This window comes from Choloepus didactylus (assembly GCF_015220235.1).
Source record: "Choloepus didactylus isolate mChoDid1 chromosome 11 unlocalized genomic scaffold, mChoDid1.pri SUPER_11_unloc2, whole genome shotgun sequence".
NCBI lineage: Eukaryota > Metazoa > Chordata > Mammalia > Pilosa > Megalonychidae > Choloepus > Choloepus didactylus.
This window is the reverse complement of record NW_023637579.1, coordinates 1,985,580-2,057,668: the sequence shown is the minus strand read 5'-3', so window position 1 is coordinate 2,057,668 and position 72,089 is coordinate 1,985,580. Positions and strand designations below refer to the sequence as shown.

The following is a 72,089-nucleotide window of genomic DNA, read 5'->3' as shown; positions in this document are numbered from 1 at the left end:
CCCCAAAGCCAGTGTTTTGAGGAGGTGGGTTGGATCCAGGGAATAGCAATGCAGGTAGGGGATTCTGAGATGGGTAAGGGTTGGGCCTGGTCCCAGGATGAAGAAGGCTTCTGTGAAGCTGGAAAACACAGTAACAAGGTGTGGGAGCATGCTGGGTTAGGCATCTTGACCAGAGTTCACAGAATGGCATGAAAGAAGTTGGGTCCACTGCAGCTTGGGGTGATCAGGGTGATCAGATGTCCATGGTCAATGCTGTATCTTCACTATATCATAGAGCTGAAGGGACATAAGGGGTCAACTGAACTTGTCGCACCCAAGCCAAGATCCCTGAGCCTCCACAATGGAGAAGGAGGCCAGTCTCAGTGTCCTGCTTTGAACACTGTGGGAGTATGGTGGCCTCCCTTGTTGACCAGGCTTGTTGGACATCCCAGGGTAAGAGTCATGAAGCAATTCAGGAATGTTAATGCCAGGAGACAGCTTTGGGCCTTAATGCCACTTCATCCTTACCTCAGGGGCTCAAAAGTGTGGAGTGACCCACCTGATATTCCACACCTCAGAGATGGAGCTGGGAATGACTTCTATATCTGCTTTATTTCAGCTGCTTCACAGTCACACATTTAGTGAAGAAACATATTTAGAGCACTTTCTGTGTGTCTGGCACCATGGAAGAGGGAGTGAGGTACTCTCTGTGCACTCTTGAAATTTACAGCTGGGAAGAGGTGGAGTTGGCCGTAACAACATGGTAAATGCTCACACAAAGATAAGTAAGTGGTTTTATGGGAACTCAGAAAGGCACCCACTTCTAAGGGTGGCATGTCAAGGCAGGATTACTGGAGTTGAAAGCCATAGTGAGCCACTGGGAATTGTGCAGATGCTAGGACAGTCATGGTGGGAAGAGCAGGGCTGACTAGGGTGTAATGTGAGCAGAAGTATGCTGGGTCAGTCCCCATAGGCCATGGGTAATATTGGACACAGGGAAGGAGAAAGAGGTGATTGACCAATCAGGAAGGATATAAAGATTAAAATTCAGTGGCCCCTTGCAAGTGGGGGTGCAGGAATTTTTGCAGGTTATTCATCAACTTGGTCCCTCACAAAATTTAAAGCATCAGAGCCCACACAGCTTTGATCTGTCCTGACTCCTGTATTTACAAAAACACCTGCTTTTGGATTCTGACCCTCCCAGTCCCAACCCTGTTTGCCTGTTTTTTTCCTGGCCTTTAAACCCACACCAAGAACCTTTACTTTTTCCCAGTGACAAAAGCAATCTAGAAATGGTAAGAGCTGAACTAAGAGGTTTTGAATTGGTTGAATTAACCCAACAAACTCTGATGAAAATGGCAGTCAGATATTTAATCACTTCCTGTATCTGTGTAAGTGAGAACCTCCATGGAGAAAATGCTGGCTCCCCTTTTGTTCCATTTTCCCCATGAATGGTGTGGATCAGATGTTTCAGTGCGGATGAGTGAAGCATCTCATCTCTGTGGGAAACTGAATGAAAGGCTCCTGACATTTTATGGAACCAGGGACTTTTTTTTACCAGGGGTGGTAAACTGGGGGAGGGGAGGAATGTAAAATAAATGAGAAATCTCCCCAAGTGAGAAATGGGTCTTTGAGGTTCTGCCCACCACTCACAGGAAGTTTTCAGCTTTACCTGGGTTGCTGAAGCAGGTGGGCACTTGTCAGTCCCAGGGTAGCTGCACAGTCCTCCTCTCCCTCCCATTCACACCCTCTTACAGTGCAAAAGATATTCCTTTCCCCCAGGAGCTGGGACCAGGCCTCCATTCCCCATGCCAGCCCCACCTCTCCCTGCCAGGCAATCAGACTACTATGGGCCTCTTTAATCCCATGGTTCCAGGCTGGTGTGTCCACTGCCCCTGTTGGTAACCCAAGCACATGCCGCCACCACCAGGAGCTGCAGAACAGCCAGTTGCCTTCCTGGGTTGAGGTTAGCCTTCAAAACAGATAGCTGATTTGATTCTGCTTCCTTTTATTCATTCTGGAGTGCAGATGGTCAGGAAGCACTTTTTCTCTTCCCCCAGTTCCCCACAAGTATGGGAACACAATCAGAATGTCTACCAGTAGCTGGCTTTAGGTCAGAGGTTCTGGAACAACAGCATCCTCACTAACCTTGTACGGTGCTTGTGTTGGAAATTCAGGCTGCCTCTATCTCCACCTCCTGGCAGACAACATAACAGAATATGAGATGGGCAAAACCCTGACTGGGGATCTAGCACGTGACCCTTTCTTAAGAACTGTCTGAGATACCCTTAGCAAGGTTGAGGCTACTGTAAGGATAAATAGCTTGCCATTGGGAGCAGGTGTCATGTTGGGGACGATTAAGGTAGCATGTATAAAATCCACCCTCAGCGATGCCGGAGATATGCAACATGGCCGCTAGGGCTGATGCAATAACGGCTTAAGTTGCCCTCAGCCTTCTACGGAAGTGATAGCCGTTTGCGCCTAAGATTCGCGCCTAGAGTGCTAGCTTTACTACCTGCCTCCTACCCCAGCAACAGTAGCCACCAATCATGTGCTAGCCTTACATCTGCCATCCGCCCTAGCAACAGCAGCAGCCAATCCTAGGCCGCCACCCGTTCGTACTAGCCACTCCCTCTACCTTAGAGTATATATACCCTGCCTCTTCAATAAAGTTTTGCAGCTTGATCAGAAACCTGTCTTGCTGTCGTTCCCCGTGTCTCTTGTCCCATACCATTCCTCCCTCACAGGATTTGGAGCTTACGTTGAACGTCCCGCCGGCCGGGACAGTGTCACATGAGAGCAGAGAAAACTTAGACCTTACCCAATTCAAAGGCTGCTTCAGAACCCAAGTTAAGATTTGGCCACATGTGACTTGAGACCTCCTGTACCCTGAACCCCTCTAGGCAGAGAAAGGGATCTGGATGTGTTTACATGAGGGTGTTAAAAGTGTCCCTTTAAAGGCAATGTGCCATAAAAGTGGGTCAGAGTTACAGTTGGCCTTTTTGTCTGATGTTGAAAAATGACTGAATGTTCCCATCCCATGGCTGGATATCTGTTATTCCAGAGGTACTCGGAGACAGCACCTTCAAGAGCTTGTGAATGAAGAAACTAAGTTTCATGTAACCTCCTCCTCCCAGGCTGCAAAGTGCTGATGGCCTTTCCTGACAGGATGACCACATGGTTATTCCTCATCTGCTCATACTCTCTTTTTACTTAACTCCAAAGACTTCCCCACCATAATAGTAGTCCCCCTTCACTATCTGCTGCAACTCTTGTGGAAATAGCCCTGTACTCTAGGGCAACTGCTGGTGGATTACAGCAGTCACCCAGAAGAATGGTAGTTATTAGGACCTCTAAGGTTTCAAAGCTGTTTGGGTGATTCTTTTCCTTGAAAATTAACTGTATCATTCAGAGGACTCAGGGTGTACATCAAGGGGAATAAGCGGCCATCTGACAAACTCTCTTTCCTTCTCTCCATTGAGCTCCATCACCTGTCTCCCACCATTGCCTTCTATGCCAGGGTCAATGTCCCCTCCTCTGGGTAGTCCCTCCTTATTGACAGCTTGTATTGAAATGGACAGAATCTAGACAAGGGAAAGAAGCTTATTGGACTCCTCAAATCCTGCAGGCAGGGAACAGGTGGTGGGGCTAATCAGCTACAGACATTATGCAACCCTTGATAAAAGGGAGAATGCCTCAGAGGAACTATTCTACAGAACTCATGCAGCCATGCATCCATGGGGCTAGAGCCATTAACCACAGAGGTTTATTCCCAAACCTGGAAATCTAAAGAAGTTTGACCTCCTACATTTTGAACTGTCTTTTGACACAAGATCCTTTGTTTCTCCCAATTTCTCCCTTTTGGAAAAGTAGTGACTATCCTGTGACTTTCCCACCATCTTATCTGGGAAAGAGATAACTTGTTTTCTATGTTTCTATGTTTCCTGGTCTAGATGTGAAGAGTATTTTGGCCACAGGATGGATCATATCTTGGGATACTTGATTTAGATGATGAGATTTCAGACTTTTTGAGCTAAGGATATTTAGCTGAGACTGTAGATTTCAGAGTGGATGCTGTAATGGGTTAAGACTTTTGCAAATACAGGGATGGGGCAAGTATATCTTGCATATGGGATGGATGTGAATTTTGGGAGGTCAGAAGGCAGATGTAGTGGGCTTCATGTTGTCACCAAAAATTCTAGTCTTCCAGTGACCTGTCAACAGAACCATGTATGGCTAACTATTTTTTAACTCTGGTAGAGTCTCCTTCTAAGAGTGGGAAAAGGAGAGAAATAGCAGATACCACCCTGTGAAGACATACAGTGACATCTGGGAGAGGAGCAACTCACCTGATACCTCCAATTGCCTGCACTTGGAGAGTTCCTGAGGAGATTTCAAGAATGTCACCATGTAGGACAGGTTCCTCTCATTTACATGCTGTCCAGACTCCATTCACAAACAATCTAACAGGCTGCAGTATTGACTTATGTTGTTTTTTAAATTGAGGTATCATTCATGTAACATAAAAGTCAGCCTTGTAAAGTGTACAGGTCATTGGGGTTTTGTATAAGCACAAGGTTTTTCAATCATTGCCACTAAAAAAGTTACAGAACATTTTCATCATTGCAAAAAGAAACCCCATATTCCTAGATGCTCCTTGCCCATACCACCTTTCCCTCATCACCTAGTGACCTCTAATCTGTTTTCTGTCCCTATGTGTTCACCCACAACTGCACACTTTGTGTAATTGCAATCATTCCTATGCAGACTTTTGTCTCCTGCTTCTTTCACTTAGTACATTTTCAGGGTTCATCCCTGTTGTAGCATGTATCAGAATTTTGTTACATTTTTATGGCTAATAATATTCCATCGTATGGATTTACTACATTTTAAAAATCGTTTCATCAGGTGATCAATATTTGGGTTGCTCTCCTGTTTTGGCTGTTATGCATAATGCTACCATATTCATTTTTAAATAAACTTCATTTTTGAAATATAGTCACATAATGTACAATCATCCATGGTGATTCACAGTACCATCGTATAGTTGTGCACTCATCACCCCAATCAATTTTTGAACATTTTCCTTAATCCAAAAAGAATAAAAATAAAAATAAAAGTGAAAAAGAACAGCCAAAGCATTCCATCTCTCTCAGCCCACCATATTTTCCATTTAGTTTTTGTCTCCATTTTCCTACTCATCCATCCATACACTGGATAAAGGGAGTGTAAGCCACAAGGTTTTCACAATTACAGTGTCACTCCACGTAAGCTATATAGTTACACAATCATCTTCAAGAATCAAGGCTACTGGATTTCAGTTTGACAATTTCAGATATTTCCTTCTAACTATTCCAATACAATAAAACCTAAAAAGGGATATCTATGGAGCACATAAAAATGCCCTCCAGAGTGTCTTCTTGACTACATTTGAGATCTCCCAGCCACTGACAATTTATTTTGCTTCATTTCACTTCCCCCTTTTGGTCAAGAAGATTTACTCAATCACAGGATGCCAGGTTAGGCTCATCCCCAGAAATCATGTCCCATGTTGCCAGAGAGATTTACATCCATGGGAGTCATGCCCCATATGGGTGGGGGAAGGCAGTGAGTTCACCTGCTGAGTTGGCTTAGAGAGAGAGAGAGAGAGGCCACATCTGAGCATCAAAGAGGTTCTCTGGGGGATACACTTAGGCAGTACTATGAGTAGGCTTAGCCTCCCCTTTGCAGTAATAAGCTTCATAAGGCAATCCCCAAGATTGAGGGCTCATCCTACTAAATTGTTAGTCCTCAATGTTTGTGAGAAAATCAGTAATAAACCATGTCAGGATGTCCTTTATTTTGGCATTTTCCCCAGTTCATCAAGGGAGCCCTGCAAATTTATTTTTATTCTCTGTTCAAATTACTTTTGAATGTTTTGGTATTTCAAACTAACCTGCACAAACCTACCAGATCTCACTTCTCAATCAAAGATCTATGTAATTATGGTGTTTGAATAAACTGACTATACAAGTTAAATGATTTAGTGTGCTGCAGAAAATATAGATCCCACACCAAATGAACATCTCTTCCCTTGGTTTCACACAAAATTTGAAGTTTTAAAACACAGTCAATATCATCTTTTATCCTTTTTCCTCATTTGCCTTAGTCCTAACCAGATCCACTTCATTCCTTTCTCTAATTTAAGTCTGAACTCTTTTTCACCTTTTTAAAGAGTTGCTGTATGAGGTAACACTGACATTCATATCCACCAAGCTCTAGCTCTGAGTTTCATGTGTCACACAGAAACCTGAAGTTCCAGAGACTGACCAGGTTATACACAAAGAGCTCAGCATTTAAGAATTTTAAGATAACCATTACAACTCAGGAACAGATGTGACTGCTGTAAGAGCTTACAATTTAGGGCCATTTCAGTAAGTGTTTCCCTGATAAACTGTGCTCTATGATTCAATTCTCAGAGTTTATACATTTTAGTTAGTCCATATTAGTTTATCAGTCAATATACCCTTTGACCAACTCCATCCATTGTGAATCATGAATATGGCTGCCAAAACACCAGTGTGCAATGTCCACTCATGTCCCTGCTTTCAGTTCTTCATATATACCCATTAATGGGGTTGCAGGACCATATGGCAACCACATAGTTAGCTTCCTGTGGAACCATCACATGGCCCTCCAGCTGGACTGCACCATTATACTTACCTACTAACAGGGAATAGGTACATCCCTCTCTCCAATTTTTCTCCAGCACTTGTATCCCTCTGTATATTTTTAACAGTTTTATTCACACACCATACTATCCAACCTAAGTAAACCATTAATGATTCCAAGTATAATCAATTAATTTTACATTCACCATCACAATCTTTATGAGGACATTTCCATCTGTTCTCCAAAGAAAGAGGAAAAGGAGAAAAAAATGAAGAATAAAAATACAAAAGATAGAAGAAAAATAAAAGTAAAATACAATGAATAGGTGAGACAACATCACCACCACCAAGAATCCCTTATACCCCTCTTATAGACATTTAGATTTAGTATATTGCCTTTGTTACAATTAACAGAAGGATTTTACAGCATTTCCATTAACTATAAACTCTAGTTTGCATTGATTATATTTCCCCCTATACCATCCAGTTTTCAACACCTTCAATGTTGGTATTTATTTGTTCTCCCTCATTTAAAAGTATTCTTATATTTGTATATTTAATCACCATCACTGACCACTTTATCACTGTATGCTTCACTAAGTTATACAATCTCAGTCTTTATCTTCTTTATTTCTGGTGTCATACATGCCCTTAGCCTTCCTCTTTCAACCACAATCACACATACCTTTGCTCAGAGTACTTAAAATATTGTGTTACTATCACACAATATTTTGCTATCCATTCCATTTATGGATCTATAAAATTAATCCTGTTGAACCTTCTGTACTCCTTCAGCATCAAAAGCATGATCTCTAACCTGTTTCTATCTCCTGATAACAAGTGTTCTCAACTCTCAAATTTCACTGATCAATGTTAGTTCATTTTGTTGACACCATACAGTATTCATCCCACTGTTTATGGATAATTTCACTCAATGTAATGTCTACTGCCTATCATTTTGTGATCTGAATTTTATATGTCATATACTATTTTATTTTTTATTTTTCTTCTCTCTCTTTTTCCCCTTACTGATAGTCTTCATTTCTACACTCTTCTCCAAATCTCTCTGTCCTGTATTTTCCTATCTGCTTGTAATGCTCCCTTTAGTATGTCTTGTAGAGCAGGTATCTTGTTCACAAACTCTCTCAGTGTCTGTTGGTCCCATTGTTAAAGGACAGTTTTGCCAGATATAGAATTCTTGGTTGGCAGTTTTTCTTTCAGTATCTAAAATATAACATACCAATACTTTCTTGCCTCCATGGTTTATATTGAGAAAGTCACACATAGCCTTATTGAGTTTCATTTTTATCTGATGGATTACTTTTCTCTGGCTGCTTTCAGATTTCTTTCTTTGTCTTGATATTTGATAATCTGACTATTAAATGTCGAAGAGACAGTCTACTCAAATCTATTCTGTTTGGGGTATGCTACACTTCTTAGATCTGTAATTTTATGTCTTTCATAACAGATGGGATATTTTCAGTGATTATTTCTTCCATTATTCTTTCTTCCTCTTTTCCCTTCTCATCTTCTGGGACACCCATGACATGTGTATTTGTGTGCTTCATGTTGTAATTCATTTCCTTGAGACCTGTTCATAGTTTTCCATTCTTTATATCCCTATCTGTCCTTTCATGTGGAGGATTTCAGCTGGCTTGGCCTCCAGTTTACGAATCCTTTCTTCTGCCTCCTTGGTTCTGCTGTTGTATGTCTCTGTGGTGTTTTTCATCTTTTCTATTGTGCCTTACATTACCATTTCTGAAAATTGTTTTTTTCAAAATTTCAAGTTCTTGTTTATGTTTGCACAATATCTTCTTTATACCCTTCATCTCCTTTGCCATATCTTCCCTCAACTCATTGAATTGGCCTTTGAATTAATTTAGCATATTTACTTGAAGATCTTTAGTTGTTTCAATTCCTGTATCTCAGTTGAAGTGTAAGTTTGTCCCTTTGACTGGGCTTTATCTTCACTCTTCCTATTATTTCTGTTGTCTAGGCATCTGGTTTTCTTGATTAAACCAATCAGATTTTGCAAGAGCAGAATGGGCTCAGGTATCACAAGGATGCTGTATTCAGTATCAGGTTTCCCTGAAGGTGAGTCCTAGAAGATTGACAGACTTTCCTGTGAAGCCTCTAGATACTGTGCTTTTCCTAACCTGCCCAACAGGTGGCATCTGTCAGCCCTTCACTCCCACTGGTATAAAGAGGTGTGTTTCCTTTAATTCGCATCAGACTCTGTCCTGGCTGGAGACTGAGGGTACCAGAAACCAAGCTTAAATATTTTCTGGTTTGAATGTTAGGTTTACCCCAGGCCCTGTGGTCTGATTTCTGAAGGGAGGACAGCCACTTGAGCTGGGCCCTGCCCCCCTCTTCTTAGGGAAGATACACCCCCTAGGGAGCTATCTGCTACACTTGGAGTACTCCTCTCTGAGTCTGTCAACTCCACCCCTCATTCAAGGCAGTAAACTGAAAATGCCTGAGGCTGTCTCCACTGAGTCACTCAGATTGAGAGAGAAATAAAAGGAGAGAGAAAGCTCCTTTTCAGAACCAGTCCCAAGTCCACCAGTTTTACTTTTCAGCCAGAGATAGTACCCAGTCCCCTGTACTCCTTTTCCTGGGACACAGCCATCTTCTAGTACTCTAAGCTCAGCCATCTCCAAAAGTGTGTCTACTTTTTTTTCTGTCAGCCCCCACCTCCTCCCACTGGGAGTGACCTCAGGGAACTGTGCTGCTTGTTAGGGGTTTCTTTGTGTTTGTACCTTGTATTCAGCTGTCCACATTTGTTTATTAAAACTGCAGTTGGAGCTTGGTTGAGATACATTTGATTGCTCCTGGCAGGGATTGTTTCTCCTACAGTAAAGTTTTGCAGCTTAGCTAAAAATTTTTGTTCATCAAAATACAGTTTCAAGACATTGAAAAGCAACCTGCTGAATGGAAGATAACACTTTCAAATCACATATCTGACAAGGGCTTAATATACACACTACATAAAATAAAATCTCTTACCACATAAAAATAAAGACAAATAATACCATTATAAATGAGCAAATGATTTGAAATGACCATTCTTTAAGGAATATATGCAAATGGCCAACAGGCACCTGAAAAGATGCTCAACATCTTTAGTCATTAGAGACAGGCAAATCAAAATGGCAATGAGGCACCACTACACACCCACTAGGATAGTTATAAAAATTTTTAAATCTGAAATAACAGTTGTTGAGGATGTGGACAATTGGAAAAATTTTACACTGCTGGTGGGAATGTACAAAATTTTCCACTGTGGAAAACATTTGGGCAGTTCCTTAGTAAGTTTTACACAGAATTAGCAGATGATCCAGCAATTCTACTCCTTGATCTACAGCCAAAATTGAAAGAAGATACTCAAATAATTGTATACGAATATAGCAACACAATTCATAATATCCAAAAGGTGGAAACAAACCAAATACCTATCATCTAATGAGTGAATATCCAAAATATGATATATCCATACCCTGGAATACAGTTCATCCATAAAAAGAATGAAACAGACTTCTGGGAAGATAGTTCATTAGGGGAGACAAAGCAAAATTCTCCTCTGTGATAAACACTAGATAAAGGACTGAAAGTGCTCCAGAACACCAGTTCCAGGGTTCCACTGGCCAGGCAAGGACATCTTCACCACATGGTGAGTACATGGCTAGAGAAACTGAGAGACTGCATTTAGGATGGGTGAGTGTTCAGCCTGCAACACCAATAAGGAATGCATGCTTGCAGCCAGTTGATGAGTACAGAAGGGAGCAGCCTTCCATGTCTCATGCACCCTTCTCAGCACTTGACTGGGGTGATAACCCTTTGCCTACCCACAGCCCAGAGCCCCCATGCTGAGGACTGGAAGTTCAGGCAGGCAGACAAGCATGGAAGGGGACAGCTTTCCACATCCTGTGTAGCTATCACAGAAGTTGGCTGGGAAGATAGCCTCTCACATCACCACAGACAAGAGCTGCTGAACTGGAGAATGGGATTTGAGCACAGACTGAGCAGGTTTCTGAGCCCTATGTCACCGGTTGCCTGGATAAATAACCCTTAACAGCCCCACAGGCAAGAACTCCCATAAGGGAACTCAGGATTCAGTGGACTTCTGAAAGCATCCACTCCTCTTCCATGGAAGCCTATGGTGTGTATAGCCTTGTATTACATAATAAGGAAAGAAAAGAAATTGTGGAACTGTAACCCATAACAATTTTTGAAATGACCTCTATGACTGTTGAGCTGTACATTGAGTTGGCACTTTTCTGTATATATTTTACAATATTGGAAATAGTTAAATTTGTCAAACTGTGACCCATGACATTCTTTGATATTTGCTCTCCAACTAATTTGGAAGTCATACATAGATAGTTATTACTGTTATGTATATATGTTAAAGTTCACAAGAAAAAAATAGAAAAAAAAGAGAATCACTGGTGTTCCAGAAGGTGAAGAGAAAAGGGCTGGGAAGAGTATTAGAAGAAATTGTCAGAGAAAACTAACCAACCATTCTAAACAACATAAATATGCAAATCAAAAGTGTGAAATGAACTCCTAATAGAAGAAATCCAAATAAACCCACTCTGAGACATATTCCTATCAGATCATTAAATGCTGAAGAGAAGGAGAAAGTTCTGAAAGCAGCAAGAAAAGCAATTCACCACATTCAAGTGAATCAACATAAGAATAAGTACGGACTACTCAGCAGGCACCATGGAGGTGGGAACACAGTGGTATGACATATTTAAATTCTGAAAGAGAAACAATGGCAGCCAAGGATTCTTTATCCTGCAATGTTCTCCTTAAAAATTGAGTGACAGCTTAAAATTTTCACAGAAAAACAAATGCTGAGCAAGTTTGTTCACAAGAGACCTACACTGCAAGAAAAATGAAGGGGACCTATCTTGGCTGAGAGCAAAAGAGAGAGAGGCCTGGAGAAAGGTACAGAACTAATGAGTATTAGTAAGGGTAACTTAAAGGAAATAAAATGAGAGAGGGAAAGATAGATCTGATAACTAAAAACCAAAAGAGAAGATGGCTGTTTCAAGAAGTCCTGCCTATAATTGTGCCTAAGTGTCTCCTCCTGAATGCCTCTCTGTTGCTCAGATGTGGTCCTCTCTCTCTAGCTAGGCCAACTTGGCAAGTGAAATCACTGCTCTCCCCCCTACATGGGATCTGACATTCAGGGGTGTAAACACTCCTGGCAATGTGGAATATGACTCCCAGGGAGGAATCTGGACCTGGCATTGTCTGATGGAGAACATCTTCTTGACCAAAGGAGGGATGTGAAATTAAATGAAGTAAGTTTCAGTGGCTGAGAGATTCCAAAAGGAGCTGAGAGGTCACTCTGGTGGGCACTCTTATACACAATATAGACAACCCATTTTAGGTTCTAATGAATTGGAATAGATAGCAGTAAATATCTGAAACTATCAAACTACAACACAGAACCCTTGAATCTTGAAGATGATTGCATAAAAATGTAGCTTATGAGGGGTGACAATGTGATTGGGAAAGCCATGTGGATCACACTCCCCTTTGTCCAGTGTATGGATGGATGAGTAGAAAAATGGGGAGAAAAAAGCACATAGTGTTTTTACTTTAATTGTTCTTTTTCACTTTAATTTTTATTCTTATTACTTTTGTGTGTGTGGTAATGAAAATGTTCAAAAATTAATTTTGGTGATGGATGCACAAGTATATGGTGGTACTGTGAACAACTGATTGTACACTTTGTATGACAGCATGGCATGGGAATATATCTTGATAAAACTGTATTATTACAGAAAGAGAGATGATGGGGGAATCCCTAGGTCCCATGAAGGTGAAATATCCATCAAAGGATGTGTGGCTTTCCTGAAAAGAGTCACTAGATGTTTTGCTATGGTCCCAATCACATTGTGAACAAAAAAAAAATAAAAATAAAAAGAAGTCCCTTCACAGTAGTACATTGAATGTGAATGGATTAAACTCCCCATAAAAAGTTATAGATTGGCAGAAAGGATTAAAAGGTATTATCCATCAATATGCTGTTTAAAGAAGACTCAATTTAAACCCAGTAACACAATAAGATTGAAAGTGAAAGGATGGAAAAATTATTCCATGAAAGTTACAGCCAAAAGAAAGAAGGGTTAGTAATACTAATTTCACATAAAATAGACTTTAAATGCAAAGGTGTCATAAGAGACTAAAAAGGACATTATTTACTAATAAAAGGGAGAATTTGCCAAGAAGAAATAACAATCATAAATGTTTATTCAGCCAAAGTGCCCCAAAGTACATGAGACAAACACTGGGAAAACTGAAGGAAGCAATAGACATTTCCACAATAATCATGGGAGACTTCCATACACCACTCTCTTCCCTAGATAGAAAAAAAACAGAGGACAAATAAGGAAGACAAGAACCTGAACAATGTGATAAATGAATTAGACTTAGCAGATTTAAAGAGCATTACATCCCAAATTACCAGGATACACATTCTACATCAAAGATAATGGCCTTTGGGGGAAACAATACATTCAAATTGGCACATTCCACCCCCTGGACCCCAAAATGACATTGTCTTTCCATATACAATATACATTCATCCCATAACAATATCACAGAAACTTAAATCATTTCAGTAACAATAGTTTAATATGAGATTCCATCAAAATCAGTTATAGGCATGGTCAGTCCTAAGGCATAATTTTCCTTTAGCTGTGGATCTGTGAACTTAGAACAACTTATGTGCTTCCAATATACAAAGGAGGGACATTCATAGGATAAACATTCCCATTGTCATAAGGAGAAACTAAAAGGAAAACAGGGTTCACAGGACCAAAACAGTTCCTAAAACCTGTAGGACAAACTCCATTAGATTTCAAAGTCTGCAAGTCATTTACAGAACAATGTAGCATCCTTGGGGCTTGAGAGAGTGGGAGTCTAACCCTTCCTAAGGGCCTTTTTGGCAGCCCTTTCCTCTTCAAATGCTGGGGTGAGTACCTTAACATAGCCACACATTGAGGAGACCTCTTTGGCCCTACAGTCCTCAAATATCGGGGCAGCACCCGGATTCTCTTCCATCTCCAGGGCACATACTCAACCCATTCAGAATAGTGTTGTGGCCACCAGGCTCTCCCCAATTCCCTGGAAATGTACTCCACCCTCTTTGGGGCTTGGGGTGGCAGAACATTTCCTGAGCATCAAGGGGGAAAGCCCACCCTTGACCTCTGGGGCAAACTCAACCTTTCCATGCATGTGGGCCACTCCGCTCTCCCAGCCCAAGGCCTCCTGACTCCAGACCTCAACCTCCATGGCTCTGTCTTTGAAGAAATTTTTCCTTCAATTTTTTCCTTGTCCTTCTTCTCCAGTCTTGACCAGCAGCAGCTCTGTCTATAAAGAGCTCACAAAACTTCTGTTGGTTTTGCATGAAGCACATAGGCTCAAAGCCATCAGATAATAGGACTTTCCACAAATCCTTTCTGCTTAACTTCTTTTCCAACCTTGGCTTGTACTGAAATTGTGGCTGGGTTCCATGTTTGGTTACATCCTCATGTTGGGCTGTAGCTTCTGAGATTCCACCCCCTGGAAGCCTGTAATTTTCCAAGCCATCATCTTCTGGTTTCTTTGAACCCAAGAGTTCAGTTCTAAGTTTATCTCTCTCCATCGCATTTTACTACAAGCTGCAAGGAGAAGCCAGGGTATATCCTCCACATGGAGTCCGGAGATCACCTCAGCTAAGTATTCCACATTGCTACTTTCAAATTCTTCCTTCCATGTGACTCCAGGCCTCAATTTTGCCAAATTCTCTGCCACTTTAAAACAAGGATAGCTTTACTTTCAGTTTGCAACAACACATTGATTTCTGCTCAAGCCCTCATCAGAAGTATCTTTAGAGTCCATATCTCCTCAAACAGTCTCTTCAAAGCAGTTTAGGGTTTTTCTATAAAGCTCCTCACAATTCTTCCAGAATCTTCCCCTTATCCATTTAAAAAGCTGTTCCAACATGTTTGATATTTGCAAACTCAGCAGCAAAAGCATCCCACTTCTCTGGTACCAAAATCTGCACATACAACATGCAACCATCTGTGTAAGACCTCTTTTACTAATCGTAACATTTCCAAGTACATCCCCATTGTATCATGATTATGAATTTCAAGGCTTTTTATGGCTTCATAATACAGGCATAACTCTTTCTAGTGTGCTTTACTTTATGGCATTTTGCAGGTGTGTAGTTATTTATTATTTATTTATTTCACAAACTGAAGGTCTGTGGCAATCTTTCACTAAGCAAATCTTTATGCCAATTTTCCAACAGCATGTTCTCATTTGGTGTCTCTGTGACACATTTTGGTAATTCTCACAATATTTCAAATTTTTCATTATTATTGTCTGCTATGGTGATCTGTGATCAGTGATCTTTGATGTTATTATTGTAACTATTATGGGGCATCAGGAAATGTGCCCATAAAAAATGAACTCAATAAATATGTGTATTCTGACTGCTCCACTCACTGGACATTCTCTTGTCTCCCACTTCACAGGTCACCCTATTCTCTGAGATACAACAGTATTGAAATTAGGCCAATTAATAACTCTGCAATGGCCCCTTGATGTTCAAGTGAAAGGAAGAGCTGTATGTCTCTCATTTTAAATGAAAAGCTAGAACTGATCAAGTTTAGTGAGGAAGGCATGCTGAATGCCAAGACAGGCAGAAAGCTAGGCCTCTTGACCAAAACATTTAGCTAAGTTGTCAATGCAAAGGAAAGTTCTTGAAGAAAACTAGAAGTGCTAATCCAGTGAACACATGAAGGATAAGAATTCTGATATGGAGAAAGTTTGAGTGGTCTGGATAGAAAATCAAACCAGCCACAATATTCCCTTAAGCCAAAGCCTAATCCAGAAAAATTCCCAAGCTCTCCAATTCTTTGAAGACTGAGAAATGTGAGGAAGTTGCTGAAGAAATGTTTGAAGTTAATAGATGTTGGTTCAGGAGGTTTAAGGAAAGAAGCTGCCTCCATATCATAAAAGAGTGCTGATGCAGAAGCTGCAGCAACCTATCCAGAAGACCTTTCTAAGATTATTGATGAAGTTGGCTACAGCAAACAACAAATTTTCCATGTAAATTAAACAGCTTTCTATTGGAAGATGTCATCTAGAACTTGCAAAGCTAGAGAGAATAAAATGCCTGGTTTCAAAGCTACAAAGACAGGCTGATTCTCTTGCTAGAGGCTAACACAGCTGGTGACTTTAAGTTGAATCCAATGCTCAACTACCATTCTGAAAATCCTAGGGCCTCTCAGAATTATTCTAAATCTGCCTTGCCCTATAAATGGAACAACAAAGGACTGATGACAGCACATCTGTTTACACATGGCTTACTGGGTATTTTATGACCACAGTTGAGAACTGCTGGGAAGAAAAGATTTCTTTCAAAATATTACTGTTCACTGACAATGCACCTGTACACAAAACGTCTGATGGAGATATACAATGAGATGAATGTTATATTCATACCTGTTAACACAGCATCAGTACTGCAATCCATGTATAAAAGTGGAATTTTAATGAATTTCATTAATGAAGAATCACACTTTGTAAGGGAATCACTGCAATAGATAGTGATTCCTCTGATGGATATAGGCAGAGTAAATTGAGAACCTTCTGGAGAGGGGTCACCATTCTAGACGTCATTAAAAACATGATTCATGGGAAGATATCAAAATATCAACCTTAACATTCATGATTCATGGGAAGATATCAAAATATCAACATTAACAGGAGTTTAGAAGACGTTGATTCCAACCCTCATGGATGACTTTGAGGGGTTCAACATTTCAGAGGAGGAAGTAACTTCAGATGTGGTGGAAAAAGCAAGAGAACCAGAATTATAAGTGGAGCCTAAAGATCTGACTGAATTGCTGTAATCTTAGATAAAACTTTAATGGATGAGGAGTTATCTTATGGATGAGCAAAGAAAGTGGTTTCTTGAGATAAAAATCTCCTGGTGAACATGCTGTGAACATTCTTGAAGTGACAAGAAAGAATTTAGAATATTACATGAACATAAAGCAACAGTGGGGTTTGAGGTTGACTTCAATTTTTAATGCAATTTTATTGAAATATATTCACATACCAATCATCCAAATTTGCAACTGTTCAGTTATCATCATACAGTTGTACATTCATCAATTTTTAAACATTTTCATTACTTAATGAAAATAAAAATAAAAGTAAAGAAGAACACCCCAAACATCTCATAAACCTCTTCCCACTGTATTAACTTTTTGTCCCCATTTTTCTTCTAATCTGTCCACACACTGGATAAAAGGATTATGAGCCACAAGGTTTCCTCAATTACATGGTCACAGCTTGTAAGCCATACAGTTACATGATCATATTCAAGAATCAAGACTACTGGATTGCATTTGAATGATTTCAGATATTTCCTTCTAACTCTTCTAATACACTAAAAACTAAAAAGGGATATCTATATAATGCTTGATGTGCCTCCAGAATGATCTCTTGACTCTATTTGAAATGCCTCAGCCACTGAAACTTTATTGTGTTGCATTTCTCTTCCCCCTTTTTGTCCAGAAGACTTTCTCAATCCTCTGATGCCATGTTCTGGCTCAACCCCAGGAGTCACATCCCATGTTGCCAGGGAGATTTACATCCCTGGGAGTCATGTCCCATATAAGAGAATGGGCAGTGAGTTTACCTAAGTTGACTTACAGAGACAGTCCTTATCTGAGCAACAAAAGAGGTTCTCTGGGAGTGACTCTCAGACACAATTATAAGTTGGCTTAGCCTCACCTCTATCTTTCTGCTATCATACATGCCCCTAGCCTTCCTCTTTCACCCATACTCACACTCATCTTTGTTCAGAGTACTTACAATATTGTGCTACCGTCACACAGTATTGTGATTTCTGGATCTATACAATCAACCCTGTGAACATTCTGTTCCCCTTCAGCATCAAATGCCCAATCTCTACCCTCTTTCTGTCTTCTGATACCTGTGTTCTCAACTTGAACTTTCAAGGATTGCTTGTTAATGTTAGTTCATAATAGTGAGACCATACAGTATTTGTCCTTTTATTGCTGACTAATTTTACTCAACGTATCTACTGTGTACCATTTTGTCTTTCATATTTTATGCCATATTTTACTCTACTTCTATTTTTTTTCTCTTTCTTTTTAACCTTACTGGTAGTCTTCATTTCCACACTCTTCTCTGAACCTGTCTATTCCTATCTGCTTGTGATCCCTTTAGTATTTCTCATAGAGCAGGTATCTTGTACACAAACTCAGTGTCTGAAAATATTTTAAACTCTTCCTCATTTTTGAAGGTCAGTTTTGCCTAATATACAATTCTTGGTTGGCAGCTTTTCTCTTTCAGTATCTTAAACCAAATCCATGGTTTCTACTGAGAAATCCACACATTCTTCTATTGAGCTTCCCCTGTAGGTGATGGATTGCTATTCTCTTTCTGCTTTCAGAATTCTTTCTCTTTGACACTTGATAATAAGATTATGTGTCTTGGAGTAGGTCTATGTGGACCTACTGTGTTTGGGTTATGCTGCACTTCTTGCATCTGTTATTTTATGTCTTTCTTAACAAATGGGAAGTTTTCAGTGATTATTTCCTCCAGTATCATTTCTGCCCCTTTTCCTTTCTCTTCCCCTTCTAGGACACATGAGATGTATTTTCATGCACTTCATGTTGTCACTCAGTTCCCTGAGTCACTGCTCATACTTTTCCATTCTTTTTCCTATCTGTTCTTAGGTGTGTAGGATTTCAGATGTCCTGTCCTCCAGTTCATGAATCCTTACTTCTGCCTCTTCAAATCTGTTGTTGTATGTCTCCATTATGTTTTTAATGTCTTCTCTTGTGGCTTTCATTCCCATAAGTTCTGCCATTTGTTCCTCAAGCTTCCAAATTCTTCTTTGTGGTCACCCAGTATCATCTTTATATCCTTAATCTTTTTTCCCACATTTTGCTTCAGCTCACTGATTTGATTTAATTTGCTTGAAGATCTTTAATTAGTTGTTTCAACTCCTCTATCTCATTTGAAGTTTGTTCTTTGGACTGACTGAGCCTATCTTTGTCTTTCCTAGTGTGACTCATCATTTTTTACTGGCTAGGTATCTGGTTTCCTTGATTACCCCAATCAGATTTTCCCAGACCAGATGGGCCCATGTCTCAGGAATAGTGTGTAATCAATATCGTTTCCCTGAGAATGAATCCCAGATTTTCAGACTTTCTGGTGAGGCCTCTAGACTTTATGATTTTCCTATTCTGCCCAGCAGGTGGTGCTTGTCAGCCACAGCTCCTCACTGGTGTAAACAGGTGCACTGTTAAGTCTCAGCAGACCCTTTCCTGGCCAGGGGCTGAGGTTGTCAGAAGCCAAGCTTAAGCTGTTTCCATTTGTTCTAGTTTGCTAATATTGCTGGAATACAAAACACCAGAAATGGATTGGCTTTTATAAAAGGGGGTTTATTTGGTTACAAAGTTACAGCCTTAAGGCCATAAAGTGTTTGACAGAAAAGCATTTTCTTGCTCTATAAAAATCTATTTTGTGGTTTTACTGTAACAGTTAATAATTGTTAGCCTAAAGTAAATCATAAGCTTAGATGATGGCGATCTAAAACTCTGATATCTTATAACTCTTGGTTTTTAGGTAAGTCAGATATGTAAGATTAGCCACAGTAATTCAGGTTACGGTTATTCTCTTTGAAACTTTTCAAAAATTACTACTTGAACTAATCTACATTGGATATAAAAGGCTATATCTTGAAATCAGTGAACATGCAAATTACCATATGGTGATGCACCATGCATAAGTTTTCCTTCTCCAAAATATACCAAAGGTTTTATGTTTTATTTTTAAAGAAATGATCTATGTAATACAGGGTGTTTAACAGTTTTCTTATTGAAGCTCAATTTTAGCATGTCAAACTGCCCTTTTCATGAAGCAAGGGAAGATAAATATTGCATAGATAATTAAAGAATTTACTTGGATTTATTTTCATACACATTTCAGCCATGCATGCATGTGTAACAGCTGTTAGAGGGAGAGGAATTTAACTGAAATTGCTACGCAAAGCTAGAAAATCTATTAACTTGACAACCTTACCAGATGTGTATGTTCTTAGCTACTTCCTCTTAATTTCAGATCAATAACCTATATTAATTTCTGTAAATATGGCATTCATAGGGTTGCCCTTCAGTGTGGTTCTCCCGTGTTGTTTAAGATAAGAATATTGAATTAAGGCTTTATCACATGCATTGGCATTCACTGGGATTCACTAGTGTGTTCTCATGTTGTCTGAAGGCAGAAAATCAGTGAAGCCTTTCTGACACGTATTGCATTCATAGGGTTTCTCTCTAGTGTGAGTTCTCTTGTGTCGTTTGAGGGTAGAACAATCATTGAAGGCTTTCCCACATATATGACATTCATAGGGTTTCTCTCCAGTGTGAGTTCTCTCATGTTGTTGAAGACTAGAAAGTTGAGTGAAGGCTTTCCCACACAGATGACATTCATAGGGTTTCTCTCCAGTGTGAGTTCTCTCATGTTGTTGAAGACTAGAAGGTCGAGTGAAGGCCTTCCCACACAGATGACATTCATAGGGTTTCTCTCCAGTGTGAGTTCTCTCATGTTTTTGAAGACTAGAAAGTTGAGTGAAGGCTTTCCCACACAGATGACATTCATAGGGTTTCTCTCCAGTGTGAGTTCTCTCATGTTGTTGAAGACTAGAAGGTCGAGTGAAGGCTTTCCCACACAGATTACATTCATAGGGTCTCTCTCCAGTGTGAGTTCTCTCGTGCTGTCTCAGGGCATAGATATCAATGAAGGATTTCTCACATGTGTGACATTCAAAGGGTTTCTCTCCAGTGTGAGTTGTCACATGTCGTTTGAGGTTATAACAACTATTGAAGGCTTTCCCACATGTATGACATTCATACAGTTTCTCTACACTGTGAGTTCTCTCATGTCGTCTGAGGACATACACATCAATGAAGGCTTTCCCACAGGTAAGGCATTCATAGGGTTTTTCTCCAGTGTGAGTTCTCTCGTGTCGTTTGAGGCGAGAAAGAGCTCTGAAGGCTTTCTCACATACATGGCATTTATATGGTATCTCTCCAGTGTGAGTTTTCTCATGTTGTTTGAGGACAGAACAACCATTGAAGGCTTTCCCACATATATGGCATTTATATGGTTTTTCTTCAGTGTGTGTTTTCTCATGTCGTCTAAGATGATGACATCGGCTGAAGGTTTTCCCACATAGATGGCATTCATAGGGTTTTTCTCCAGTGTGTGTTCTCTCATGTATTCTAAGTGCAGAGTAATAAGTGAAGGCTTTCCCACATGTAATGCATTCACAGGGTTTGCCTCCAGAGTGAGTTCTCTCAATGTGTTGAAGATCAGAAGACTGACTGAAGGCTTTTCCAAATAGGTTACATTCATGTTTCCATCCAGTGTTCATTCTCTTGTGTTTTCTAAAGTCCATAAATCCAATGAAAGCTTTTCCACAAAGAAAGCATCTGTATGGTTTATCTCCAGTTTGAGCTCTATCATATTCTTTGTGGCCAGCATTTTTAATAAAGGCTTTAGCATTTCGATGGCATTCATAGGATTTACTTCTAGTGTGAAACTGCTCATGTTTGTTAAAAGATGACTGTTCACTGAGGACTTTTCCAAATGGTTTCCTTAAATATGATCTCTTTCTCATGGGAATTAATGAATGTTGAGTCACTGTGGACCTGAGGGTGGAATCCTCTTGCAAATAATTACATTTAAAGGAATTCTTCTGAGTGTAAGATATCTGCTGTGGGGAATCAGATAAGAGAGGGTCAAGCGTTTGTTGATATATATACATGGGTTCATTTCTCTACATATAAATTGAGTAATCCTTCAGCAAAAATCTACAATTAAAATCTTTCCCATTTCAGTTTCATATACACATTACCCATCTTCTGCATGGACAAGTTCTCTAATATACCACCCCAATTGCAGAGCTATCCAATTTTGAATATCATGATGTTTCAAAGCTTATATATGTCAACCATGTTTATGCAATCACCTTTTATAACAATTCGGAGTTTGTGCTCAATTTAATATTTCCCTAAACTCAAAGCATCACAGATTTTTGCTGGACTTGTTTTTTTGTTGTTGTTGTTGTGTTGTGTTTTAAGAACAATGACACAGATAACCCTTTTTAAAATTTTACTGAGATTGCATCATAATGAGATTACTATCATCCAAAAATGCAAAGAGCACAATTGCCCATGGTACCATCATATAGCTGTGTATCCAACACCAAAATGTTTTTTTTTTCAATTTTTAGAACATTTTCATTATTGCAGAAAAGAAACACAAAAAAGAAAACTTGAATCTGTCCATACACCTAACCACCCCACCTCCATTATTGACTCACAGTATCAGTATAGTACATTTGTCACTGTTGAAAGAAGATTAAAATACTACTAATGTAGCACATAGTTTGCAATAGGTACATTTTCCCCATTACACCCCTCTAGTGTTAACTTGTAGTTATACTGTCAGACATTTGTTCTTGTTCGTTAAAGATTAAATTTCTAAATTTGTACAGTTAATTATGGTCAAAGTCCACCACAAGATTCATTGTTTTATACATTCCCATATTTTAACTTCCAACTTTCCTTCTGGTGATATACATGACTCTAAGCTTCTGCTTTCTACCACATTCACACACCATTCAGCACTGTTATTTATTATCTGAATAAAGTGCTACAATTACCTCTTTCCACTTCCAAACACTTAAGTTTAACAGAGTGAAACTTTTTGCTGATAATAAGCAACTGCTTTCCATTCTTTAGCCTTGCTCTTCATCTTGGTAACTTATATTTCAGTCTATGAGTTTACATACAATAATTAGTTCATATCAGTGAGACCATGCAATATTTGTCCTTATGTGTGAGATTTATTTCACTCAAGATAGTGCCCTCAAGGTTTCTTCATCAACCCTTTTAAGATGGTTCCTTTCACCCACCATACATTCTGTCCTAAGTAAACAATTGATGGGTCCCTGTATAATCACGTATTTAAGCCTTCACCATCGCCACTGTCTATATAAGGACAGCTCCATTTCTTTGACAAAGAAGGAGGAAGTCAAAGAAGGTAGAGACCAAAAAAAGAAACTGACAGCTAAAAGGCAATGAATGGAAGACAGAATTAAACTAAAGCAGAATAAGAGTCACAAAACATCACCAAAGCCAAGAGTCCCAAAATCTTCTTTTAAGTCCCTCTCTTATTGGCATTTAGCTTTGGTGTGTTGCCTTTGTTACATTAAGGGAAGAATATAGTATTTCTGTTAACTATAGTTTCCAGTATGTATTGATTGTACTTTTTCCCCAATACCACAAATTTTTAACAGCTTGCAAGGTTGACATTTGTTTTCCCTCATGTAAAAACATACTTGTAAATTTTATCACAATTATTGAGCACTCTAGGTTTCAATGCGTTAAGCAGTCCCAGTCTTTATCTTTCCTTTTTCCTTCTGATGTTCCACATGATCCTAACCTTCCTCTTTCAACCACACTCACAGTAGCCTTTGTTCAGTGTATTTATGTTGCAGTGCCATCACCCAAAACTGTGTTCCAAACCTCTCACTCCTGTCTTTTCCTATCTGTCTGTAGTGCTTCCTTTAGTATTTCCTGTAGAGCAGGTATCTTGTTTATAAACTCTCCCTCATATTTGAAAGATGGTTTTCCCAGATGTAGGGTTCTTGTTTGGCATTTTTCTCTTTCAGTATCTAAAATATATCACACAACTTCCTTCTGGCCTCCATGGCTTCTATGGACAAATCCATACAAGGTCTTGTCAAGCTTCCTTTGTATGTGATGGATCACTTTTCTCTTGCTGCTTTCAGGATTCTGTTTGATGTTTGATAATCTGGTTGTCTTGGTGTGGGTCCATTCAGATCTGTTCAGGGTACACTGTCCTTGGATCTGTAATTTTATGTCTTTCATAAGAGATGGGAAATTTTCATCAAATATTTCTTCTGTCATTGCTTCTGCACCTTCTCCCTTCTCTTCTGGGACACCCCTGATGTACATTCATGCGCTTCATGACATCTTTCAATTCCCTGAGATGTTGCTCATATTTTTCCATTCTTTCCCCATCTGTTCTTTTGTAAGAGTTCAGGTGTCTTGTTTTTGATTTAATGAGTGTTTTCTTCTGCCTCTTGAGATGTGCTATTGTATGTCTCCACTGTGTTTTTCATCTCTTGTGTTGTGCCTTTCATTTCCATAGATTCTCCCAGTTATTTTTAAAAACTTTTGATTTCTACCTTATATTTACCGTGTTTTATTAATTTCCTTCAGCTCTTTTGTCATATCTTCCCTGAACTCAATGATTTGGATTTTTAATTAATTTAGCATATTTCTTTGAAAATCTTTGATTATTTCATTAAAGTGAAAGAATATCTCAACTGTACTAAAACTGAATCTTAATTGAGATGTAAGTTTCGTCCATTGAATTGGCCATATCTTTGCCTCCGAATGGTATTATATTCAGTTTCAAGTTTCCCAGAGGGTATATCTTAGAAGGATAACTGACTTTCCTGTCAGGTTTCTAGCCACTGTGCTTTTTATAACCTGCACAGCAGGTGGCACCTGTTAGCTTGTCACTCCCAACTGGTATAAGGAAGTGTGGCACCTTTATCTTTGTTCTGTTTGCCCCCAGGTCCTGAGGTCTGAGGTCTGAGATCTGAAGGGAAGGCTGGCGTTACAGGTGGGCCCCAACTACTTTCTCTTAGGGAAGATATGCCCCCTAGGGAGGTATCTTCTGCACCTGAATTGCTTCTTTGTCTTTCTGACTCTGTTACGTCCACCCCAGTCTGGGTCATAGCACTGGGAACTAAAAATGGCTGAGGCTCTCTCCACTGAGTCACTCAGGTTGAGAGAAAAAGGGAAAGACCCCTCTTCTAGTTTGCTAATGCTGCTGGAATGCAAAACACCAGCCATGGATTGGCTTTTGTGAAAGGGGGTTTATTTGGTTGCACAGTTACAGTCTTAAGGACATAAAGTGTCCAAGGTAATACATCAGCAATCGGATACCTTCACTGTAAGATGGCCAGTGGTGTCCAGAAAACCTCTGCTAGCTGGGAAGGCACGTGGCTGGCATGTGCTCCAAAGTTCCGGTTTCAAAATGGCTTTCTCCCAGAATGTTCTTATCTAGGCTGCAGTTCCTCAAAAAAGGTCACTCTTAGCTGCTCTTGGGGTGTTTTTCCTCTCAGCTTCTCTGAAGAGTCTGCTTTCATTGGCCATCTTGAAACTGTCTCTCATCTGCAGCTACTCTCTCAGCTCCTGTGCATTCTTCAAAGTGTCCCTCTTGGCTGTAGCTCCTCTTCAAAATGTCACTCAGCTGCACTGAGTCCCTTCTGTTTGTCAGCTTATTTATGTGGCTCCAGTGATTTAATTTAGACCCACCCTGAATGGGTATGGTAAAATCTCCATGGAAACTATCCAATCAGAGTCATCAACCACAGTTGGGAGGGGTGCATTTACATGTGAACAACCTAATCCAAACATTCCAACTTAATCCCCACCAATATGTGTGCCCTATAAGATTACATCAAAGAATATGGCTTTTTCTGGGGGACATAATACATTCAAACCAGCATACCTCCTTTCATAAGCCATCCATGGCCCCCCAGTTTTGCCCATTACTCAGAGAGAGCACCTAGTCTTCTGGGCTTCCTTTCCTGGGACTTCAAGGTCAGTCATCTCTAAAAGCCTCTGCTTGACAGGAGTTTGTCTATGTTTGTAGCTTGTATTCAGCAGTCCACATTTACTAAAACTCCACTTGGAGCTCAGCTGATATATGTTGACTTGCTCTAGGTCTCCTGCTTTCTCTTACAGTGATGTCTTGTAGCTCAGCCTGCCATGGGGGGAGGGGTGTCCACCCTGCTTTGGCAGTTTTTACTTCAAGATTTTATGCTGTGATTTCAGACATTTCACCCAATCCAGGTTGGTATACGTTGTATGGACACAGTTGTCCCACAGCAGTTGCTCCAGATTATTTACTAGTTGTTCTGGGTTATTGTAGTTGTTCCAGGGGATTAACTAAATTCCACTCCTCTCTATACCACCATCTTGCCCCCACATCCCCCCCAGATTTCAGGATTAGCTTTTAACTCCAACATTAACTACAGCTAGGTGATTTTACCAAATTCCTCATTTATTCAATCTCCACATATTTATTTGGAAAACTAGATTTTACACTAGTGAAGCTTACCAATGAAGCATCCTCAGAATTGTCATTCCTGTAGATAAGTTGCATTAATATCATCTCTTGCTTTTTACAGGCAATTTTCATGCCTGTAATTATTTGGAGAAAAAAACATACATTGTTAGAGTAGCATTATGGGAATAAAAGCATTTAAAGTCCAAACTATCCATCACTATGGTTCAAAGATTGACACTTAGCTGACAAATAATACCAAATTAAGGAATACTCTAGGCAGAAGAAAATATTATAGGAAATTGAAAATCAGAGAAGCTTTTCAGGATGGAAACATGAGAAAAATAAAAAGAATTTGGTATAACACGGAGGTAAAAAGAGGGAAAATCTGCCAAAAGACAAGAACAAGATTCATTAAGTGAAAGTTCAGTTCCAATAGTATAAGAATATTCTCTTTGCAAAGTCAAAGACATTTGAGTACAGCTTGCTAAGTTTGTAGAATAATGACCATATATGAAGAAAACTTCCTCAATATCCTCACCTACATTTCAGAAATCATAACTCAATTAAGGAAACCTGAAGTTGATACTTCCAAGGACTTATTGACAAGGCCCCTCCACTACTGATGCACAGGGTGCTAGAACTAACCTGGGCTCTGGTTTTGGAGAAATTCCATTCCTTCCCTCCACATTACCTGTTTCTGTGCCAAAAGGGAAAACACATCTGATATGCAGACCTTACATCCTGTTTGTAGGAAAAAAGATAACTGGAATTTGAGTTAAGTGTTAATAGTGTATTATTAATTAATGACAGGCTACCAAAGAAAAAGGTAAGCATTGGAGATCTGTCAGGCAAAATACATAAAAGTATACTTGAATACAGAACATTGACAATATTTCACCAGCAAAGGGTAACTCTCGTCCTTGTTCTCATTATAGTGGGGACCTCTGGTTGTTGCTGCCCATGTACAAGTTCAAAGACAGACTGCAGAATCTTCCAAATTCCAAATTGGGAGAAATTGTTTCCACTGTAAATCATTATTTTCAAAAACAATCCAATAAGCATAAACTCCACAGAAACAATCTAAATTATACGTGGAACATGATACATGTGGTATTTTTACTATTGTGTAAAACCTGGGCAGATACTTAGAGCAGAATAATTTCAAAATGTATAGTCCCTTATTTTTCCATTCAAAAACTATTCATTGACTTTCCAGCATTGCTTTGATGTTGGAGACTGAAATTCAAGAAAGATATTAAGTTGTGGTCAAGAAGTTTAAATCCTACAGGGTGAATTAGATGTAAGTAAAGAGTCAGAAAACATTTCATTTAGTTGATTTAAAGCATAAAGAAATGTAAAATAAATTAAATGTATTTACAATATAAAGTATAAACACACACAAAGAATATAAAAAGGTAATACAGGAGAGAACCTAAGATGGTGGCTAGGTGAGACAGGAAAAAAAAACCTCCATGAAAAATACTAGATAAAAACCAGAAGGTGACCCAGAGTACTGGTTTCAGTGATGCGCCAGTTGGATGAGGTCTCCTAGTATCACAGAGGCTGTATACTTGGTGAAACCAGGAGTCTGTGTTCTGAAATGAGTGAGTAGGCCAGCTGGAAGACCCGCAGCCGCACTGCAATGTGGGGAAGCCAGGGGTTGGCGGTTGGAGACAGACTGGTTCTTTTAAAAAGAAAAAAAAAAAGGGGAAAAACCCAGGAATGGCTGCAGTTGTGAAGGTGGAAACCATGCACTGAAACATGACAGGAGCAAGCTGAGCTGGCCTCTTGGTGTTGGCTGTGGAGGATAGCTCATGGCAGATACCCTCGGGACCAGGGGAGTGCAGGAGAGAGCCAGAGGGAGGGAGAAGCCCCATGGCTTGTAGCTGGGTCCCTGGAGGGCTGGATAAACTTCTGCCTGGAGCCATGCCCACAGCCCAGAGCTGCGCCAGTTGCCCCGGAGCTGGGAAGGAGAGACTGTGTGAAGGGGGGGGTGCTGAGATGCCCCGTTCAACCATTTTTGCATTGGGCTGAGAGTGCCCCGGCACGGCCCGGTGGCCCGGGGCTTCCCTTGAGGGACAGCGCACAGTTGTGACGTAGCACAGCCTTTCCTCAGCAGAGGTCCTGAAAGATCACAGCTGAGAAAGACGGCCCGCTCAGAAAACCTACGGATGCTGCGCCAAGTCCAGTGGTTTGTGGATCAGTGAGAGAGAGGGCCTGGAATGGATCCAAAATGAAGGCTTAGACTCTTGTGGTGGCCTTGAATCTCTGGAAATCTGGGGGATTTGAATATTAAAGCTGTCCTTCCTCTCTGGCCACCCAGACACATGCCCCAAATTCAGGGCAGAAGGCTCTAGCAACACACCCAAACCGAGTTCTCCAACTGAACCCCACAAGAATCATTTCCCCACACACCACAGGGACAAGGTTGGGGAGAACTGACTTGAGGGGTATAGATGACTCACAGATGCCACCTGCTGGTTAGTTAAAGTGTACACCACCAAACTGTGTTTCTGAAAAATCAGATTGGCATTTTTTTTTTTTACAACTTGAAAGAACACTATCAACCAAAGCAAATGCCAAGAGGCCAAAAACAACAGAAAATCTCAATGCATATGATAAAACCAGATGATATGGAGAACCCAAGTCCAAATAGCCATATCAAAATATCAGAAGACACACAGTACTTGGTTCAATTAATCAAAGAACTACAATTGAGGAATGAAAACATGACAAAGGATTTAAAGGGCATGAAGAAGACCATGGCCAAGGCTACAAGTGACATAAAGAAGACCCTAGAAGAGCATAAAGAAGACACTGCAAGAGTAAATAAAAAAATAGAAGATCTTATGGAAATAAAAGAAACTTGGCCAAATTAAAAAGATTCTGGATATTCACAATACAAGATTAGAGGAAGTTGAACACAGACTCAAAGTCCTACAAGTCCACAGAACAGAAAATGAAAAAACAAAAGAAGAATAGAGGAAAAATTGAAAAAATCAAAATGGATCTCAGGGATACGATAGATAAAATGTTCAAACTTAAGATTCATTGGTGTCCCAGAAGAGGAAGAGAAGGGTAAAGGTCTAGAAAGCGTATTCAAAGAAATTGTTGGGGAAAACTTCCCAAACCTTCTACACAATATAAATACACAAAGCATAAATGCCCAGCGAACTCCAAATAGAATAAATCCAAATAAACCCACTCTGAGACATATTCTGATCAGACTCTCAAATACTGAAGAGAAGGAGCAAGTTATGAAAGCAGCAAGAGAAAAGCAATTCACCACATACAAAGGAAACAACATAAGACTAAGTTGTGACTACTCAGTGGCCACCATGGAGGTGAGAAGGCAATGGCATGACATATTTAGAAATCTGAGAGAGAAAAATTTCCAACCAAGAACACTTTATTCAGCAAAACTCTCCTTCAAATTTGAGGGAGATTTTAAATTTTTCACAAGCAAATGCTGAGAGAGTTTGCCAATAAAAGACCTGCCCTACTTCAGATAATAAAGGGAGTACTACTGACAGAGAAACAAAGAAAGTAGAAAGAGATATAGAGAATTTTAACAGACATATATAGAACCTTACATCCCAAATCACCAGGACACTCATTTTTATCTAGGGATCATGGATCTTTCTCCAGAAGGGACCACAGGCTGGGACATAAAATAAGCCTCAATAAATTTAAGAAGAAAAAAGAAAATTGAATATATTCAAAGCTCATACTCCAACCACAATGGAATACAAGTAGAAGTCAATAATTTTTTGAATTGTAACTCCACTATTTACTTTCTACATGATATAAAATACACAAACTCTAAGGACAAATTAGTGGTTTTCAACTGAATGTAAAATATGCAATTTTTGACAAGAACTACATAAAGGTGGGGGAATGGAGGAGTATAGGAACATAGTTTATGTGTCCTATAGAAGTTAAGCTGGTATCAAAGAGAAATGGGGGAAGGGGCAATGGGGAGTTAAGAACTAAGTGTAGGGTTGCTGTTTGAGGTGAAGGGAAATTTCTAGCAATGGAGGGTGGGAAGGTGATGGCATTACAACATTCTAAATGTGATTAATCCCACTAATGGAATGCTAGAGATGGGGTAGAATGGGAAGATTTAGGCTGCATATATGTTTCCACAGTTGAGAAAAAAAAGTCTAAATAGACAATTGAATGCCAAGAATGACCCTGGATAGGATCGGACGATGGAGGACAGGAGGCTCAAAGGGACATAGTTGATACATAAGGAAAAGGAAATATAGAATGTAAGCTTTGTATCATTGTTGAATCTCTTGTACTTCTTAGCTGTGCTTAATGGGATTGCATAAAAGAATGTTCTTGTTCATGGGAATTGTATACGAGAATTATAGTGTTTGTTTAAGGATGTGTGCAGCTAGCTCTCATATGTGCAGAAGACAGCAACAGATGATGAATGATAGATAGGGAGGGAGGGAGGGAAAGAAATGGTGGGACAACATGTTAAAGTTTGTGGATCGGGGTGTCGGGGGGGTCAGGGAATGCTTATGGGGTTTGTATGGTTTTTGCAACTGTTCCCATAACTCTGAATTTATTCCAAAATAAAATGTTAAAAAAAAAAAAAGCAATACAACAATATGGGGAAACTGAAATAGGTATTTGAAATAAAGAAAGTATATGACAGATGAGAGCTATACAGATAGTAGATACATTAGATGGATGACAGATACATAACAATGATAGGTAAATTTTCAGCGACTCACCCACTGAGATCAGATGACTGATATTCTCCAGCATCACTTCTCTGAACAGTTGTCTCTGGAATGTGTCTAGCAATGCCCACTCTTCCTGGGTGAAGTCTACAGCTACATCTTTGAAGGACATTAACTCCTATCACAGAAATTTGTGTTCACACAAGCCCATCCTTAATGAAGTCATGAGTGTGATGCTCAAAATGACTGCACTGAGGAAGCAGAGACTGTACATATAAAGCTGAAAATGTGTCTGAAGTTCCAGTAAGATCAATCTCAATGCTCAAACGCCATCTGCCTCTCAGATACACTCACAAACACAAAAATTTTAAATACATACAATTGCGTTGTACGGATTATTACATGACATGTGGTGTGACATAAACCTGGAAATTTCCCAAAAGACTTTGAAATCATGACTTTCTGATGCTGATTATAATACTTGCTCTAGAACATCCATTAACTAAAATATTTTCCACCAATTTCAAGTAAAACTATAGTCATCATAAACCAAGAAATAGCCATGATATATCACTTTTAAAAATTGACTAGTTACATTATTCATGAATTGGATGACCTTACTTTTTTCTCATTTATGACACTGCTTAATATTATGTTATGCATTTGAACAGATCCAATGTGTTAATGTATGAAGCACTTTCTACTTAAATTCAATTCACTGGTCTAACTGGTCTAATTATTTATGTAGCAAGGAACTTTGAAGCAATATCTAGAATTCTGCAGAACTGAAAAGGTTTCATAGAGAACTCAGGTTCAGTAAGTGCTGCCTCCTTCAACTCTACATAACTCAATTCTTCATGACAATGTTAACCACAGTTGGTGCACAATCACAGCTCAGGGACCACTGAGACAGCTGTCCTGAAAAATGGCCCTAGTCTGATGATTCCTGTCATAGAAGAACCCCATTCTCAAGTACTCCTAAGGGAACAATACTTCTTACACATTGCATGCATTTGTAAAATTTGAATAAAGTTGATTTATAAAAATTAATTGGGAACAATATTTGTAGGGAAAATTTTAGTTTTTTATGTTTCAAAAAATGTGCAAATACATTCAATCAACACTTTAAGAAAATAAAATTGGGGAAAATAAATGATTTCTCATTTACTTTTATTTCTAAACCTTCTCCAGTGCTCTGGTCAAGAATGTCCAGTCTTATAGTCCAGCACATGTAAAGCTGGATTAATTGAAATCACCTGCTGAAACATCAGCCACCCACTGACTGTTAACTTCTGTTATTACTCATCTCTATCACCTATCTTCACTGCATGCTGAAGCCAACTTTAGGCACTGACATGATCCATGAAGGCATTACTTCTCCAATGAGGCCATACTTTGGGTGAGAAAAAGAAAACATCATTCATCCCTTAAAAGAATAAGCAACCTTAATGGAAAATAGAACAAACTATTGCAATGTTTTAAAGGTTACTTATTGATGAGCCCAAACTTACCATCACTATTCTGGAGTCTGGATAAACAGATTGAAGCTCAGATCCTTGAATAGCACATGAATGGACTCAAAATGTTTATGCTAATAGGCGAGATCTCCCCATTTACAGACAACAGTGGTGTGACTTCAGGTAAAGAACTCCCTACTCACCTGTGGTTGCATTGTTAATAGCTCAGCTGACAGCTATCTTCCTTTGGATTTTCACTCACAACCAGACAGGCAGTAGGTGAGCAAAGCTGAGAAAAGAGATAGAAGACTTCAGACTCAAGTCCTGACCACAAATCCCAGAATCACCTGTCATGAATCCCAAATCCTTCACCTTGGAGTAAACTCAGTCCAATCAATATGAACATGAAGTGTGCTCCAAGAGAAATAGGGGGAGATTTCTTCTCTCCCAGTGTCAAGATGTAAGAGGTCCTGCCTTCTCAAGCAAATAATGAGGATATAAATACCTTCATTTTACAATTAAGAATATGAAAATTACTGAGTGTTATGTATTAATGATCCCATGGTGTTCATGAGCTTTTAATAATTCTCTTTCCAAAATGTAGGAATTCCTGACCAAAGCCCTAATCGAATTAGGTCTCCACCATCAGAGAAAGCAGTCTGGAACTCCTCAGATATAATTATGCTTGGTTGATGGACTAGCATTAGTTCTCCAACATTCATCACTGTCCACTAGACTCCCTCCCAGTTCCAACCTGCACCTGATCTTCTGCGGTCACTCACCCTAAATCACCTTGGTTCTTTCACATGTGATGTAATTACAACAATGTAACACCCTCCACACTGAATTCTAGATCTCACTCCAATGGATGTGGATATCAACCTTGGGCTGATCTTATTGTTCAGAAGAAGACTATCAGCCAAAGCAGAGCCAATTTGCTGAGAGTGAAAGGTGATTTTTGCCTCGTTTTTTTTTTGTGATTAGCTCCTAGCAATCAAGCTAGTGATAATCTTATATCACTAGCTAGGTAGAAACTTAAGGAACAGACAGCTAAGAAACTAAATCCCAGGGTTAACACTTTCAGTTATTAAAATGTACAGTGTGTAACAGAAAATTCCAAGACAAAGAAACAGGAAATGATGGGTCACCTGAAGGCAAAATATAAAAATCCCCAAACCATCCAAAAAGACCAGACTTTGCACTTACTGGAGAGAGACTTCAAAATAACGATCTTCCATATGTTCAAAGGGATAAAGGAAAAAAGAGAAAAAACTAAAGGATATGAAGAAAAATAAAAGGACAAGTAAGATAGAACAGGAAAAGCCTTAGAGATTTGTGGGACAAAATCAAGAAAAACAATAAATGCATTAGGGAAGTAACAGAAGAAGAACATGGTAGGAGGAATATTCTAAAAAACAATGGCATAAAATTATGGAAGTTTAATGAAAGACATGCACATGAGATTAAAGAATCTTTGTGCTTAGTGCTGAGCCAGCTGACAGGGAGATGTGTTGGGTGCAGGGCCCAGGCCACTGTTCTTGCCTCTCAGACCACCACTCCTGGGAAGCCCCTTTGAAGAGGCAATAAAAATGCATGATACAGAGGAAGAAGGAAGATGGAGGCAGAGAGAGGAGTGGAAGTTAGTTAGTCTACCCAGAGCAACTAATAAAAAACCAGGAACAACTATAAAGGATCTGGAATAACTGCTGGGAGATGACCGACACTGTCCACACATTGTGCAACGATCTGGAATGGGAGAAATGCCCAAGATCACAGCATAAAATCTGTATGTGAAAACTGAGGACCTGTGCCAAGAGGCCCCTCCCTCACAGCAGCCTGAATGCAAAGCCTCACAGTGCTAAAGAGCAGCAGTCTCTGAAAAAGTGAATATACTTCAGCCCAGCTCCAACTGGGGTTTTAATGTTATCCACTCAATACAAACTATGAATCTCCAACAAGCAGATAGCAGCTTTTAGTGATGACTGACCTTGGAGAGTCAGGGGACATATCTGTCTCAGGACAGGGAGCACCAAGTATCCAGTGCTATCTCTGGCTAAGGGGCAAATCTGGGGGCTGTAGACTGACCTCGAAAGGGGGCATTCTGTCCCCTTCACTCTCTCCCAACCTGGGCAGCTCAGTGGAGAAAGGCTCAATGATTTTCAGCTCACAGTACTCTGCAGTACAGAAAGCCTCAGCCATTTTAGAATTGCAGAACTCTGACCCAGACAACTGTGGAGACAGCAGAGTCAGAGAAATAATCTATTTATATGCAAATGACCTCCCTGTAGGGGGCATATCTTTCCAAGAGGAAAGAGGTGGGGCCCAGCTGTACCACCTCCCTTCCATTAAGAACCAGACCCCAGAGACTGGGGGAAAACAGCCATGGTCTACACCTCCTTACACCAGCCTGGAGTGAGAGGTTGACAGGTGCCTCCTGCTGGGCAGAAAAGCACAGGGTGTGTCAATCCTCTAAGACACACCACCAGGGAAACCTGATTGGGGTGGCCAAGGTCAGATGCCTAGACAACAGAAAACTACAACCTACACTAAGGAAAATGAAGTTATGGTCCAAAGGAACAAACTTACACTTCAACTGACATACAGGAATTTAAACAACTAATGCTAAATCATTTCAAAAAGCTTAGAGAAAATATGGCAAAATAGATGAAGTGTACAATGAAAACATTGGGCGTACATGAGTTAGAAATGAAAAGTTTGAAAAAACAACAGGCAGAATCTATGGAAATGAAAGGCACAACACAAGAGATGAAAGACACAATGGAAACATACAGCAGCAGATATCAAGAGGCAGAAGAAAACACTCAGGAACTGGAGAAAAAGATACATGAAAGCATACACACAAAAGAACAGATGGAGAAAAGAATGGAAAAATATGAGCAATGTCTCCAGGAACTTAAGGACAAAACAAAATTCAGGAATGTACATATCATTGATGTCCCAGAAGAGAAGGGAAAAGGGGCAGAAGCAATAATAATGGAAATAATCAATGAAAATTCGCCATCTGTGCCAGTTTGAATGTATTGTCCCCCAAAATGCTATTATTTTTGATGTAATCTTGTGTGGACAGGCATATTAGTGTTTATTAGAGTGTAATTCTTTGAGTGTTTCCATGGAGATGTGGCCTACCCAAATATAGGTGATAACACTGATTGGATAACTCTGGGTGATTTCCCTAGAGGTGTGCCAGCCCACTCAGCATGGGCCTTGATTAGTTTACTAGAGCACTATATGAGCTCAGGCAGAAGGAGTCAGCTTGCCACAGCCAAGAGGGACACTGAAAAATGCAAAGAAGCTGAGAGAGGAGCAGCAGCCTACAGACATTTTGGAGATGGGTTTGAAAGCAGACTTTTGCTTCAGAGAAGCTAAGGAAGGACAAACATCCCAAGAGCAACTGCGAATGACATTTTGGAGAGAAGCTGAAGCTAGAGAGGAACATCCTGGGAGAAATCCATTTTGAAACCAGAAAACTGCAGCAGATGTAAGCCACATGCCTTCCCAGCTAACTGGGGTTTTCCAGACCCCATTGGCCATCCTCCAGGGAAAGTAACTGATTCCTGATACAATACTTTGGATATTTTATGACCTTAAGACAGTAACTGTGTAACCAAATAAATCCTCTTTTATAAAAGCCAATCCATTTCTGGTGTTTTGCATTCTGTCAGCATTAACAAACCAGAACAGATTTTGGTACCGAGAGTGGGGTGCTGCTGAGATTGCAAATAATAAACATGTTGGAACAGTTCTTTAAATGGATAAGGGGAAGATTCTGGAAAAATTTTGAGAAGCTTGACAGAAAAGGCCTAGACCATTTTGAAGAGACTTTTGGTAGAAATATGGACTCTAAAGAAACTTCCGACGAGGGCTTGAGCAGAAATGATGAATGTGTTGTTGCAAACTGGAAGGAAGGTGATCCTTGTTTTAATGTGGTGGAAAATCTGGGAAAATTGAGTCCTGGTGTTGGATGGAAGGCAGAATTTGAAAGTGAAAACCTGGAATACTTAACTGAGGAGATCTCCAGACTACATGTGGAGGATGTACCCTTCCTTCTCCTTGCAGCTTATACTAAAATGCAAGCACAGAGAGATAAGCTAAGAACTGAACTCATAGGTTCAAAGAAACCAGAAACTGATGGTTTGAAAAATGCAGGGCTTCCAGGGGGTGGAACCCCAGAAGCTATAGCCCCATGTGAGGATTTAACAAAGCATGGAACCCGACCACCATTTCAGTACAAGCGAGGACTGGAGATGGCAGTTATCCAGAAAGAATTTGTGGAAAGTCCTATTGTCTGACAGCTCTGACCCATGTGGTTCATGTGAAACCAATAGAATTTCTGTGAGATCTTTATAGACACAGCTGCTGCAAGTCTGGACTGGAGAAGATAGGCAAGGAACAAATTGAAGGAAAAATTTCTTCAAAGATAGAGCCATGGAGGTTGAGGTCTGGAGTCAAGAGGTCTCAGACTGGGAGAGCAGAGTATCCCACATGTATGGAAAGGGTGAGTGTACCCTGGAGGTCAAGAGTGGGCCTAATGCCTTAATGCTCAGGAAAAGTTCTCCCACCCCAAACCCCAAAGAGGGTAGAGTACATTCCCAGGGAATTGGGGAGAGCCTGGCTGCCACCTCACTGTTCTGAAGGGGTTGAGCATGTGCTCCAGAGATGAAAGGGAATCTGGGTGCTGCCCCAATGTTTGTGGAGGGTGGGGCCAAGAAGGTGGTCTCCCCAGTGTGAGGATATGTTGGAGTACTCACCACAGCATTTGGAGAGAAACGGGTTGTTACGAAAGCCTTCGGAAAGGGTTGGACTCCTTCTCTCAAGCCCCAAGGATACAACATTGTTCTGTAAATGACTCTTAGACTTTGAAATTGGAGTTTGTCCCATGGGTTTTAGGAATTGTTTTTGTCCCTTAAACCCTGTTTTTCTTTCAGTTTCTCCCTATGGCAATGGGAATGTTTACCCTATGACTGCTCCTTCTTTGTATATTGGAAGCACATAACTTGTTCTAAGTTCACAGATCCACAACTAGAGGAGAATTATGCCTTAGGACTGAGCAAACCTGTAATTGATTTTGATGGGATCTTGCACTTACCTATTGTTACTGAAATGATTTAAGTTTTTGTGATATTGCAATGAGATGAATGTATTTGTATTTGGAAAGATCATGTCATTTTGGGGTCCAGAGGATGGAATGCCCCAGTTTGAATATAGTGTGTTCCCCAGAACACCATTATCTTTGAAGCAATCTTGTGTGGGCAGATGTATTAGTGTTGATTAGATTGTAATTATTTGAGTGTTTCCATGGATATCTGACCCACCCAACTGTAGGTGATAACTCTGAATAACTCTGGATGATGCCCTTGGAGGTGTAGCCCCACCCATTCACCATGGGCCTTGATTAGTTTACTAGAGCACTATATAGGCTCAGACAGGAGCATGCTTGTTACTGCCAAGAGGAATACTTTGAAGAATGCAAGGAAACCGAGAGAGGAGCAGCAGCTTACAGAGACATTTTGGAGATGATGTTTGAAAGCAGACTTCTGCTCCAGAGAAGCTAAGAGAGGACAAACTTCCCAAGAGTAACTGAATGTGACATTTTGGAGAGAAGCTGAGCCCTAGAGAGAAAAAAAACAAGACAAAGCTATTATGAAATCAGAACTGTGGAGCAGATGCCAGCCACATGCTTCCCCAGCTAACAGGGGTTTTCCAGACCCAATTGGCCATCCTCCACTGAAGGTACCTGATTGTTGATGTGTTACTTTGGACATTTTTTGGCCTTAGGACTGTAACCGTGTAACCAAATAAACCCCCTTTTATTAAAGCCAATCCATTTCTGGTGTTTTGCATTCTGGCAGCATTAGCAAACCAGAACACCATCTCTTAGGAAAGACAAAATTACAGATCCAAGAAGCACAGCATACTGCAGAGAATAGATCTGAATATGCCTACACCAAGACACTTACTACTCAGATTATCATACATCAAAAACAAAGAGGATCCTGAAACATGCAAGAGAAAAGTAAAAAGTTATCTACAAGAGAATCCCAATTAAGTTAATTTCCCATTTATATTCAGAAACCATGGACACAAGAAGGCAGTAATTTGAAATAGTTACAGTACTGAAAGAAAACAATTTCAAATGAGAGTAAGACATTCTGAGATAAAAGGTGTTAATACCATTAGATCTGTCCTAACATGGAGACTAAAGGGAGATCTTCAGCCTGAAAGGAAGGCCACTACACAGTGGATCAAAGCAGCATAAAGCTCTGACAAATGTAACATTATGGGTAATTTCACGTACCAGTAGTATAGTATTGTATTTTTTTGTTATATAACTCCACTTATTTCTTACAGGTGCTAAGATGAAAATTCATAAAAAGCAATGACAAATTGTTTTAGCTGTACAACGTACACAGATACAATCAGTAAAAACTGCAAAATGCAGGGAAGGAACTGTTTGTATTCTATATAAGCTGGTGTCTAATCAAATATGATTGGTATATTTTTGGGATACTGAATTTCAACCCAATAGCAACAAAAAAAAATGAAAAAGATTTTCAGAAGGTAACGAGACTCAAAATGGTAAAATACAAAAATGGGACATGTGGTACAATACTTGCAATGGGATATTATTCAGCCATAAAGAGGAATGAAGACCTGATTCATTCAACACAGATGAACCTTGAAGATTTTGTGTTGAGAAAAATAAGCCAGACACAAAACGACAAATGTACAATCTCCCTGATATGAACTAATTTTAATTCAGTCAGGAAATCAATCTTATAAAACAAAAAACAAACTGTACAACAGTGAAACTTACTGTAAATGATGGACTATAGTTCATAGTACAATTATACAACTGTCCTCCCAATTTGTAACCAATGGACTACATTAATGCAAGGGGTTAATATGGTAGTATCTGGGAACTCTATATTTTATGATTTTCTTATAAATCAGTAACATCTCTAATAAAAAAAAAAGAATGGGGCTAGCTGAAGAAAGAACCAGTGAAAAAATGAAAAGTGAACAGAGTCTGAGGAATTTACAGGACAATGTGGTTGACTGGCACTAGACGTACCCCAGAAAAATGTTCTTAAATCAAATCCATTCCTGTGGTTATAGACCTATTGTAAGTATAATCTTCTGATGAGGCTCTTCAGTTAAGGTGTGACCCATCTCATTCAGGGTGGGTCCTAATCCTCTTACACAGTGCCTTATAAACAATATTAAAGGGAGAGAAAGAGAATGAGAGTGAATGAGAGCCAGAAGCTGAAATAAATGAAAGAGAAGGGAGAGACATGCTGATGCTGCAAAGCACCTCGCCAAGTGGCACAAATGCCAAGGATCATCAGCAGCCAGTCTTTAGGAGGAAACATCACCTTCTTGAGGCCTTAATTTGGACTTCTTCATGACCTCAAAACTGTAAGCTTCTAAGCTAATACAATACCATTGTTTAAGGTGAATCATTTCATGGTATCTGCCTTGAGCAACCTAGGAAACTAAAACAGATTTTGGTACCAAGAGTAGGGATCAGATATTGTGAAAGCCAAAATGCAGAAATTTTGGTGTTGGGTAATGGGTAGAAACTGCAATTGCAAACTGATAAAAATGGCTTATATTGTTTTAAAGAGACTGTCCATAGAAATATGGATGCTAAAGGTACTTCTGATGTGGACTTGCATAGAAATGATGCATGTGTTATTGGACACTGGAGGAAAGGTGATCCTTAGTTTAAAATGGCAGAGAACTTAGTGAAATTGGGCTCTGATATTGGGCAGAAGGCAGCACTTAAAAGTGATGCACTCAGATATTTAGCTGAAGACATTTCCAACCTAAGTGTGGAAAATGAAGACTGATTTCTTCTTGGAACTTATAGTAAAATGTGAGATGAAAGGGATGAGCTGAGAACTGAACTACTGGGATCAAAGAAACCAGAAATAACTATTTATGTGGCAAAAATGAATCATGACCCACACCTCACAGAGTATACAAAATAATTGAAGATTGACCACAAACTTAAATGTAAAAGCTAACACTGTAAAGCTTCTAGAAGAAAAAAAAAAAAAAACAGAATATTGTTCATGACCTTGAGGTAGGCAAAGGTTTCTTCAACAGGACACAAAAACCTTAACCATAAAAGAAAAATGATTCCCTGGGCTTTTAAAAAGATGAGCCATTAAGAATCTTCATAGATATGCATAAATTGAGGTTTCCACCTAAGATTTGTGTACTTTTATGGTATAAAAGTTTTACTTCAATTATAAAAAGCAAAAAGAGGTGAAGAAAATGAAAGTCTTCTATTATTGTAGAACCTTCAATTTTTCCCTTCAAATCTGACAGTATTGGTTTCATATATTTGGGGGATCTATTGTTAGGTACATATATGTTTATAGTTATGTTTTCATGTTGAATTGACCTGTTTATAAGTATACTGGGAACATCTTTGCCTGTTGTAACTATTTTTGTCTTAAAGTTTCTCATATCTATGATTAGTATAGCTACCCCACCTCTCTTTTGGTTTCTAGTTGCATGTTACACTTTTTCATTCATTCTTTCACTTTGAATCTACTTGTATCTTTCAATTTAAGATTAATCTTTCATAGCGAGTATATACTTTGGGCATGCTTTTTGATCCAGTCTACCAGTTTCTGCCTTTTGACTGGAGAATTTAACTCATTCATATTTAAAGTCACTATTGATAATGAAGGGCATTCTTCTTCCCTTTTACTATTCAGACTTTAAAAGTCTTATAATTTTTTTCTTTTTGCCCCTCAATTCTTCCATTATGTCTACATTTATATTTATTTGATTTTTGGTGCCATACCATATTAAGTGCTGTTCTAGTTTGCTAATGCTGTGGAATGCAAAACACCAGAGAAGGACTGGCTTTTATAAAAAGGGGGTTTACTTGGCTACACAGTTACAGTCTTAAGGCCATAAAGTGTCCAAGGTAACACATCAGCAATTGCATAACTTCACTGGAGGATGGCCAATGGCATCCAGAAAACCTCTGTTAGCTGGGAAGGCACGTGGCTGGCATCTGCGCCAAAGTTCTGGTTTCAAAATGGCTTTCTCCCAGGACATTCCTCTCTAGCAAGCTTGCTCTTCTTCAAAACCACTCACAGCTGCACTGAGTTCCTTCTCTTCGAGTCAGCTCATTTATATGGCTCCACTGATCAAGGCCCACCCTGAATGGGTGGGGCCATGCCTCCATGGGAATATCTCATCAGAGTCATCACCCACAGCTGGGTGGGGCACATTCCAAGCAAATCTAATCAGCACCAAAATGTCTGCCCCATGGACTACATCAAATATAATGGTGTTTGGGGGACACAATACATTCAAACTGGCACAAGTGCCTTCTCTTTTCTACCTGGGTCTATTTTTAATATATTTTCTTTATGGCTATTATGGGGTTAAGATTTAACATTATAAGTATATAACACTCATATTTGGTTTGATACCTACTTGACCTCAACAACATACTCATTTACTTTCCCTTTACCACTCTCTCCTTCTATCTTTTTTAGTACTTGTTATCAATTATGTCTTTGTACACTGCATGTCCACATGTGAAGATTTAACATTCCTTTTTATTCACTTGCATCTTAGTACATGTTGGAAGGAGTGGACTTGCATACCAAAAAATACACTACAGTAACATTAGCATTTATAATGAACAGGTTACCTTTACTGCAGGATTTTATTTCTTTATGCTCCTCTGAACCACTGTCTAGTAGTCTTTCCTTTCAGTCTGAAGAAATGGCTTTAGCATTGCTTACAGGGTAGATCTAGTGGGATGAACTCCCCCAGCTTTTATCTAGAAATGAATTAATTTCTCCCTTGGCTTTGAAAGAAAGTTGCAGCAGATATCAAATTCTTGGTGGCAGCTGTTTTCTTTCAGCACTTTATTTTCAACCCATTGTTTCTTGCCTTCAGTTTCTGATGGCAGATCACCCCTCATTCTAATTACTACTCCCTTGTACATAACATATTGAAGTGGGGTCCCCTTTCCCTTTAATCCTATAACATCTGCAAAGCAAAAATGTTGTGTAAACGGCATTAGGCCATGAGGAGGGGGGAGTGTGACTGTACCAGTTAAAGGAACAGAAACTGCGGTTGCACGCATCAGCCAAGCATAACTCTTTAACAACCAATAACTGTACAAGTTCCAAGTGAAACTCTTTGTGAAATTGTTTTTTTGTAATCAAGAGCTAACTGCCAACTCTGCTTCTGTTAGAATAGCTTGCTTGCATTTCTAGGATACGGTTTCTGTCTATATAAGGCACCAGCGCACACAGGTCGGGGCTGCTCACTGAATTCCCTGTGCGGAGGGAGTCAAGCTGAGCAGTCGCCGGCCAGCTAATAAAGGCTTTTTTAAAATTCTAATTGGCTGTCTTGAACTTTAACTCACGGGCACCATAACATTCTTGCACTTCTCTTGCAGCTTTCAGAACTCTCTCTTTGTCCTTTGCATGACAGTGTCATCAATATAAGACTTGATGTATTTTTATTCATGTTTATCATGCTGGTGTTCCCTGGGTTTCTTGGTTGTGCATTTCCATGTCTTTTGGTAGGTTTAGGAAGATTTCTGTCTTTATTTGACTATTGCTTCTGCCCCCTTTTCTCTTCTCCTTCTAGACTCCCATAATGCATATATTGGCACACCTGATGGTGTCCAAGAAGTTTCAAAAGTTATTTTCATATTCTACATTTATGTTTTATTTCTTCTTCTCAGACTGATTCAAGTGTCTGGTGATCGAGCTCACTGATTCTTCTACCAGTTCCAATCTGATATTGAAACCTTCCTCAGAATTTTTCATGTTATTACAGTCTTCAACTCCAGTACTTCAGTCTGTTTCTTCTTTAAAATTTCTGTATCTTTATTAAGACTCTCACACTGCTTGTTAATTGTTTTCCTAATATCCTTTGTTTCCTTCTCTGCATTTCCCTTCAACTCCTTGAACATTTTTATGATCATTGTTTTACAAGTCTTTGCTGTGCCCACATTCTGGTTTTAATCACTGATGTTTTCTGGATTTTTATCCTCTTCCTGTGGATGGGCCATCATTTGCTGTTTGTCTTGAACTCTTGTTGCACACTGTAAATTTTTAATATTTTAAAATGTTAACTCTGGGATTTGGTTTCTGAGATAGATTTTTCTTGATTTTGTAATGAGCTGTTGATAACAGAGCTTTTCCTGAGCCCCAACCCTCTTATGAAGGTCCACCCAAGGCTTACTCAGAGTGCAGTGTGGACCCTGTCTTCACTGGGCCTGTGTCTTTTCCTGGGCTTTTGTTAGTTGTTTTGGAGTTCCCCTGTTTACAGCCCTATTTTCAAGGAGACAGATTTCCAGCTCCCAGGTGTTTACAGAAGGCAAGTATTTGCTGCAGGTTGTCCACCTCCATAATTTTTTAGACTCTTCATCACCTCAAGCCACTTTTTCTGCAGAGCAATTGGGATGGGAGGAGGCAGGCATGTTGGGAAGATGTTACCCAAGTCAGTCTTTGCAGCTGAAACAGGGTCAGGGACCCACGGAGGGGAGTCAGACTGGTTCAACAGTGCCCTGGGGAGTGCATCAGGAATGGCTCCATGAGTTTCCTCCATATTTCCCCAAAAGAGCTTTCTTGATCTGCCCAGCATATGCAGCCCTTGAGCTTCTCTCCCAACAGCCCTAAGGAAACACTGCATCTTTAAATCTTCCCTGACACCTGTGGGATGGAGTGAAACAATGGCTACCCTCAGAGCCAATCCCCTGTTATCTCAAGTTGCTAATCAAATGCCATGATCAGCAAATGGCTATGCTCACCCCTGGTCCTGGATAAATGAATTTTGGGTGCCTTTCATTCACCAGTGAAGTAGTCAGGGGCTGAATCCCAGGGAGCCTGCCATAAGAGTAGGGGATGGGCACCAGTAACCATCAGAGCGCAGGTTTTAAGGTAATTTAGCGATATCCTCCTCCGGTTCTTCCCTGGATGCTGTCAAGTGTTCTACTAGCCTCTGGAGCATCAAAATATTTCTTTCAGACAATCCCTGCCTGTTTAATAGTTGTTCTGGTGGATGGACTGAATTCTGGAGCTCCCTACTCCAACATCATACTACAATCTCTCCCCCATTTTTAAAAGGCACTTTGGCTGGTTTTCCAGTTTGCCAATGCTGTCATTATGCAAAGTACCAGAAATGGATTGGCTTTTATAAGGGATGTTTATCTGGTTACAAATTTACAGTTTGAAAGCCACGAAAATGTCCAAATTAAGGCATCAACACAAGTATACCTTCACCAAAGAATGACCAATTGTATCCGGAAAACCTGTTACCTGGGAAGGCACATGGATGGTGTCTGACTCTTTGTTCCTGGATTCTGGCTTCAAAATGACCTTCTCCACAATGTTTCTGGGCTTCTCTTAGCTTAGGATCTCCAAACATCCCTTTCTCTGCACCCCCCCCCACACACAAAATCTCTAAGCATCAGTATCTCTTGAGGAATTATTTCTCCTCTTAGGTTCTCCAAAGGAAACTCTGGGCTAGTATCTCTAAGCATCAGCAAGCAACTCTATCAGCTTCCAAGCATCTAACATCTATGTATCCTGGCTTAGCATATATTGTGCCAATTGTTTCTCTCTGTTCTGAGAGCTTGCTTTAAAGGGCTCCAGTAAACTAATCGAAACCTACCCTGAATGGGCATCATCAAATCTCCATGAAAACTTTCAATCAAGAGGTCATACCCCAATCAAAAATGTTAATCAATCTGTCCCCACAAGATATCAGTAAAGATTATGGCTTTTTCTGGGGACATGACATATAGAAACCATCAGAGTTGGATACAGAATTCTTAATTGGCAATATTTTGCTTTCAGCACTTTAAATATGCCATCCCACAGCCTTAGAACCTCCATGGTTTTCTGTGAGAAAATAAGTCTTATTGAGGCTCCTTTACACACGCATGTTTCCTCTCTCCTGTGGCTTTCAGAATTCTGTCATTATCTTTGGCATTCTGATTGTCATGTAACTTGCTGCAGGTTTCTTTGAACTTATCCTGTGTTCTGGTTTGCTAAAGCTGCCATTATGAAAATAAAACTTGAATCACTTTTATAAAGCAGATTTACTAGGTTACCAATTTATAGTTCCAAGGCCATAAAAGTGTCCGAACTAAGGCATCAAGAAGAGGATGCCCTCATTGAAGAAAGACTGATAGCACCCAGAACATCTGTTAGCTGGGAAGGCACATGGTTGGCATTTGCTGGTCCTCTTCAGCCAGGCTGGGTTCAAAATGGCTTTGTCCAAAATGTCTCTGGGATTCTCTCTTAAGAGTCTCTCTCACAGCTCCTATCTATCCTTGCTTGTATTCTCAAAGTGTTTCTCTAAGCACTGGGGGGCCCTCTCTGAGCTTCTCCCAGGGCAAACTCTGGACTTCACCTCTTAGCTTACCAACTCCAGACATCTTTCTGTCTGCATCTCCAAGTGTCTGGGTCTGTGTCAGCTCTTGAGCTCTCTTAAGTTCCCCAGTGAACTAATCAAGACCCAATCTGAATGGGCAGGGCCACAACCTTCTGAAAATGATCTAGTCAAAAGGTCTCACCCAACAAAGCTGGAGTAAAAGATCATGGCTCTTCTGCAGTCCTTAATAGTTTCAAACCAGGACAACTGTTAGCAGTTTATTGAGTATTGTGCTTCTGTATATACTTTTGTTAAATCTGGCAAGTTTTCCACCATTATGTTTTGAATATTCTTTCTGCTCCTTTCTCCATTTCTTCTTTTGGGACCCCCACAATGTGTATACTAGCATGCCTGCTCATGTCACAAAGGTCTCTGGCTCTCTTCACTGTTCTCTATAATTTTCTTTTTGTTTCTCAGACTGATTGAACTCACTTTCCTACCTTCAAGTTCATTTTTCTGCCAGCTCCAATCTGCTGCTGAACTTCTCTAGGGAAGTTTTGATTTCTGATATTAGGTTTAAGCTCTTGTTTGGCTACTTTTCATGATTTTGTTATATTTACAGACATTTTCTTTATGTTGTTCCATCATTTTCCTGATATCCTTTATTTCTTTGGCCACATTTTCTTTCACTTTTTTGAGCATATTTAGAACCTGGTCCAATTTGCTAAAGCTGCCTTTATGCAAAATTCCAGAAATTGATTGACCTTTATAAAGGGGATTTATTAGGTTACAAATTTGCAGTTCTGAGGCCAGGAAAATGTCCAAATTAAGGCATCAACAGGACACCTACATGGAGAAAGGCCAATGGTATCCAGAATACCTCTGTCACCTGGGAAGGCATGTGGCTGGCATCTGCTGGTCCTTTGCTCCCAGATTCTGGTTTCAAAATGGCTTTCTCCAAAATGTCTCTCAACTTCCATCTCTCTTAGCTTCTCTCAGTTCCTGTTCATCCTTGCTTGTTCTTCTAGGGCATCTCTAATCATCTTGGGGTCCTCTCTTAGCTTCTCCAGGGCAAACTCGGGACTTCACCTCTTAGCTTAGCATCTCCAAATGTCTTTCTGTCTGAATCTCCAAGTGTTGAGGTCTGTGTGGGCTCTCAGCTCTCTTACAGATTTCAGTGATATATTTAAGACACACCTTGAATTGGCAGGGTCACACCTCAATGGAAATAATGGAAATAATCTGCTCAAAAGGCCTTGCCCACAGTTTGGTGGGTCACATCTCAATGGAAATGACCTAATCAAAAAGATCTCACCCACATTAAGTCCACAGCAACAAGAGTGGATTAAAAGAAAATGGCCTTTCCTGGGATACATAAGTTTCAAAACGGCACAGGACCATTTTCATAATGTGTGTTTAGTGGATAATAGGTGTGGCCCTTCTCTTGATGTAGTTTCTAAAACTGTAATATTTTTCTTTTGCCTGGAACACCACTTCCTATTTTTGTATGTTTTGAAATCTTTTGTTGCAACATAGATATTTTGATAGATTAATGTATTATCTATGAAATTAAGAAGTGTATCTCCTTAAGCTTGTATCCAGTTAGTGTTATGACAGAGAAAAAGGAAAAGAAAAAGCCATCTTTCTCAGTCTTTGAAGATTGATCTTGGCCTGTGCTCTCCTTCAAAGTTTAGCATTTAAAAACTAATTTTAAAGAAGAACCTGAGGCACAAGCATAGGGCTTTCTACACATGTGCCTTGTTCTGGGCTTATGTGCATGGCCCTGGGGTTTCTCTCCTCACATAAATTTGAATTTACCCTTTCCCTAAGAAATGTTTCCTTATATATCAGGCAGCAATCTTTGCCCTAGCTACATTTGAGTTCCATTCCACTGTTTTCTTTTAGAGCTCTGTGAGATGCCATTATGTGTTCTGAGACAACAAACCTCTGATAAGCATGTGTTTAGTCTTTCAGGTTGTAATTTGCCAAAGTGGCACACACATATGTTACCAGGATACACCACAATGAGACACCACACCCACAAGGATGGTTACTTTTTGAAAATCTGAAATAACTGTTGTTGAGGATGTGGAGAAATTGGAACACTTTTACACTGCTTTTGGGAACGCACAATATTTTTCACTGTGGAAAACATTTGGGCAGTTTCTCAGTAAGTTTTGGACAGAATTAGCAGATGATTCAGCAATTCTATTCCTTGATATATGCTCAAAATTGAAAGAAAATACTGAAGTAACTGTATACAAATAAGCAGAGCACCATAATTCACAATATCCAACAGGTGGAAACAAGCCAAATATTTATCATCTAATGAATGAATTACCAATATATGTTATATCCATATACCAGAACACAGTGCAGCCATAAAAAAAATGAAATAGACTTCTGGGAAGATTGTGCACTAAGAGAGACACAGCAAAATTCTCCTCCCTGAAAAACACTAGATTAAAGGACAGAAGAGCAGTTCCAGAGTTCCACGAGCAGGGCAAGGACTTCTACACTGCATAGGATGAAGGCAGAGAAACTGAGAATGCGTTTAGGATGAGTGAGTGTCCTATAGGAAAATCACAATTCAGGCCCTTAGGATTTTGAAACAAAGCCTTACCATCCTTTCCAGGTAACTACTCTCCTTTTGAGAAACTGCTTCCAGTCAGCTGTTGGGCCATAGTAGAGACAGAAGGCTTAACCATGGGCCAAGTTACTGAGACCCAAGTTATCATGAGCTGGGTGTTGTCTGACCACAAAGCCATAAAGTTGGTGTGCAGAGCAGTATGCCATCATAAAATGGAAATGGTATATATGAGATATGGCCCTAGTGGGTCCTGAAGGCACAAGTTACATGAGGAAGTGGCCCAAATAAATGTCAATAGGCCCACTCCTGCCACATTACCTTCTCTTTCCCAGCCCACAGCTATGCCCTTCTGGGGAGTTACTTACAATCAGGTGACTGAGGAAAAGAAATCTCAGGCCTGGTTTACAGGTTGTTCTGCACAATATGCAGGTACCACCCAAAAGTGGACAGCTGCAGCACTGCAGCATCTTTCTGGAATGTCCCTGAAGGACATGGGTGGGGGGAAATCCTCCCAGTGGGCAGAACTTTGAGGAGTAAACCTGGTTGGTCAATTTGCTTGGAAGGAAAACTGGCCAGAGATGCATTTGTATACTGATTCATGGGCTGTAGCTAAAAGTTTGGCTGGATGGTGAGGGACTAGAACATGATTGGAAAACGGGTGACAAAGTAGTCTGGGGAAGAGGTATGTTGATAGATCTTTCTGAGTGGGCAAAACACATGAAGATATCCAAGTCCCATATGAATGCTTACCAGAGGATGTCTTCAGCAGAGGAAAATTTTAATAATCAAGAGGAAAAGATGACCCATTCTGTGGATACCAGTCAGCCTCTTCCCCAGCCACTCCTGTCTTTGCCAAATGAGCTCATGAACAAAGTGGTCATAGTGATAGGGATGTAGGTTATGCATGGGCTCAGCAACATGGACTTCCACTCACCAAAGCTGACCTGGCCACAGCCACTGCTGAGTGCCCAATTTGCCACCAGCAGAAACCCACACTCAGTCCATATGGCACCATTCTCCAAGGTGATCAGCCTGCTACCAGGTAGCAGGTTGATTACATTGGGCCACTTCCATCATGAAAAGGGCAGTAATTTCTTCTAACTGGAATAGACAAATACTCTGGATATGCATGTGCCTTCCCTGCATGCAATGCTCCTGCCAAAACTACCATTCCTGGACATACATAATTCCTTATCCATCATCATGGTATTCCACACAGCATTGCTTCTGATCAAGGAACCCACTATCACAGCAAATGAAGAGAAGGAATGGGCACATGCTCATGAATTCTCTGGTCTTACCATATTCCCCATCATCCAGAGGCAGCTGGGTTGATATTATGGTGAAATGGCCTGATGAAGACTCAACTGCAGCACCAACTAGGTTGCAACACCTTGCAGGGCTGATGCAGTGTTCTCCAGGAGGCTGTGTATGCTCTGAATCAGTGTCCACTGTATGGTGCTGTTTCTCCCATTACCAGGATTCACAGGTCCAGGAATCAAGGGGTGGAAGTGGGAGTGGCACCACTTATTATCACTCCTAATGATCCGATAGGAAAATTTTTGCTTCCTGTCCCTGCAACCTTAAGCTCTACTGGTCTACAAGTCTTAGTTTGACAAAGAGGAGTGCACCCATCAGGACACAATTCCACTGAACTGGAAGTTAAAACTGCCACCTGGCAAGGAACAGGCAAGGACTGGGACTATTGTACTGGCTGGGGTGATGTACACTATCAAGGGGAAATAAGACTGCAACTACACATTGGAAGTAAAGAATAGCTTTCCTGGAATGCAGGAAACCCCAAGGGTGTCTCGAAGTACTACCATACCCTGTGATTAAAGTCGATGGAAAACTGTAACAACCCAATCCAGGGAGGACAACCAATGGCCCAGAAACTTCAGGAATGAAGGTTTGGGTCACCCCATCAGGCAAACAATGGGCAGCTGAAGTGCTTGAGGATAAAGGGAACATGGAATGGGTAGTGGAAGAAGGTACTGTTAAATATAAATGACAACCATGTGACCAGTTACAGAAATGAGGACTATGATGGCATGAATATTTCCTCCTTGTTGTGAGTACATTTGTATTTGTACATAAAGCAAACATCTTTCTCATCTCTACCTGTTCTCCTTATCCTATGACACTGGTTTTATTGTTAATTTCATAGTATTTCAGTTATAAGATATCAAGTTTAAGAGTGATATGTTTCCTTAGAACTTGCACCTTTTCCTGGAGAGATTTAGTGGATTTCTGGTTGTATGCAGGATATCTGAGTACTGTTAGATGAAACATATGTCTGTTACTGTGTTCTATTTAGAGATTAAGTATGGTTTAAGATGATATGTATAGCCACCAAGTTGACAAGGGGTGGACTGTGATGGTTATGTTCATGTGTCAACTTGGGAAGGTGATGGTTCCCAGGTATCTGGTCAAGCAGGCACTGGCCTAACCATTACTGCAAAGACATTAGTGGCTGGTTAATAAACCAGAAGGCTGGTTTATTAAATCATCAGTCAACTGACTGCATCAGTGGCTGATTACAACAGAAAGAGAATGTCTTCTGCAATAAGATAATTCAATCAGATGGATTTAACCCAATCAGTTGAAGACCTTTAAGGAAGAAGAGAGAGAACCTTAACTTCTTCAGCCAGCCAGCCTCTCCTGGGAAGTTCATCAAAGAACTTCACTGCAGTTGCCTGCTCACTGCTTTCCCTATGGAACTTGAACTCATGCATCTTCCCCTATGGAATTTGGATTTGTGTATCCCCACAGTTGCATGAGACAATTTTATAAAATCTCATATTTACAGGTATATCCTGTTGGTTCTGATACCTTAAAGGACCCAAATAATATGAACTGTATGGTCAGTTTAAACAAAAATGTTGCACAGAATCTACAATGGGTATCAGATCTTGTTATTCTGTGCAGGTTAATGTGACACCCTGATGAACTTGAGTATTTGGGGCAGAAAATAAAAAAGTATTTGCAAAAATAAAAAAGTCCCTTGAGAGACTGGGGGGAAATGTAGAAATATTTAACTTTCCCACCTTGGGAATTCCCAATATTCTCCCAAGCATTATGGACTCCAGATTTAATAAATCAAGCCCTCCATCTTGGGGCTTGCCCTTATGAAACTTAGTACTACAAAGGGAAAGCTAAGCCTACTTAATCTGCCTAAGAGACACCCCAGAAAACCTCTTTTGTTGCTCCGATGTGACCTTTCTCAGTCAAGTCTGACAATAAAGTCACTACTCCTCCCCCCACCCGAGATGGAACAATGACATCCGGGGTGTAAGTCTCCATGGCAACAAGGGCTAAGACTTCCAGGAATGAGTCTGGCCTGGCATTGTGGGATTCACAAAGTTGTCCTGACCACAAGGGGAAATTAACTGAAACAAGATAGTTTCAGTGGCAGCAAGATCTCAAATAGAGTCGAGAGGTCAATCTGGAGGTTATTCTTACACATTATAGAGATATTCCTTTTCAGCTTCTAGTATATTAGAACAGATAGAAGGAAATACCTGAATCTGTTGAACTGTAATCCAGTAGACTTGATTCTTGGTGATAATTGTGTAAGTATTTAAAATTGTCTAGGCATCAAAAACAAAGTCAGGAAAACTGTTACAGCAAATAGAAACCCATGAAGACATAACAACTAAATATATTGTGGTATGCTGGATAGGATCCTTGAAAAACAACTAAAAGTTATTCAATAAAAACTAATCATATAACCTTATGATTGTGATTACCTTGTGACTGTGATTACCCTGTGACTGAAACTCCCTTTACCCAGTGTATGGGTAGAAAAGTAATAAAATAATGATAAAAATATACAAATAATAGGAGGGGATAAAGGGTATGGGATGGTTTGGGTGTACTTTTTGATTTTTGAGAAATGAAAATATTCTAAAATTATGGTGATGAATGCACAACTACATGATGATACTGTGAACCACTGTATACTCTGGATGGATTATATAGCATGTGAGTACATCTCAATAAAACTGCATTAAAAAAAAGCAAGCTGCAGAACAAGAAAAAAAGCATATAATAATATGACAGTGACAAAATAATGGTAAATTACATTGAACTTTTTTCTTTTCCCAGTGCACACCATCCTTACAGCCCAGTATTTCCAAATCTGTGATCACCCTTAAAGCACCAACACATTAGCTAATGTGAGGGAGAAGCAATTTACGAAACAGTACTCTGATGCCCTGGATCATTTTAAATGTATCCCTTTACATGCTCAGAAATTCCTGGAAAGTCAAATTTGTTCTCAGTATAAAATGTGCTATATTCTCCAAGATACTCCATCTGTAATTAAAATTACGCTCAGTGATCCCTTCTGGGACATTAGATTTCTAAAACCCCAAATACTGACAATTTTCAAGTACTCACAATCCCACCTGCTTTCTGTGCTGCAAGACATGAGAGATACACTAGAAAATATTCCATTAGCCTTTAGGAGTCTCTACAAAGAAGGTGCTCTATAGATAAAATTTTTACTAATTCAATTTGTGTTCATCTCTTGATATCTGAGTGACTTCATAACTATGAAAGAGTATATGGCCTGCCACATAAAAAGTGACTTTCTATTTTTCTATAAACTTTTTATTTTACAATAGTGCAAATCTAACAGACAAGTTGAGAGGACAGTACAGAGTTCCCATATACCACTCACCAGTTTCCCCTATAAACATTTTACATTACTGTGGTTCATTTATCACAATGAATGAACTAATATTGATTCATTATTAAATACATATATTATTTAGATGCACTTAGTTTTTATCGAACATCTTTTAGTTGTAAAAGGATCCTATCTAGGATATGACAATACATTTAGTTATGTCTCCATAGGTTTCTATTTGCTATAACAGCTTCCCTGACTTTGTTTTTGATAAACTTGAGTTTTCAGTACTGGTTACATATTTTGTAGAATATCCCTAAACTGGCATGTGTCTAAGGTTTTTCTCATAATTAAATTGGGATTTGGGGCTTGGGGGAAGATTACAAAGATAAAATCCCATTCTCATCACATCATATTTAGGGTATATACTATCAGTCCAACTCATCACTGTTGTTAAACTTGACCATCTGGCTGCGGCAGTGTTTCTAAAGTTACTTTTTTCTCCCCCATTTCCATACTACAGTCTTCGGAAGGAATCACTATGCACAACCCACATGTAAGGGGAAGAGTTCTGCTCTACCTCCTTGAGAGGAGAATATTTATATAAATCACTTGAACTATTTCTGTATGAGAAATCTGTCTATTCTGACATTTATGTATTCATTCAGTTATATCAGCAGGGACCCATGGATATTAGTTAATACTTTGGGTTATAATCAAAAAATTTATTTCTTTTGTTGCTCAGATTGTTCCTGCTTCAGCCACTGGGAACTCTTTCAGTTAGCACTCTGTCCCATGAACTTCACACCATCATTGTGCATGTGCATACACATTGGAGCACTTCCTAATTTTGTGACACCCAAAAGTGCTCCATGATAATCTTTTCTATTCCCTTTCCCAATCCTATATCAGTCATGTCTCCAAAAAGTTCTAGTTCCTTCTGCTGGAGATGGTATTAGAAACCAAGATATGAGTGCTGGGTATGCTCATTGCTATTTGGGGTATGATTACTTCTTGGCTCTCTCTGCTGACAGAACAGAAATGTATGCATACATACTAACCTGTGTTTGTATACATAATGATAAATATTTCTGGATGTACTATTCATCCTATTATTTGAATTCATCAACAAATTGAAAATATTCCTCTCCCAGAACTGATCACCAAGTCAACTAGAATCCATTTGTTAATTGATAGTGGTTTGGATGTTGCAGTGCAGAACTTAAGAATTTCCTCTGCTAAAGCCTCTCCTTGTGGCTGCCTCATTGATTCATAGTAGAATGGTCTGACACACTCCACTGTGTATTTCATTTCTGGCCACTTTCCCTAGTCCAAGCATGGGGCTTGGCATATGGCAACATTCCACAAGTGCTTGCTGAATAAATGCATAAGGGAATGCATGCACACATAACACCTATCACCTTCCTCTTCACTCTCAGAGTGCTTTCCTTCCTAATCCATGGAAGAAATAGAGGCCATGTTTTGGAAGCTGCCTCAACTTCAGGCCCTCCTTCATACAAGTCTACCTGCATCATACCCATCTTGTGTCCTATGTCCCACTGCAGTGGAAAAGGTATTTGTTTTCAATGTTGATAGCTCTATGGGGGTTTAGATTCTCTTTCCCTGCCTCTTCAGATCTAATTTCAAAAGTTCTTTGCCTGCACTGTCTTTCATGTTCCACTTCTCCCTATACGCCCTCTCTTTCTCCTCTGCACATACACTCCATTTTCATCTATCCTATTATAAACAAAGGTTTTCATTTCCCTACTCAAAGTGATGTCCTAACTTATTTCCTGGTTTTCTTTCTCTTCACAGCCCTGTTCCTTGATAAAAAAAAAATCTAAATAATCTCTTCAACTCTCACCCGCTTCTCAACTATTATCTGGCTACTGCCACTAATGGAAAACAATCCATTTCCATCTAATTTAAATCTACTTCCAATGGATTAATTTTTATAATTTAATTGCTGGTATGTTTGAGAAAGACATGTAAATAGAGAACACTTGAATTCTATAGTTTGATTTGGAGATATGATTCCTTATCTTGAAAAGAGGGCCTTCGTAAAGAATAAAATGAATGGCCATATTTATGGGGTTTTGATGCTTGAGAGAAACAAGTACTGGAGAAAAAACTGAGAAGTCAAGATTTTTTTTCACATTAACTATATGGTTATTTCACCATACAGTGATCTCAATAGTTTTTACAGGGATCAACTCCAGGTTGTCCAACACCACCACCATATCTTAACTGCTTAATCTATGTTGTTTCCAAGTTGTTTTCCAAATTGCAAATTGGCTTCTCTAAAGGAAATTCTAACTGAATTTGTTTTAAAAAAATAGGATGGGGTGAAATATACCAGACTCTAGGAATGCATTTTTCTGATCTAATTATTTGGTTTACCGAATTCATTTGACAAATATTTAGTGAGTATCAATTATGTGTCATACACTGGTCTAGATGTCTGGGAAATATTAGTAAACAAACCAGAAAGAAGTAGCTACATATGTAGCTAAATTCTAGTGAGACAGAAAATAAACAATGACTCTTTTAAACAAATAAATTCTATCACATTTTAGAAAATGAGTAAGTTCTCTGGAGGAAAAGAATAGAATAAAGTAGATTGGGAGTGTAGGGGTGGGGTGGGCGATTTAAATTTGAAATGAAGAAGTCAGTGTAAGCCACATAGAGAAGGTGACAATTCATCAAAGACTTAAAGGAACAGGTACAGAGCAAAAGGAGGGAGGGACAGTCAGTGCAAATGCTTTCAGTGAGACTGTGCCTGGAACACAGAAAGAATACTAAGTTTTAAGTGTGGCTGGATCAGAGTGAGGAGAAAGGCAGTGAGAGATGAGGTAATAAGCATGGACAGGCAAAATTAGAGTTCTGTATGTGGTTAGAAGAACTTTGACTTTTCATCTGATTGACACAGAAAGACATTTGTTGGGGATTGAATCATGTCTTCCACACAAAGCAAGTTCAAGTTCCAATCCCTGGTCCTGTATGAACCAAATTTATAAATAAGACCTTAGAAGATGTTAATAGTCAAGGGATGTTCAAAGTGAATGATGGGCCTTACATAAAATGGCCAAGTCCTTATAAGCAAAGGATATTGGATATAGGAGTAGAAGCCACAGGGAACAGCCAGAAGTTGGAAGTCAACAGAACACAGAAGAGAAAGAAAACATCACCATGTGTGTCCATGTGATAGAAAGCCAAGGACAAGGTATCTCCAGCAGCCAGCCTCAGAATGCAGAAAGCCAGTCTTCTGGAAAAAACCTTGATGACACCTTGATTTTGGACTTCCCCTAATCTCAAAACCATGAGCCAATAATCTCTTGTTAAGCCATAAAATAAAAGAAAAAAATAAGCATGTTCACTTTCAGATTTAAAACCTTGGCTTTAAGAAAGATTCACAATATAAATCAATTTCCACTGACTCCTCATTTGTATTCCCAATATGACAGACCCTCAGTTACTAAGGACAAATGATATTATTTGTAGTAATGGGTCTATAAAAAGCATTACCTTGACTGGAGTCACACTGTTCTGCCAGGCTATCTTATTTGAGGAGGTTTTGGTAAGATATTTGTCAGGGCACCAAATTGCCTTAATAGCTAGTAAATGTCTAGTCAAGAAGCACTTGGTCTCCTGCCTAACCCCTTAGCACTTCATAATCAATCTGTAACTTCTCATTGGACTATTCCCCTCATCTATATTCTCAGAAGAAAAATAGAAATTACTCAGAGTTCACAATTCCAATACTGTATATTTCCATGACTTTCTCATACATACTAGCATTTTTCATCCACTAACATATGCATTTTTTCATCCACTAACATACACATTCTGCTCTTCTTATATCGGATTTGTGACACTGCATCAAGAGCTGCTCTCAAAAAAGCAGATTCATTTATGTCTAATAAACAAGCCAAATATCTCATCTGCCACCATTAAAGCAATACTAACCTGTTTCTATACAGTGGGCCTTTGGTTTGAATAACAGAACAAGATCACATCTGCGTCAACAGCTGCTTCCTTTTGGGCAAGAACCCATAGCCTGATATTCTGGAGAAGGGCCTTTTAAAAAGTATGTACATAAGATATACTTTTAGATATCAGGCAAAGCATATTTTAGTGCCCAGGCCCTGGGTTTACCATCAGCTTTTTCCCTTAGGTGTCTACTTCGTCTCATTTGAGTACCTTCTTTTTCCTTCATCAAGACATCTTTTGCAGAAAGTTTATCACCTATATGTTAGGGTGAATTACTTACCATGGAAGTAATTGCTTAGGAAAAAAAACAATTTCCAATGAAAGGAAGAGTTTTATCCATTAAAAATAGAAGTAAATTGTTGGTACACACTTACTGTGGGGAGGACCTTTGATTAGGTTATTTTGATTGAGAAGTGACCCAACCAATTCAAGGTGGGTCTTAATCCTTTATGAGGGGTCCTTTATGAGGGTAAAAGAAAATGTCCATAGAACCCAGAGAGAAACAAAGAGAGAGAAACATCCAGAAAAGTTTGGAGAAAGCTTAGAGAGAAAAAGCCCCTGGAAGAGCTGAGAGAGTCACTGAAACCAGAACCCATGGGAGAAGGACCAGCAGACATCACCAGGTACCTTCCCATGTGACAGCGGTATCCTTTCCTCAGAATCCAGGTATCATCCTGTTTATGCCTTTAGGATATTTCATGGTCTTGGAACTGTAAATTTTAAGTTAACAAATCTCCACTGTAAAAGCCAATACACTGCCAGTATATTGCATTCTGGAAGCCTTAGCAAACCAAAATGGTAGGATCCAATCCATAAAATGGGAGCTCTAAAGATGAAGACCAAGGCTTATGCAGGCAGAACAAGGATGTCTTAAAAATAATCTTATATGTTAGTACAGGAAAGTTTCCTTGGCTTAGCTTAGAGTTAGAGGAACTAAGCTACAGAAAACAAAACAAAACAAAACAAAACAAAACCAGGAGGTTATGATTTGGGTCTCAGGTTTCAGGTACTGGGAGAACAGGCAATTACAAGACATAGGAACTTAGGAAAGCTTCAGTTTGCTTACACAGGGCTTAGCACAAGGGGCTCCATCTCAAGCCTAATTTAATATATTTAACAATTACCCCCATTTAGATCTGGCTCTTAGCCATTGACAGCTGTGATGAAAATTTTTGCTGTTCAGAATGATTCTCCATTAATGCCTAAGGTCTTGGAGTAGTAATTGCAGGTAGTTTTAATGTTGCACTCATAGGTGGTCATGATGATGTCAATTTTTCCTTGTTCATATCTTTTTTTTTTTTTGTTCCAGGCATGAAGAAAGCATTTGCTGGTTCACAAGTAGCTGCATACCCCCATGTAATAATGTGAAGGGAAAACAGTGCACAAGGGAGACCATAATAAGTACTATGACTAATAAACTGCCCAAATGCCTATCTCTTCTTATGCTCCTAAGCACAAGTCTAATGTTTTATACTAACTGAAATCAAAAAGATTTTTAAAAGGCCCTGAGGAAGACTTTAATGCAGTTGTGTCTCAACTTCCTCAGAGGTGTTTTCCCAGGTACAAGAGGTGCTGTTAGCAATGGCAAAATGCCTCCCTGTTCAGCTAGTAAGTAGTCAAGGACAACAATTCTAAATCAAGTTGAGCTAATAAATCTAATGATTGTTGCTGTGTAGCTGTAGCTCTAGCAGTAGACTCGGCAAGTCTTCCCATTGTGATTGATAAATTTCTAATGTTTTCATGATTACCCATGTCAAGGCAGCAACAATCTGCAATATTTTCAACCCCACCCTCCTCAAGCATCTGGGTAGCAGCCAAAATCTCTGCCATCTCCAGGGCACAGGCTCAGCCCCTTCAAAACAGTCAGGTGGTCTTGATGGTTGCTAACATGCTCACAGACATAGGGGACTGGTGGTTTGATGGGTTGAGCCCTCTACCACAGGACTTGCCCTTGGGCAGACTGTTGCTGCAAAGTAGAGGCTAGGCCTTCCTATAAATGTGCCTAAGAGCCTCCTCCCGAATGCTTCTTTGTTGCTCAGATGTGGCCCTGTCTCTCTCAAGCTAAGCCAGCTTGGCAGGTGAAATCACTGCCCTCCCCCCTACATGGGATCAGACACCCAGGTGAGTGAATCTCCCTGGCAACATGAAATATGACTCCCAGGGAGGAATGTAGACCTGGCATCATGGGATGGAGAACATCTTCTCGACCAAAACGGGGAAGGGAAAGGAAATAAAATAGCTTCAGTGGCAGAGAGATTCCAAAAGGAGCCAAGAGGTCACTCTGGTGGGCACTCTTATGCATAATATAGACAACCCTTTTTAGGTTCTAATGAATTGGGGTAGCTGGCAGTAAATACCTGAAACTATCAAACTACAACCCGGAACCCATGAATCTTGACGATGATTGTATAAAAATGTAGCTTATGAGGGGTGACAATGGGATTGGGAAAGCCATAAGGACCACATGCCCTTTTGTCTAGTTTATGGATGGATGAGTAGAAAAATGGGGGAAGGAAAAAAACAAAGACACCCAGTGTTCTTTTTTACTTTAATTGCTCTTTTCCACTTTAATAATTATTCTTGTTAATTTTGTGTGTGTGTGGTAATGAAGGTATCAGGGATTGATTTTGGTGATGAATGCACAACTATGTAATGGTATTGTGAACAATCGAATGTATGATTTGTTTTGTATGACTGCATGGTATGTGAATATATCTCAATGAAATAAATTAAAAAAAACCACTGAAATGGTGACCAGGCTCTCCCCAATCCCTGGGGAATGTGCTCCACCCTCTCTGAGGCCTGGGGCAGCAGCACTCTCCTGAATAATAAGGAGGAAGGCCTGCCTTCTGCAAACTCTCCCTTTCCACGTGTGTGGGTGAGTCCGCTCTCCTGGCTCGACTCCAGACCTTGGTTCCTGTGGTTCTGCCTTGGAGGTTATTTTTCCTTCAATCTGTCCCTTTGCTCACCCTTTCAGTCCAGACCAGCAGTGGTTCCATTCATACAGATATCACAGAAAATTTGTTGGTTGTGCATGCAGTACAGAGGGTCCCAACCATCACACAATAGGACTCTCCACAAATCCTTTCTGGATAACTTCATCTCCAACCCTGACATGAACTGAAATGGCTGACTGGTTCCAGGTTTGGTTAAATCTCACATGGGGCACTATTCTCTGGGGACTCACTTTTCAAAAGTTCAAAATTTTCCAAACTATCAGTTTCCAATTTCTTTGTTCCCAAGATTTCAGTTCTCAGATTATCCCTTTCCTCTCAGATTTTACTATAAGCGGCAAGGAGAAACCAGGGTGCATTTTCCACATTTAGAATGGAAATTTCCTCAGCTAAGTATCCAAGTTCATCATTTTCAAATTTTGTCCTGCATCTGACACCAAAACTCAATTTTGCCAAATTCACGGCCACTTTAAAACAAGGATCACCTTTCTTCCTGTTGGTAAAGACACAGTCATCATTTCTAAGGCCTCATCAGAAGTATCTTTAGAGTCCATATTTCTACCAAGAGTCTCTTCAAAGCAATCTAGGTCTTTTCTATCAAGCCCCTTAGAATTCTTGTAGGATCTTCCCCTTATACTTTATAAAGCCATTCCAGCATTCTTGGTATTTGCATCTTGCAGCCCCCCACTTCTCCAACCAAAACTGTTATGGTTTGTTAAAGCTGCAGGAATGCAACATACCAGAAATGGTTTTACTTTTACAATGGGAACAATGGGAATTTATTAACTTACAATTTACAGGTCTTAGGCTGTGAAAATATCCAATTACAACATCAACAGGATGCTACCTGGACTCTGAAGAAAGGCTGTTAGCATGTGGGACACCTGGGTAACATGGGAAGGCACATGGCTGGTGTCTGCTGGTCTTTGTGCTCAGGTGTCATTGCTTTCAGCTTCTCATTCTCTGAGTTTCTGTGGGTCCTCTTTTAGCTTTCTGGGGCCTTCGTCTCTTAAGTTTCATTGGGCTTTTCCTGTCCTTTATCCTCTCATAAAGGACTCCACTGAGGGCATTAAGACCCACCTTGAATGAGCTGGGTCACAACTCAACTAGGACTCAACCATAATAGGTGAGTACCCATATGGATGGATTAAAAGAATATGGCCTTTTCTGGGGTAAATAACAGCTTCAAACTAGCTCATTATCCAATTCATGAACTGTTTCATAGAGTTCTGAGATCCAAACAATTTCCTGTGAATCTTTTTTTTTTTTTGTCTGTAGACACAGAGATAGCACAAATTAAAATCTGGTTCTGATAATTCTGGACTTCTAGATAACTCTGTGGAAAGGTCACCACATTATGCAGACAAGATAATATCCAAAACATAAACAGCAGGAATTTGAGACATTTCACAATGATTAAATACGTACAAAATAAAGAGAAATAAAAAGGCAGTTTCCTTCTTTCCTTTCATGAGTAAGTTATGTTTATAAAAGTATAAGGCTCATTTGTGGGAAAAATATATATTCATACAGCAACATCTTAACATCCTCCATACTCCTGGAAAAAATGGCTTCTGGTCCTGGGCTGGGTAAAGAAATAAAAATATACCGCCACTAGTTTCACACAAACTTCAAGACTATGATTTAACCATGCTAATCTTCTTTACTTCAAAAAGTTTAATATATTTTTACCTCTACCAGCCAGTACACTGCATTATTTTCCTATTGAAGTTGTCAATGAAATAGAAGTTGAATTAGTATGACTTTCAAGAGCAAAAAAAGATATGCTAGAGACTGAGTATCCAAAATGGTGAATGAGAAGGGACAGAGAAAACTCTCCTCCATGAAAAACATTAGATAAAAGACAGAAAGTGCTCCAGAATTCCAGTTCCAGGAACCCACCTGCTAGGCAAGGACTTATAAATTCATAGTGACTGAGCAATTGGAAAGGCCAAGAGCCTGAGTTAGGAATCATGTAAGTCTTTGATCCAGAGAGCCACTGGATAAACAGCAGCCAGAGTTGTGCTGAGGTTGCAGCCAGTCAGAGTGGGACCCGGGGAGTGCCCAAGGAGATGGCAGCAGGAGCTGCAGTCAAGAGCAGCTGGGAGTGCCTTCCACATCCCAGGCACATGCCTTGGTAACTAGCATGGGTGATAGCCATTTGCACTCCCCACAGCTGAAGACCCCCAAGTCAGGGAGAAGCTGCTGCAGCAAGCAGATGACTGTGGAAGTGGGCTATTTTCCACACCATGCACAACCATCTTTGAAGTAGGCTGAGCCTCTCCTTCACAGCACTGCAGCTGAGAGCCTCCTAAAGGGAACCCCAGATTTGGCTGGCTTGAGACAGCACAATACCTCCCCCACAGAAGCCAAATGGGTACACAGTTGAGATGCAGGGGAACTGAATGCATGAAAGTAACAGGAGTCCTACACCAAACCCAGAGATTTGTGGGTCCACAGCAGAGAGGGACTGAGTGGACTCTGAGCTGAAGGGGTGGATGCCTGCTCAGGCCCAGAGTTTCACAGCAGCAACCCTGGAAATGGCTGGGAGTACTGGGCCCTCTTTCCTGCCAAACTGCACAGGGCACAAACCACAACCACAGAGCAGGTGGTCACCACTGCACAAGGAAAACTGGTCCACTGATTGGACGTCCACATGGACACCCACATTCTTCTGAAGTGTTCATGGGTCATTCTCCAGGATAGAACACGTTGGATCACAAATCAGGTCTCAATAAATTTAAAAAGATTGAAATTACACAAAGTCCTTTCTCTGAGAATAATGGAATGAAGCTGGAAGTCAATAATAGGAGGAGAACTGGAAAATTCACACATTTATGGAAGCTAAACAAGGCTCTCTTAAATGGAGGTTCAAAGAAGAAATTACAAGAGAAATCAGTGAATATCATGAGGCAAAGAAAATAAGAACACAACATATCAAAACTTATGGGATGCAGCAAAGGCAGTGCTGAGAGGGAAATTTATTGCCCTAAATGCCTACATTAAAAAAGGAAGAGCTAAAATCAAAGACATCTGCACATCTGGAGGAATTAGAAAAAGAACAACAAACTCAAAGCAATGAGAAGGAATTAGATGAAAAAGCTTAGAACAAAAATAAATGAAATTTGAGAACAAAAAAGCAACAGAGAAATGGTGGGGTAAGATGGCAGAGTGCTGATATGTGGAATGTAGTCACCCCTCTAGGGCAGCCAGCTGGTAATTAGCCAGGAACTGTATGAAACAGCATTCTTGGGGTCTCCAGTGACCACTCATGCATCAGACACTACCCTGGAGTGAGGGGAACAGCTGAGTTTGCAGCAGAATTTGGAATTTTCTAAGTTCCCCAGATGAGGGTTCTGGCACCCCTCCCCACCCAGACCCCATGGGGAGTCTTACAGCTGGCTCCCTGTAGGGGAATAAACCAATCTGCTGGGAGCAAGGAGGGGTCAACCCAGACTCAACTGCAGAATTAATTAATAAATTATTTAATGAACATTTGGAGTTGGGGGTGTCTGGGTTGTTAGAGAAGGGCAGGGCTGCAGAAAGTGGGGGCCCATAGAAGCATGCAACTAATCTGCTACTTCAAAAAAACTTGTTTTTTTCTTTCTTTTATTTTGCTACATTTTGTCCCCTGATTTCTACTGCTATCTGACTCCTTATCTTCTTAGACTTCAATAGTCCCCTGGCAAGGGTAGAATTAAAGCCACTGGATGAACCTAGAGCTGGCTCCCTGAAGGGAAATAATCTACTGGCAGCTAGAAGGAGGGCTCAATGCAGCCTTAAATGCAGAACAAATAAACAAATTAATAAATTAACTTTTGGAGTTGGGGGTATCCAGGGTGTCAGAGAAGGACTAGACATTGGGAAGGGGGGGCACATAGAAGTGGCACCCATTCCAAGGCTCCAAAAAGGATTGGGATTTTTTTCTGTATTTTCTCACTCTTCTTATATTGCTCTGTGACTCCTCATCTTTTTACACTTCTATAGCCTCCTAGCAAGGGAGGAATTAAAGCTGTTGAAGAGTAACTATCCAAGTGAAAGAGACAATACCCTAAAGAACACATTTTTAAATAATCCATACTAACACTGGGGAAAGGCCTCAAAAACATTTTTTTTTTCTTTTTATTTCCTTCTTTCTCATTAAAATAACTACTCTAAGTAGCTCTTTACAGAAAACCTCTCTAGACCCAGCTGAAATAGATCTGACAGACAAAGCAATCAACATAGTGGGAGAGACAAGTCCCCAAAGGGCATAACTCCTCCAGGAAAAGGGCAGTGTGGCCCAGCTCAATTGGTAGCCCAACTTAAAAGAACCCAGACCCCAGGGGCTGGAACTCAGATACCAAATCCAGTCAGCCATGCCCCTGACAGGTTCAGAGTCTGCACAGAATTAAAGGCACTGACCCACCTTACACTGGTGGGGGAGCTGCATGCTGGCAAATGCAAACTGCTGGACAGGATATGAAAGGCACAGAGTCTAGAGTCCTCACAGGAGGGTCTCATTCTCAGGGAAACTCCATACACTCCTCCTGAGACCTGTGCCTCTCTGGACTGGGAAAACCTGACTGGGGTTGACTATATCTGAGGAGATCCTCTCATTAAAAAGGCTAGATAGAGGCAGGGCTAGAAACAGAAAAACAAGAGGTGACAAATCTTGATCAACTAAATGGAACCTAAGTTAGAGGTCTAGAATAAGCTGAACTGAACACCAAAGGTTAGAGAACAAAGCCAACCAAAAGGAAAGCCCTAGATAAAAGAGTGAAAATCAGCTCCATAACAAACTATTCAAGAAAACGAGATGCCTAGACAGGTGAAGATAATGAGCAATACAATGAAACATGAAAATAGGGACCAGCCAAAGGAACAAAATAATAGTTCAACCAAAATACAGGAGCTGAGACAAATAATGCTAAATCAATTCAATGAACTGAGGGAAGAACTAATTAAACATAAGGATGTAAAAACAAATCTCCTAAATCAATTCAAAAATCAACTCAATGAAATGAGGGAAGATATGGCAAAAGAGACAAAGGGTATAAAGAAGACAATGGATGGCCATAAAGAAGAATCCATAAGCTTGAAAACACAAATGGCAGAACTTATGGGAATGAAGGGCATAATGGAGGGGATGAAAAAGACAATGGAGGATACAACAGCAGATCTGAACAGGCAGAAGAAAGGCTCAGTGAATTGGAGAACAAGACATTTGAATTCATAAATACAAAAGAACAGATAGTGTAAAGAATGGAAAAAATGATCAGGGTTTTAGGGAGCTAAGTGACAAAACGAAGTGTACAAATATACTTGTTATGGGTGTGTCAGAGGGAGAATAGAGGGGAAAAGGGGCAGAAAGAATAATAGAAGAAACAGTCACTGTAAATTTCACAACTCTTATGAAAGGCAGAAAATTACAGATTCAAGAAGTACAGTGTACTCCAAAGAGAATAGATCACAATAGTGATCACATATTTAAAATAGCGAAAGAGAAAAACCACCAACCAAGAATTCTATATCCAGCAAAACTGTCATTCAAAAATGAGGGAGAAAGAAGGTGGGGCAAGATGGCAGTGCGGTGACGTGCAGGTTGTAGTTACTCCTCTGCGGCAGTTGGTAGAAAGCCAGGAACTGCATGGACTGGACACCACAGAGGAATCTGAGATAAAACAAACTTCATACAACACTCATGAATGTGTGGAACAGCTGAGATCAGTGAAATCTGTAAGTTCTCAAGGCCAGGGCCTGCACCCCTCCCTACCAGTCACTGTCCCCTGGGAAGAGGGGCCATTGGTGCTGGGAACCAGGAGGCAGAATGAAAGGTGCAACCATAGATAAACTGAGAGCAGACACCAGAAAATCTGTGAGCAGTCAGCCCAGTGGAGAGGAGACAGGGCTAGCAAAACAGCAAAAAAAAAAAAAAAAAAAAGAAAGAAAAGAAAACAAAATAAAAACAGAGACTTTGGAGTCCAGTGAACATAATATGGAGAAGGGCAGTCCTCAAACAGAATCAGACACATATGCAAATCCAGGGAGGGAGAGCCCTTGTCTGAAAAGCCATTATCTCTGCTAGATCCATTGTTCCTTAATCACCCTCAACTCCTGGGCTTTTAGCATTTCAGTAGTCCATTAGATATGCAAGGACTGTAAATAGTCCATACAGGGCTCTTCCTTCTTTTTTTCATTTTTTTCTCTTTTTCTAAAACAATTATTCTAGGAAGCCCACTACAGAAAGTCTCAAAGACTTGCAATTTGGGCCCAGGTAAGAGCAGAGCTAAGATAGCTCTGAGGGACAAAGCAATAAGTCTAGTGGCAGAGAAAATTCACTAAACACCATAACTTCCCAGCCCTTTTGGAAACTCAGATCCCAGGCGTTGGAGTTCAGAAACTAGCTTCAGTCAGCCATGCACCAGGGTCAGGGTCACCTGGAGACCTAGAGTCTCCCTGCCTCCTTACACTAGTGGGGATCTGTGGGCTGGCAAGAGCCACCTGCTGGACAGCACAGGAGAAGCACAGAGTCTAAAGCCTCACAGGAGGGTCTCATTTTCAAGGAAACTCCATAACCTCCTCCCGAGACATGGGCGTCTCTGGACTATGAAAACCTGACTGGGGCTGACCAGATCTGAGATCACCACACCAAAAGGCTACATAGAGGCAGGGCAAGAAACAGAAAGACAAGAGGTGAAAAACTCTGATCATGCAGCTGTAAGACAGAACAAAGACATGAAACATATAATAAGGTGGATGAACCTCAAGGACATTATGTCAAGTGAAGTTAGCCAGAAACAAAAGGACAAATACTTATGGTCTTGCTAACATAAACTAACATTTATGAGCAAATTTGAGATTTAAAAGCTGATATCACATGCTATCAGGAGACAGAAAGAGGGTGGAGATTGGGCATTTGATGCTAAAGGACTACAGAATGTTCAACAGGATTGATTATATAGATCCAGAAATAGATAGCATAATACTGTGTGATGGTAGCACAATATTGTAAGTACACTGAACAAAGATGTCCATGAGTAAAGCTGAAAGAGGTGGGTTTGGGGCATGTATGACACCTGAGGTAAAGATAGAAGATAAAGACTGGGACTGTTTAACTCAGCAAAAACTGGAGTGGTCAATGATTGTGACTAAATGTACAAATATAAACATGTTATTGCACGTGGGAGAGCAAATGAATGTCAACGATGCAGAGTGCTGAAAAGGGGAACACATGGGGAGAAAATACAACCAAAGGAAACTAGAGTCTATAGTCAACAGTAAAATTGTAATATGCTTCCATTAAATACAACACAGGCAGTATACCAAAGGTAAATGTGTACGAGAGGGGATATAACGGAGGGGTATGGGATTCTTGGTATTGGTATCATCTGACCCTATTATTATATTGTATTATATGATAATTTAGTTTTTACACTTTTTGGTATTTGCTCAAAAAATTAAAATGAAATTTCATAGTAATCAATATGCTCAGGTGCTAACTGTGGTGACAAATGCACAACTATACAATGATACTGTGCACAACTGTTTGTACACTATGGATAACTGCATGGAATGTGAATATAGCTCTATAGCAGTGTAGGAAGAAACATAAATAGGGATAAAAGTGCTGGGGAAAACATGGAGAGAGGGATGTACCTATTTACTGTTGGTGAGGGGGCAGAATGGTGTAGCCTTTCTGGAGGAGAATGTGGTGATTCCACAAGAAACTAAGTATGTGGGTGCCATAAGGTCCTGCAACCTCATTAGGGGGCATATACTTCAAAGATCTGAGAGCAGGAACATGAATGGACATTTGCACACTGGAGTTTATGGAGGCAGTATATATGATTTGCAAAGGGTGGAGGTGGCCTAAGGGAACATCGACTGAGGAACAGAATGGTGAACTGTGGTGTGTACATACGTTGGAATACTGAGCAACTGCAAGGAGGAGTGAAGCTGTGAGACACGCAATGCAGCAAGATGAATGGACGCTGCTAACAGCATTTTGAGTGAACTATGCCAGAACCAAATGCAAACACTATAATGCCTCACCAATATGGTCTAACTACAATGTGTAAACTCAGAATTGAATCTTAGAGCACAGATTATTAGGGGAATGCTTACTGTATTGATCCCTAGATTGTAAGAGCTTATACCAGTCAAATCTAATCCTGAACTGTAATGGCTATCTTCAGATTTGGAGACGCTGATATTTTTGTGTATAACCTGATTGATCCTTGAATCTTTAGGTAACTGTGTGACACCTGAAACTCAGAGCTAGAGCTCGACAGATATGATTGCCAATATTAGTGCATACAGCAACTGTTAAAAAAGCTGAAAGAGTCCAGACTTCAATTGGAGTTATGAATGAAGCAGATGTAGTTAGGACAAAGGCAAATTTGGCTAAAGGATGTATTTTAAAACTTCAGCTTCTTGTGAGACCAAAGGAAAAGATGATTATTTGTTGCAGGTTCTGTATTTCTTAAACAATTTACTCATACAGTTTGTTCAAATACCATAATGACATGGACCTTTGAATAAGAAGTGAGACCTGGTAGGTTTGTACAGGTTAGTGTGAAATAGCAACACATCCCAAAGTAATTTGGGCAAAGAATAAAAATATATATGCAGGGCCCCAGCAGGAGCTAGAGGAAAATGTGTGAGTGTAGGACTTCCTAACCTGGATTGTTGCTGATATTCTCACAAACACTGAGGACTAGCGGTTTGGTATACCAAGCCCTCTTTCTTGGGGCTTCCCCTCAGGGAGATTTTCACTGCAAAGGAGAGACTAAACCTGTTTATAATTGTGCCTAAGAGTCTCACCACTGAGTACCTCTTTGTTGCTTGGAGGTGGCCCTCTCTCTTCAGCTAACTCAACATGGCAGGTGAACTCACTGGCCTCCCCCCTATGTGGGACCTGACGCCCAGCAGTGTAAATCTCCCTGACAACAAAGAATTTGACTTCTGAGGATGAATCTGGACCCAACGTCATGGGATTGAGAACATCTTCTTGACCAGAAGGGGAATGTGAAATGAAACAAAATAAAGTTTCAGTGGCTGTGAGATTCCAATGAATTGAGAGGTCACTCGGGTGGGCACTGTTATGCACTATATAGGTAACCCTTTTTAGGGTTTAATGTCCTGGAATACCCAGAAGTAAATACCTGAAACTATCAAACTGCAACCCAGTTGCCTTGACTCTTCAAAACGATTGTATAACAATGTAGCTTACAAGTGGTGACAGTGTGATTGTGAAAGCCTCATGGATCATACTCCCCTTATCCAGTGTACAGATGGATGAGTAGAAAAATGGGGACAAAAACTAAATGAAAAACATGGTGGGAAGCAATGCAATTATTTTAGGTTGTTTGTTTTTTCTTATTGCTTTCTTTTGGCTTTGTTTGAAACGTTTTTTTATTGTTTGTTTTTTAATTCTCTGAAAGTTAAAAAACAAAACTAAACAAAAATAAAAGAAAATTAGGGTGGGGGGATGATTTGGGAGCTCATTTTTACTTTTATTTTTTATTCTTATTTTTACTTTTTCTAGTATAAAGAAAATGTTCAAAAAATAGATTCAGGTGATGAATGCACAACTATATGATGGTGCTATTAATGGCTGTACACAACGGATGACTGAATGATATGGAATAACTCAATAAAACTGAATAAAACAAAACAGAAACAACAAAATCAGAAGTTGATCCCTAGAGAAAATCAATAAAAATGATGGACCCTTAGCTAGATTGACAATGAAAAAAAAGAGGATGCAAATAAATAAAATCAGAAATGGGAGGGACTATCTTACAAGTGACCTCACAGAAATAAGAGCTCACAAGAGGATACTATGAGCTGCTGTATGCCAACAAACTAGAGAACTTAGATGAAGTGGACAACTTCCTGAAAACACATGGACAACCTACACTGACAAAAGAATAGAAGATGTCAAAAAAACAATCACAAAATAAGATATTGAATCAGTAATAAAAAATCTCCCAGCAAGAAAAGCCCAGGACCAGATGACTTCACAGATGAACGCTAATAAGTATTTCAGTAAGAATACCAGTCCTGCTCAAAGTCTTCCCAAAAATTAAAGTAGGGCTGCTATATGTCATTCTATGAAACCAACATCAGCATACTACCAAAGCCAGACAATAATACTACAACAAAAGAAAACTTCAGACCAATCTCTCTAATGAATATAGATGGAAAAATCCTCAAAAAAAAACACTTGCAAGTTGAATCCACTAGCACAGTAAAAGAATGATACTCCATGATAAAGTTGTTTTTACCCCAGGCATGAAAGGGAGGTTCAATACAAGAAAATCAATTCATATAATATACCACATTAACAAATCAAAGAGGAAAAACCACAAAATCATCTTGATTGATGCAGAAAACACGTGACAAATCAAACATCCTTTCTAGATAAAAACACCTGGAAAGATAGGAACAGAAGGAAATTTCCTCAACATGATAAAAGGCACATATGAAAAACTCAGAGCTAACATCATTCTCAGTTGGGATAGATTGACAGCCTTGTCTCTAAGATCTGGAACAAGAAAAGGATGCCCATTCTCACTATTCTTATTCAACACTGTACTGGAAATTCCAGCTGGAGCAATTAGGCAAAAAAAGAAAAGGAATCCAGATTGGAAAGGAAGAAGTCAAACATTTGCTCCTTGCAAATGACATGACCCTGCAGTTAGAAAATTCTGGGAAAAAAAAAAACAGAAGAAAGCAACTTGAGCTAGTAAACAAGTTCAGCAAAGTAGCAAGATACAAGATCAACACAAATAATCAATGGGGTTTCTATAAATTAGCAATGAGCTATCTGAGCGGGTAACGAAGGAATAAAAATCCATGTACAAAAGCAATTAAAAGATTCAAATATTCAAATATCTAGGAATAAACTCAACCAAGGATGAGCATGAGCGGCAGGTTTTATTAACTGACAGAATTCGTCAAGTTGATTATCCTCGCTTTGCCTAAGGTTTCTCATCTACCAACGTGAATAATAATTATGACTATTTCGTATGTAATATTTTGTGAGAAATTATGAGTTAGCACGTTCTAAGTACATAGAATTTTGTCTGATGTACGTAAAGGTTTCCAGCGGGATTTATTATGACGTGACAACCCTCTTATGCTTTCAAAGGAAGATTAACTCCCCTTTGGGAAGTTTACATCAAATTAGAAAAATGCATGTAAACTGCTAAGATCCATAAGAAGAGTTGAACTAGCAACCCAATAGGCCTATATACAAGTACCTTCAATCACCTAGAATATGTGAGCGACTGCTCACAATTTTAATACCTACTATCTTTTTGAAATTTTAATGCAGTATAATTAGAACAGCAATATCTATACAAATTAGTTTTCACTGATTAAATATAAAATAACATAATTAAAAACTTTTACCTGGTATTCTCGGGCGGGTGCTGCCAGGGCACTCCCCCGCCCCACTCTAGAGGAAGGGCGGCCAGGGTTCACACGGCCCGGGTGGCAGCCGCCGCGCCTCTGGGAAGCCCTCCGCCCGCAGCCGGGCCAGCGACCAGCTCCCGCCAGCCGAGGGGTGGCCTGCGGGAACGACGGACTCCCGAGAGCTCAATTACGAGAGGTGAACAACGTACTCGCTTAAGTCGCCGTCGCCATCTTACTTGCGTCACTGCCGCATGGCGTGCCCCAGGCTGTTGCTCCCTTTGTGGTCTCACGCGATCTGAGAACTGGCGGAAGTTCCCGGGAATACGGAACTCTCGCGATAATAGGCCTTTCCACGGGCCAAGTAAAAGGAGGAAGGAACGCGCTTCTGCTGTCGTCTGTGCACTCTGACCGGGGAGGCGGGGAGAAGAACGGCCGATCCCTTCCCTGGCTGAAAGATTACTCAGCCGCAGAAGCCCGTCTCCCTAAACTGTCACGATGAGAAAAGTGACTAAATAACCGCATATATTTCATATATGCATATCCTTTGCATTTTAACATGTGTAAAAAGTCATGTTTTATGAATGGTGTGTTCTTGCTAAATTGGCAGCATTTTTACTTTCCTCCTGACACAACGATCAAACACAGTAGGTAGAACTCCAACCCAGTTGATGGGGCCTGTGAAGCCAATCCGTCTGGAAGGGTCTGCAGGCAGAGTCCCCTTAGTTCCTGAACTTTTTTAAAAGGCTCAGTGTGGTCATCTGTGGTTTTGGAAAAGCTGCTCTGTGCAATTGCCAGGTGGTGGACCCAGTCCCAAGCTTGGAATTCAGCGTTGCAACCGGGAAAACAGACTCTGGAAAGACTTAAGATTTGAGAGAAAAGCCTTTTGTTGATCTATTAAAATCTCTTTTGTAGTTTTATTTTGAGTTAATAATAATTAGCGAATATCAGTGAATATGGGAACTACCACATGGTGATGCCACATGCATGAGTTTTCCTTCTCTAAAATATGCCAGTGGTTTTATGTTTCACTTTTAAAGAAATGACCTATGCAATACAGGGGGTCTAACAGTTTTCTAACATATTAAGGCTCAGTTTTATTGCATCAAATTGCCTTTCTCAT

At 40.0% G+C, this 72,089-nt stretch overlaps 1 protein-coding gene across 5 annotated transcripts; it reads right to left on the bottom strand.

The window, feature by feature from the left end:
- Positions 1-18,563: 18,563 nt before the first annotated feature.
- On the bottom strand, positions 18,564-71,234 carry LOC119524579 (zinc finger protein OZF-like). 5 transcript variants are annotated; one of them, XM_037823278.1, is made up of 5 exons: positions 70,967-71,234; positions 32,211-32,296; positions 30,602-30,728; positions 25,908-25,990; positions 18,564-21,453 (listed from the first exon to the last, which is right to left on the bottom strand). In XM_037823278.1, the coding sequence occupies exons 2-5, from the start codon at positions 32,220-32,222 to the stop codon at positions 19,936-19,938; spliced, it is 1,740 nt and encodes a 579-aa protein (XP_037679206.1). In that variant the 5' UTR covers positions 32,223-32,296; positions 70,967-71,234; the 3' UTR covers positions 18,564-19,935. The 5 variants fall into 5 exon arrangements, with proteins under 5 accessions (XP_037679206.1, XP_037679203.1, XP_037679204.1 ...); XM_037823275.1 differs by having other exon boundaries at positions 18,564-21,456; positions 70,967-71,233; XM_037823276.1 differs by lacking the exon at positions 70,967-71,234 and adding an exon at positions 55,811-55,958 and having other exon boundaries at positions 18,564-21,456.
- Positions 71,235-72,089: the final 855 nt, after the last annotated feature.

Excerpts from the sequence above, each read along its gene's own strand:
- LOC119524579 (XM_037823275.1), bottom strand. Across the intron at positions 25,991-30,601 it reads CAGTCATCTGATCTCAGTGG|GCATGAAAATTGCCTGTAAA; the intron begins GTGAGTCGCTGA and ends AAATAATTACAG. Across the intron at positions 21,457-25,907 it reads ATTCTGAGGATGCTTCATTG|CAGATATCTTACACTCAGAA; the intron begins GTAAGCTTCACT and ends GATTCCCCACAG.